This window comes from Macrotis lagotis, chromosome 2 (genome assembly GCF_037893015.1).
Source record: "Macrotis lagotis isolate mMagLag1 chromosome 2, bilby.v1.9.chrom.fasta, whole genome shotgun sequence".
Lineage (NCBI taxonomy): Eukaryota > Metazoa > Chordata > Mammalia > Peramelemorphia > Peramelidae > Macrotis > Macrotis lagotis.
Genome location: NC_133659.1, coordinates 97870878 through 97942966, shown reverse-complemented (window position 1 = coordinate 97942966; position 72089 = coordinate 97870878).

Here is a 72089-nt window from a genome sequence, read left to right as displayed (position 1 = left end):
ATGGAATCAATAGCAGAATCTTCCTCACAGACTTTTTGTGAAGCATTATTGAGGTAATAGATATGTAAAGAATTTTACAAATTGTACAGTGCTATGTTCATTTATTGACAGCTATTAGAACAATGACTGGATTATGGACTTTTGAAAAAGAAAGCCTTAATCAGTTATTTTCCTTGTATAACCTTATATTAGTGTGCCATCACTTCGAGTAAAATATTCCTCAATTTTCTACTTACAGTAGGTCTTTTATTACAAGACTGATAGAAGATCCATCATTTTCTTTATTACTTCTTTGTTTTTTTGACAAAGCACTGGGTTAAGCAAATTGTCCCAGGTCACAAAACTAGTAAATATCAAGTGTCTGAGGCTGAATTTGATCTTGGATCCTCTGGTGTTCTATCCATTGAGCCACCTAACTGCCTCCTCATCACTTTTTTTTCTTTTTTTAGGTTTTTTGCAAGGCAAATGGGGTTAAATGGCTTGCCCAAGGCCACACAGCTAGGTAATTATTAAATGTATGAGACCGGATTCCTCATCACTTTCTTTGAAAGGTTATTAAATATTCTATTCAGTATCTTTTCTTATTGTTTTCAGTGATTGGTTCTCTAATTCTTGTCCTTTGCTTTAGCCTAGCTATACCAAAAGCTTCCTTTCCTCCCAGTATCTAAAAACTTCCTTAGGTAACCTGAATTTGGAATTATTTATTCCTGTTCCAGCCAATATGATGGAGAGAAGCCAGGCAGTTTGTTAGGGCTTTTCCTTAGAACCAAGCCTCTTAACAGAATGTGAATCCACAGAACCCAGAGAAGAACCTAGGAGAACATCACATAGCAAAATCTGTCCCAGAGGAGCATGGGTGAGTTGGGGCAGAGAATAGAGAGCCATCACAGGGTGAGGTCCAGGGACTAACCTGAGAACAGGGGTGGAAACCTTTGTTGTGAGCATGGCTTCAGGGGAGTACCAGATGTTTATTGTGTGGGGTGGGAGAGCTGCACTGCTGTGGCTAGACATTGATCCCATGGAGGACCAGAGCCATGAGCCTCACTGTTTTCAGTGAAGTGCCTGTGTTTCCAATTGAGTCCCTTCCCCCTCATACCTGTGGAGAAAATGACTCTTCCCAGAACAGAGTAACAGCCCTTCCTCCTCCCCTCAGGCTCAGGTGAGGGCAACAGATCTCCCAAAATACTGATTGAATATTAGGAAAATTAACTAGATTGCCTGAGGGCCCATCCAACATTCTTTGAGGATAATTCAGATTCTGATGCTACCTCCCCCCCAGGCCTAGGGAGTGGGCCACTAATCATGGCCAAAGACACTCCATAGAAAGTGTCTGGCATCTCCTTCTGGCCAGCCAACATGAAGTCACTAAGCCCAGTGAACAGAGCCTCTAGGGATCTCAACACCAAAGGTCCATGAACTAGCCCCTCCTCCAACACAAGATCCTAGGAAAGTTAAGAAAGGCCCACAAAAAGTGCGGTCCATTGAATGTTATTTTGAAGACAAGGATCCTAACTCAGAGAGAATTAAAGTTTCAGAGGAGAATATGAATTGGTTTCCAGCCCAGAAAGACTTCTTAGAAGAGATAATGAAGGAGTTTAAAAATCAATTGGAAACTGGGAAAAGCAATGCAGAAGAAAATTAACACTTTGTAATAGAAAATTATCATCTTGCAACAAGAAAATGAAAATACAATTGAACAAGTGCAAAAGGAAAAAACACAACTGGAAAAATAGAAAACTCCTTCAAAAATAGATTTGACCAATTGGAAAAAAAGGTTGGAATCTGTGGAAGCAAATGACTTCATGAGACAACAAGAATACTGTTAAACAAAACCCCCAAAAAATGAAAAATAGAAGAAAATGTAAAATATCCTTTTGACAAAAGAAATGACCTGTAGAATAGATCCAAGAGAGACAATTTAAGAATCATTGGGCTTCCTCAAAACATTGAGGAGATAGAAAGCCTGGTCTCTATACTTCAAGATAGAGTAAAGGAGAATTGTCCTAATATCATGGAACCAGAGGCCAAAATAGTTATTGAAAGCATATATAGATCCCCTCTTGAAAGGGATCCCAAAATGAAAACATCAATAAAGATTGTGTCCATACTACAGAACTATCAGATTAAAGGAGCCAGAAAGAAACAATTTAAATACCAAGGAGCTACAATAAAGATTACAGAGGACCTGGCTGCATCAACATTAAGGGATCAAAGGGCCTGGAATATGATATTCAGAAGAGCAAGGGAGTTTGGAATGCAATCACGAATTCACTGTCTTGCAAAACTGAGCCTTCTCTTCCAGGGGAAAAAAATGGACTTTTAATAAAAAAAGGAGACTTTCAACTTGTCCTGATGAAAAGACCAGAGCTAAACAGAAAATTTGGCCTTCATAGAGAAGACTCAAGAGATACATGAAAAGGGAAAAAAGGGAAAAGAAAAAAATGCTATCCAATAAGATGAAACTGACTCATCCCCACCTGGGAGAAAGATTCTCTTAACTCTTGAGAATTGTAACTCTATTAGAGAAAATATACTTAGCCAGAAGAAACTGACACTTATTATTTGTTCATGACTGACAGAATGATTTAAAAATAATATCTTCTTAAAAAGGGTGGACAGTAGAGAGATGGGAGGATGGAGGAGATTGAATGGGGTAAATTAGATCACATGAAGAGGAGCAAAGAACCTATTGGAATAGAGGGGAAGAAGAGAGGAGGTGGAAACCTCCTGAATCTTACTCTCATCAGATTTGGCTTAAAGAAGGATTAATACACATACACTCAGTTAAGTTTAGAAACTTATCTTACCTTTCATGTTTTTTTGTTTTTTTTTAGTGTCTTTTTTTTGCAAGGTAATGGGTTAAGTGGCTTGCCCAAGGCCACACAGATAGGTAGTTATTAAGTGGCTGAGGTCAGATTTGAACTCAGGTACTCCTGACTCCAGGGCTCTATCCACTGCACCACCTAGCCACCCCACCTTTCAAGTTTTAAGGGGGGGAGGGGGAGGGGAGAGGAAAAGAAGAATTAACAGAAGGAAAGGAAACAAGAAGGGGCAAAGGGAAAGTGAAAATAAAGAAGAAGGGGAGGTTGGATATAAGGGGATCAACACACTGAAGGAAGTGGTATTCAGAAGCAAAATACTGGGAAATAGGGATAAGGGAAAAAAAGGGAAAAATACAAACAGAAGGAAGATAGCATGGAGAGCATAAAGAGTTAGTAATTATAACTTTGAATGTGAATGGGATGAACTCTCCCATAAAAAGAGGATGGCTGAGGGGATTAAAACTAGAATCCTACAATATGCTGCTTACAAGAAACTAATTTGAAGCAGAGAGATGCATACAGAGTAAAAGTAAAATGTTGGAGCAGAATATATTATGCTTCAGAAGAAGTGAAAAAGGTAGGGGTAGCAATCCTTATGTCCCTCTCTCAGAATTAGATAAATCTGGCTATAAAATAAAAAAGAAGGAAGGTAAGGAGGTAAATAGAATGTTAGAAAATCTAGATATGAAAGACCTTTGGAGAAAATTGAATAGGGATACTGCCTGAAGTAAATAACACCCAATAAAAATTGGCCATTAACTAGGGCATAAAAACCTCATAATCAAATTCAGAAAGGCAGAAATAGGGCAAGCTTCCTTTTCAGAACATAAGACAATCAAAATCAAGTGCAATAATGGGCCATGGAGAGGTAGACCTAAAACTAATTGGAAACTAAATAATTTCATTTTAAAAATGAGTGAATCAAATAACAAATTATACATAGAATTAATGATTTCATCATACACAATGACAATAATGAGACAACATAATAAAATTTACGGGATACAGTCAAAGCAGTTATTAGGATATATATATATATAGATATATATATATGTATTTCTAAATGCTTACATGAATATAATAAAGAGCAAATCAATGAACTAAGCATGAAACTAAAAAAATTAGAGAAAGAACAAATTAAAAACCTCCAATTAAATATCAAATTAGATATTCTAAAAATTAAAGGAGAAATTAATAATACCAAAAGCAAGGAAACTATTGAACTAATAAATAAAACCAAGGGTTGGTCTTGTGAGAAAAAACCACAATTAAAAAAATAAAACTTTGGTTAACTTCATTAAAAAAAAGAAAGAAGAAAATCAAATTACTAGTGTGAAAAATGAAAAAGATGAACTCACAAAAGGAGAATATTAAAGTAATAATTCCAAACAATTTTGCCTAACTGTATGCCAATAAATTTGATATTCTAAGTGAAATGGATGAATATTTACAAAAACAGAATTTTAAATACCTAAATAACTATCTCAGAAAAAGAAATCCAATAAGCTATCAATGAAGTTCCTAAGGAAAAAAATCTCCAGGGCCAGATGGATTCACGAGTGAATTCTATCAAACATTTAAGGAACAATTGGTTCCAATTCTTTATATACTCTTCGGAAAGATAGGTGAAGACAGAATTCTACCTAATTCCTTTTTTTGACATCAATATGGTGCTGATACCCAAACCAGTGAGAGTCATACAGAGACAGAACATTATATTTCTCTTTTTATTATTTAAGGCAATGGGGTTAAGTAATTTGGCTGAGATCACACAGCTAGGCAATTATTAAGTGTCTGAGGCCAGATTTGGAGAAAGAAAATTATAGACCAATTTCCCTAATGAATATGGATGCAAAAATCTTAAATAAAATCTGAACAAAGTGAACACAGCAAGTTATCACTAGGATAATATATTATGACCAAGAAGGATTTATTCTAGGAATGTAGGGTTGGCTCAATTTAGGAAAACTGTCAGCATAATTGACTATATCAATAACAAATCTAATAGAAATCATATGATTATCTCAATAAGATGCTGAAAAAGCCTTTGACAAAATATATCACCCATTCCTAAGAAAAACACTAAAGAAAGTAGGAAAAAATGAATTATTCCTTAGAATGATAAGCAATATTTATCTGAAACTATTGCCAAATATTATATACAATGAGGATAAGCTAGGGGTATACACAATAAGATCAGAGGTGAAACAAGGATGCTTGTTATCACCACTACTATTCAATATTATATTAGAAATATTAGCTTCAGCAATAAGAGAAGGAAAGGAAACTGAAGGAATTAGAATTGGGAAGGAGGAAACAAAACTCCAACTCTTTGTAGATGACACGATGGTATACCTAGAGAACCCCAAAAAAATCTAAAAAACTAATGGAAACAATTAGTAAATTTAGAAAAGTTGCAATATATAAAATAAACCTTCATAAAGCCTCAGTATGTCTATATTACTAGCAAGATATAGCAGCAAAACCTAGAAAGAGAAATCCCATTTAAAATAGCTGCCAAAGCAGACTCAGAAACTCTATGAAAAAACTATAAAACACTGTTCATACAAATAAAAATGAGATTTAAATAACTGGGCAAATATCAACTGCTCATGGATAGGTTGAGCTAATATAATAAAAATGACAATTCTATCTAAATTCAACTACTTGTTTAGTGCCATACCAATCAAACTTTCAAAAGAATTACTTTAATGTTAGAAAAAGTTGTAACTAAATTGATATGGAGAAACAAAAAATCAAGAATTTCAAGGCATTTAAGGAAAAATAATGCCAAAGAAGGCTGCTTAGCCTTATGTGATCTAAAATTATATTATAAAGCATCAGTCATCAAAACTCTCTTGTACTGGCTAAGAAATAGAGTGGTAGATCAGTGGAATAGACTAAGTGCAAAAGAGTATAGGAAATGATTATAGTAGTCTGCTATTTGATAAACCTAAAGAGTCCAGGTTCTGGGATAAAAATTTACTCTTTGATAAAAACTGTTGGGAAAATTGGAAGATAGTATGGCAGAAACTTGGATTAGACCAACATCTCACACCCAATATACCAATATAAGATCAAAATGGTTGCGGGATTTATATATGAAAACAATATTAAAAGTAAACTAGGACATCAAGAAATAGTTTACCTGTCAGAGTTATGGAAAGGGGAACAGTTTATGACCAAGTAAGAGACAGAGAATGTCATAAAAATAAATAATTCTCATTACATTAAATTAAAAAGTTTTTGCACAAAATATCTTGTAACCAAGATAAAAAGAAATGTATTGGTAAACAATTTTTACTAGTGTTTCTGACAAAGGACTCATTTCTAAAATACTAAGAGAACTGAGTAAAATTTATAAAAAACAAGCCATTACCCAATTGACAAATGGACAAAGGCTATGAAACGAGGCAACTTGCAGATGAAAAAATAAAAAACTATAGACATATGTAAAATTGTTCTAAATCATTCCTGATTAGAGACATACAAATTAAAGCATCTTTGATAGAGTTGTTAACTGATCCAGCCTTGCTGGAGAGCAATTTGGAATTGCTCAAAGGGCAATAAAAATGCGTGTATCCTTTGATCTAGCAATACCACTACTGGATCTTTATCCTGAAGAGATCATGAAAAAGGGTAAAAACATCACTTGTACAAAAATGTTCATAGCAGCTCTGTTTGTGGTGGCAAAGAATTGGAAATCAAGGGGATGTCCATCAATTGGGGAATGGCTGAACAAATTGTGGTATATGTATGATATGGAACACTATTGTACTATTTGAAATCAGGAGGGAAGGGATTTCAGAGAAGTGTGGAAATACTTGCATGTCTTGATGTTGATTGAGATAAGCAGAACCAGAAGAATATTATATACCCTAACAGCAACATGAGGGTGTTGATCATCCTTAATTGACTAGCTCATTCCATCAGTGCAATAATCAGGGACACTTTTAGGGTATCTGCTACAGAGAATACTATCTATATCCAGAGAAAGAACTGTGGAATCTAAATAAAGACCAACAATTTTTACCTTTAATTGATAAAAAATATTGTCTTATTCACTACATAATTTTGCTTTCCCTAATATTTTTTTTCCTCAAGGATATTTTTTTTCTCTCAGCACATTCAATTTTGACCACTGCATAGCCTGGAAACAATATATAGATTATCAGATTGCCTTCTGTGGGGGGGGATGGAGGGGGAAGGGAAGGGAGAATGGGGCAAAAATTGTAAAATTCAAAACCTTCCAAAAAGATATATAGAAACTACTAATGTATATAATTAGAAAACAAATAAAATATTTATATAATAAAAATTATTTATTCCTAGATTATTATTGCCAGAGAATATTGATAAAGTTTCTAAGTATATTTGTTCTATTTCCACTCCTTTACATGAGGTCTATTTTTGACTTCATGAATTTTAATCTTCTGTCCTTAATGATCAATAAAAAAATAATAACAGCATCTTGAAGAATTTTCCGTTGTATTCTGTTGGCTTTCTTTTCCATATTGTTTAAATGTTATAGAGAAAACTTAGACCTCTGTCACACAAATAGACCCAATGCTGTTTGTAACTGATTTTTTGTTTGTTGCTTGTTCACTATCTTTCTGCCAATTTTGGATCCATGGTTTTTCTATTTGGACCCTGATAGGCTGATGAAATAATTTACTAAAGTCAGGTAGTATTACATTTAAAGGGTTTTCTTTCCCTACTAACTTAGTAAATCCATACACCTACCAAAGGATTTCGAGCTCTTTAAAATGTATGTAGCTAGTACTTAAAGTGTTTACATTCCTTAAATGTTTTAAAACTCACAGCTATTCTGGCAAATGAAGCAATTAATCTTGGATTCTAATATCTTTGTTGGAGCAGCAGGAAAGTATAATTGAAATCCACAGGACTTAGAATTGAGATCAAGTCCCACTTTGGACATTTAGTAAATGTGTGTCCTTTGGGAAATAATTTACCTTCCCTTATCCTCAGTTTCCTTACCAACAAAATGGAATTAATAGTGTTTATAGTATATAGTTTACAGTTTTCTGTGGAGATCAAAAACACTATGTAGGCCTGAAAATTCTTTTAATATTGTTTTTATTGTCACACATTGTTATACAATATGACATGGCTGCTCACATTCTTTAACTGAGCAGAGAGTTAGCAAATGCTGTTCTTTAGTAAAATGGAGGATTCCCTTCTTAATCTGCCCTGCCACTGGCTACATTGGACTATCATCTATCTTGTCTTTGGACTTTCTTATTGACACCTGACCTGCAGCTGCACCATAGAAGATACAGGGCTCCTTAATTTGTTCTCAAGTTGCATTTTCATATAAAAAGCTCTTTATTTTTCAATAGAATGAAAGTAGTATTTGTCAGTCTTTACTATCTATATTCCCTATGCTTAGCATTTTTGGTTGTTTAGTCTTGTCTGATTTTTCATGACCTTATTTGGAGTTTCCTTTCCTAAGATAATGGAATGTTTTGTTATTTACTGCTCCAGCTCATTTTACAGATAAGGATCAAGCAAAGAGTGATTTACCTAGAGTCTGAGGTCACATTTGAACTCAGATCTTCCTGACTTCAGGTCTGCTATTCTATCTACTACTCTTTTCAGCTTACAAGCCTGACACATGTACATAATTGATAGATTTTTTTCTAATCTATTCCATTTATTTTATTAATATATCTTATTTTAGTGGATTCAGATCTGAATAGCATTACTTCACATCCTTTACTGAAAAATTATTTGCATTCAAGGGATAACAACCACTAAGCCTCTAAAAAAGAGTAGATAACAGACTAGCCCTGTGTAAGAATCTCATCTTTCCCCCCAAATATATGCAAATCAACTAAAAATTCCTCTTCTCTTTAATGTACCCTGAACCATAGGATAATAGAAATAAAATATAATAGAAAGTTGTCAGATTAAAAATATAACTTCTGTGTTATATATATATATATATATATATATATATATACATATATATATCTTGTAATTATTTCAACATCTCAGTAAACCACTGAGGTCAGATTTTTCAGAAACACATTTATTAAAAAGTCTCTTTATGTTTGAATGAATACTCATGGAGCCTTAGGGTTGAAAAGGAACTTTTAGGTCATTTTTTCCAACTTTTCAACCCCCAAAAAGAACCTCTTCCATCACATCATCCATAACCATCAAGGTTTGAATGTTTCTCCAGGCAGGCAGCTCAATATTTAACAAAGGAGACCATTCAATTTTTTTTAACAGCTCTAATTTAGAAAATATTAGAGTCTTAATGTCAGAAGGAAAATTAGATGTCATCTACATCTAGTTCAATCTCCCATTGCACAATATTCCTACAACCTCTGCCTAAATCTCTTCCATCATAGAGACCTTAGTGCCTCAAATGCATACATAGTAACCTTAAAAAAGTTCATTTGTACAATTCAGATTTTTAATTAAACTGAGTCAATGGTTGCCTTTCCAGAATTTCTATCAATTGTTCCCTGTAACTATATTAAATATCTAATCTCTCTCCCACATATTAGTACTTTAAATATTTGAAACAAGTGATGTTTCCATTAAGTCTTTTATCTCCAGGTCAATCATTCTCAGTTCTTTTTAATTGGTTCTCAAATACCATAATTTTGAGCTTTTTTTTTTTACTAACTTGTTGCTTACTAGGTGTGGAATTCAAAATTGCTTGGAATACTTCTTAATGAGTAATCTGAAAAATTCATGATTTGTCCTTGTCAATTACATGACATTATATTAATATTCATTAATATTCATTCTTGACAGAAGGTCAAACTCTTGACTCATATTGAATTTCTAGTCAAATAAATCCCTTAGTCATTTTCATCTGAACTTTTCCTCTAGACATAAATAATCACACCCAGAGAAATACTGCATTGATTAGTGGGATCAGGAATATAGTAGCAACTGCTACTATCAAAGACATTGGTATGTCTTTTATTCTGAAGCTGACTGTAAGGAGCATATAAAAGAAAGGAGAGTCCAGGCTTCTGCACTTCATAGACATGTCAGACTTGCTCATAGAAACTTGAGTTCCCCTATTCTGGGTTACTGTAATCTTTTGAGAGGAAGAGTTTTTTTGGTTCACTTTCCAGACCCATATTCCCCAGAGGATATACTTAATGTGTGATAGATCTTCCTCTAAATCTTTTAATATTTTACCAACATCAATGGTCAGCTTAGACTGTCCAACTATCTTGCTTGAACTTTTTTTTCTTATTATACAATCCTTAATCATAGCCCTTATGGATCTGCTTAAAGGATTGCTGTAAATATACTATAAACTTTCAGTGATAGAAGGTTAAATTTACTTCCTTATGTTAGCAACTTTAGTTCTGATAACCCAAACCATATATATTTATGGATAGTACATGGGTTTATCAGTGGTTCCTTTATTGAATATTTTTTCCAATTTTTATTATTTTCATTTAAAGTTTTGAGTACCAAATTCTACCCCTCCCTTCCTCCTATCCCTCCCTCTTCCTGAGATGGTAAGCAATCAGGTTATACAAGTGCAATTATGTAAAAACATTTTCATATTAGTCATTTTGAACAAGAAGACTAAAGAAAAAATGAAATAAAGTGAAAAATATAACATACTTCATTCTGTATTCAAATAATTTCAGTTCTTTCTCTGGAGGAGGAGAAAGAAAAAGATCAAGTGCGATCGGCAATCATAAAGATGGGGAGGTGGAATATGGTTACTTGAGTGACTTTTTTTATTTGTGATTTTCCTTTGTTATGTGGAAACTGGGAAACTTTTGTCCTATTTGGCAAACTGCTTAAGATCTTAGACAAAAAAATATAAGTGCAAAGCCCTTTTAGAAAAAGATGAACAAAGTAAAGTATAGATAACAACTCTTTTTTTTTTTAGTTTTTTCAAGGCAAAAGGGGTTAAGTGGCTTGCCTAAGGCCACATAGCTAGGTAATTATTAAGTGTCTGAGATGGGATTTGAACCTAGGTACTCCTGACTCCAGGGCCGATGCTTTATCCACTACGCCACCTAGACGCCCAATAACAACTCTTAATCATGAGGCCAGTGGCACTGTATCTTTCACTTTTGAAACCCTTAGTTAATATTGGATATATCTTTCTTAGAAGCTGCAGGACTTTTGATATCATGTATTACTCCTTATGCTCTTAGGCTGTTAACATTTTGAAAATGGGTGAAAAACTTTTAAATTACTCCTGTTATATTTCATCTTGTCTAATTTTGCTTACTTTTATGCCTGCCAAGAACTTTTTGAATCCTGACCCTTTTATTGAGTCCTTCCCAGGTAAGACTCAGCTATAGATCTAATAGGCTTGTTGTTTATGTCTTCATTTTTTAAAGACTTTAATGAAAATATTGGTAAGGATTTGACTTATGATATGGTCTGTGAAATACCATGTGGCATATGATTAGAGACATTCCCCTGATATTTTCCATATGAACAATTGTCCAACAAGTATCCCCCATTCTTTATTTGTACATTTGATTATTTTGAAATTAAAAATTTTAAATACACGTCTATTAAATTTAATCATAGCTTTTACACATCCTTATTTCTTAAGGTCTTTCTGAATTTTTATTGTATTAAACACACTAAATTTCCATATGCCAGATGGAGATATGCTATTTACTTTTCCCAGAACTTCTAGTCCCTTAGTTTTATATGCCATTTTCAAAGTAATTTTTCCTGGAACACTAAATAAGTTAACAAATTGTAGAGTGTCCTTATGTCTATGACTACCATATCTTCTCATTTATATTTATACAAATTTTTTTAGGTTTTTTTTTTTGCAAGGCAATGGGGTTAAGTGGCTTGGCCAATGCCACACAGCTGGGTAATTATTAAGTGTCTGAGGCCAGATTTGAACTCAGGTACTCCTGACTCCAGGGCCAGTGCTCTATCTACTGAGCCACCTAGCCACCCCTATTTATACAATTTTTAAACCATGTTTTGCTACTGTTTTGTCAAATACTATTATGACAGTTCACCTCTTTTTAGTGATAGAATTAAAGACATTTATTAAAGATATTTAAATCCAAGAACAGCAACTTCAACCCTTTCATGGAATTAATATTATGCCTAATTTCATTCACTTTTTTCTGTAGGTATGCTTATTTAAATTAAACTTATTTTTTGTCTATGACCTCCTATACATGTTAATGTGTTAATTATGAATTAAACATCTTATTTCTCCCCTCTAAAAATCCTCAATGATCTCATTATCATCATTTTAAACATGACCAATATTTGATAAAACATTACAGGATTCATAGTTTTGCATACAATATGGAAAGTATGAGAATAAACAATTCCTAATATTCAAGAAACTCACAATTTATATGAAAGAAAAAGTTAATGAGGCAAAATATTGCATGTAATATTATGAGTTTATACCATTGATCTGTGAACTTAAAAACACTAATATTTTTATTCCTTCATAATTAGTCTACTGTGATTTTATATCTTTTATTATTTACATTTAAAATATTATATGGAAAAGGGTACATTGTAATCATACTGCTAAAGGGGGAATCCTTGGTTATACATACACTGAAAGAGTTTCACCTGAAATGGTATAAGTGTTAGCTTATGGTATATTTAGAAATAGATTATCAACAATGGGAAGATTCTTAGAGATCATCTTGACTTAACAGATCTCCAACCACATCAGTTCGTAGGTAAGGAAAAAAGACTCAGAGAAATCATAAGGTGATAAAATTTGAACTCATAGGGCAGTTCTCTAGGCATTGTCCTTTCTACCTCATCTTATCTTTTACCAAATCAGGAATGTTTTGATGGTGGAGCTAAGTTCGGAATATACTTAAGTAATAGGAATAATGAATTTGAATACATATGTAGAGCCAGAAGCTTTGGATTCAATTCTGGTTGGTCCCCTCCTATTTGAGTGACTTCAGGCAAGTCACAGAAACTCCTGGGGCCTCAGTTACCTTACCTGTAAAATAGATGATCAGAAAAGAATTGAATGTAATCATTTCTAAGATCCCTTCAAGCTTTCAACATCAATGGAAGCATGGGGATATGTGAATACAGGTCTAGATTAGGAAAAGTCCAGGGAAAAATTCTTTGGTGGTGAAAATCAATAGAGGAATGTACAGCTATTATTGTAATTATCTTACTCATGGGTTGCATTTTGAGCTGTCAAATGTATAGAACAAAATTCTTTGAAGACTTTTCATAATGTAAAGGGATCCTTTACCTAGTCAAGTTGAATAGTTTTCTCTTTATATCTTCTGTGATTATATGGTATTTTGTTTGTTTAAAAAATGGATGAACTATCAATGATTCAATTCAATTGCATTAGCTTTTATTGTGTTGTCTATATGCAGGGTATTAGAGGTAGAGGGGAGAGAGAGAGAGAGAGAGAGAGAGAGAGAGAGAGAGAGAGAGAGAGAGAGAGAGAGGCAGAATCACCTACCAAAGTGATAGAGACAGAGACAGAGAGACTAATTCCTGCCTTTAGTAACTTATTAATCAACTGGCTAATGAACAAATTAAAAATTTGTTAATGTATCATATGGGGTATAGAAAATGAAGTATGTGGTTACCTACCCTTCAGAAGACACTTTGTCAAACTAGAATTAGATTATTACCTATCCAAGGATCATCAGTGGGTGACAGTTCAATACTCTCATTTTATAAAGGGAAAACTGAGGTCTTGAGATGTTAAGTCATCTCAGTATCTTTATGTGTGGGTTTTTAATATGTGATTGTGACTACTTTTTCTGTTATTAAGAATTGTCATATATAAAAGATTTTTTTTAAAAAGCAAAAAGATTTTTCAAGTTCATTTCATTGTTACTTTCTGAGTTGGTGAGTGATTAGACAGTTTGTTTTCCTAAGTCCAACTGCCAATGTGGAATGCTTTGGTAGGTGACTGGAAGTGAGGGACAATTCCTTCTGGCAAAGGCTCTTATTTACAGTTTTTACTGGAGGGTAGCCAGCCAGGAAGCCAGAACAGGGCAGATTCAAGGAACAGGCAATATAGGAAACATGCATGAAATTACTACCATGAACTGCTTTCAAAGTATTGTTCTGATTGTCTAAAAATATACAAACATACCTTACTGAAATGATTTCATCCATTTGGGGATTTCCTCCCAAGCCACGTCAATACTATATATAAAAAAATCAACACCATTTAGTCGCAACTTGCTCTAAAGCTTTGCCAAAGCTTTTCAAAACTGTACATGTGTTTGTCTGGTCAAACGTGGTGGAAAATTACCTGCGGGTTTTGAGTACTGACCAATCATTTTTCCAACATACACAATATATGTCATTGCTGTCCTTTATTAACAATGAAATATGCTTCATTGCCCTTATCCTTCTAATAGAAATTTATTAAAAAGATCTGTCTGTCTATCTCTATCATCTATCTATATGGTTATGTAGGTTCCTATTTAGGTATTTAGCAAGGTATCTGTCTATCTATCTTGGTTTAAACATAGAACATAGACCAAGGAGGTTGCAAAATAAAATTTAGGGGAGGTCCACAATGAAGGATATTTTCAATTCCTGGGACAAGGAGCTGGTGTCCTCGAGTGATTTCTGCTCTGCTTTTCTTGGATGCTATTGCTTTGGGGTTATCTATTACCCAAAAGATCAATTGTTTCTTACATGCTTTTGAAATGGATCATCTCATGATGAAGGCAAAGCTGACACAATGTTATACAGAAGGTATTTGGTCCCGTGGCACACAACATGTGGTTTGTCCTCTCTGACTACCAACTTCATTAAATTTCTTTGTTGTAGGTAGTTCAGTGAAATCAATAGGGTATTCGACTGAACTTCTTACGAGTAGGGGACATAAATTACTGGCAATGGCCACTTTTCTGCTACCCAAAAAGAGTTATAGAGTAACAATAGAACTAACGTGTAGCTTCAAATTTCGTTCTTAAAATTCAGCTCACTGTTTAACAACAGCAACAAAAAGGACTTTCTCAGAAACACTCTTAAATTGCTCTTCCATTCTGCTCCTACTCCCAGGAAAATGACTAATAGACCAAAGTAAAGTAGATAAATGTGGACTTTTTAGTTCCCTCTTATGATGAATGTTGCCTAAGGTTGAGCAATCAGGTAAAGAAGGGCTAAGAAAATGTAATGCAGCAGCTTGGAACTGGAAATCTAATGAACATGCTAAATTCCCCAAGGCCAGGACTACAAAGTCTAAATGAAGTAGAGGAAGAGCCTCAATTTTTTCTCCCTTAGGCCATTTATGGAAGGCCATTCAATAACAAGAAAAGTATAGTATAATGGATAAGGCACAGGGTTGTGCTAGATCAAGAGGCTAGTCTTCTGGTCTTTGATATGCTAGTAATGACTTTTATGACTCTGAACAATTAATTTTGGACCTCTGGATGTTTCTCTTTATTTTTTTTTGGATCTGTTTCTTATCTGCAATGAGGGTAAAATGCCTAAAATCTCTATAAGCTCAAAAATGCTGATATTCTAATAGATGCTTAATAGCTTTTGGATTATGGAATAGGCCCAGTTTGGTCTTGAATCTGTCTCTCCTTGATTATTTCAAGTGACAAGTCAAGTCATCTAATCTCTATGGGCAAAATTCAAATTCCCACCCAGGACATATCTGTACTTTTTAAAAACAGAACTAAACAAAAATTTTAATAGAAAAGGGAATTTTATAAATAATCAAGTTTGGGATTTTAAGGTTTATAAAAGTATTCCACAAATAAAGTTGCTCTAAGAACCATTTTTTTGAATGATCATTTATTTAGGCAGGCACACTCATATAAAAGAATAGGAGGGAGATGAGTATTTTTGGTGTACCTCAATGCTCCCCCTCCCCTAGGTCTTAATTTTTGATCCTGGATAAAAAAAGGTTTTATGAAGAAAGGAGGAAGAAGGCAGAGAACTGAGTCTCTCCTTCACCATTGACCAGATGGCAGTTTTTTTTTTAACTTCATAAGATTAAAAGGTTGGATGTCCTATTGATGCCATTAGTAGCAATGCCCCCATAATAATATTGACTGTCAGCAGCTTCAGCAGTATACACTGAGAGACATACAAAAGAGAAACTAGACATATGAAGGAAAAACAACATCAGGAATCTCCAAAGGCACCAGTCTTCAGAACCCAGAAGAGAGTTACACCTCAGGGGAACTTCATGAAAACTCTACAAAGGAAAAAAAAGACTTTCATCCAACCAGAGGTTGTGAGTTTCCCTTTGGCTATGTGTATTCTCTAAGCCTCAGCCTATTTCCCCAGGAATCTATCTCTCTGTCTATAGGAGAGTGAGTCTCAGAGTTTGGATGGATATTGCACCAACTGTTACTATCTCATATTAGCAAATATGCCTTTCTAAAATCGAATTCACACACACAATATGCTGTAGTGACTGCTGAAATACAGATTTGAAGTAGCTTATAAATAGCTCTTATAAGGAGTTTTGCCTTCCCTTTCACTCACCTTTAAGTAATAAAACAATAAAAGTTCAAGTAGTTTCTTTTCTTCAGGAAATCACAATTTTCAGCCACTCATCACATTTTAGGTGATTTAAAAGTGAAAGATGATTGATTATCATTTTCCTCTAACCCAATGGACCTATTGTATTAACTTGTCTTAATCCAGCAGCTGCTCCATGGTTTCCAAGAGTCACATACTTCCAATGCCACTGATACAGCCTCCCCATCTGGCCTGCTTCTCGTTGGGTTACTAGAGTGCTGTCCCACTTTAGGCTTGCTCATTCTCATCTGTTTGTGACACTGTAACTTCCTAATGCTTATGGGGAAGTAGAGAGAGAGGAGTCTGCCTGTTGGCCTAATGTGCCAGATTCTCCATAACTGGCACTTCATCCCATACCTTCTTAGTTTTGCTTAACTCTTCTCTAAGTGTCTTATGGCCACTGCACTCCCTACTCCAGGCATTGACCCCTAATCTAAACAGAAGTGATTTCAATTTAGGTTGGGCACTCTTTTCTGAGTTTCCCAGTATCTTCTATTCCAGATGCTGATTTTGTATAGGTCTTGAAGGAGGGTGGGAAGAGTGAAAGAAACTTATTGCTCTCCCCTGTTTTCTGTCACCATCATCCAGAGATGACTCTAAAAACCATCTCTTCAGCAGGGGTTAGAGAGGGCTAAATATACTGGCTCATACTCATTTTGTAAATTAAATTTTATTCTATCTTTAGATCCCTATTATATCCCTCCTTTCATCCCCTAACTGAGAAAACAAGTACAACAAAACAAACATATAATCAAGCAAAACAAATTTCTGCCTTGCTGGCCCATGTATTCTTCCTGTATCATCACTTAACCTACTATGCATAAATTTTGAGGCCTCTACTTTAAAAAATATCTTTGTGGAATTATGATTACTCTCAGAGAAAAAAGTCCACATACCTTTGCAAATATTTTGAGGCAGAAAACAAGGGTAAAAAAAAGCAAAAAGTCATGATTGGTCACAATCTGCAATAATAATTAGTTAATAATTCAGAATTGGCATCATTTTCTGTGTGGGAATTTATTTGTATTTATTATAGTTATATCATCTATCCTCATCCCCAAATGCTCCAGATGTACCAGATGTTTTCTTCTTTTCTATGGAAAATTAAAATTGTTATGAAAATCCAGCACCAAATAGTAGAGGGAATATATATAGTTACTGAATGGTTCATCTTTTCTTTGTATTATCATATTTGATTATTTAAATAAGAGGAGATTGTAAGGACTTGCAGGGGAAAGCATTATTCAGTATATCTGAGTTAAACTTATGGTTCTACTATTATCCCAAAGGATGACTATGAGTGAGTCACCCAGTATCTCTGAACCTCAGTTTCTAAATCTGAAAAAAAAGATCAACTGATCAACTTGAATGAATCCTAATATTCTTTCCATCTGAAAGACTTTTTTAAAAAAATTTAAATAAATCCCAGGAAGTAACATAAAAATTCACAGAAAAAATATTTTCCCTTTTTGGTAAATGCATTATTAAATCAATGTGTGAGGACTGGAGTGGTTTGGGATAGAGAGCTGGCCTTGGAGTTCTGATCAGGAAGATATGAATTTGATTCTGAGTCAGTCCTCTTTATTAAGCAACCGCACTGTAGCAGACACTGACTTAGATTGCAAAAACAAATAAATAAAAGAAAAACAAAAAAAATCAAACAAAAACCTTCTTCTAATAATATTTTCCTGCATGAATCTTGGTAAATTCTTAATGTCTCAATGTCCTAGACAACCAACTAAGACTTTAAATTGCTGAATAGTTGCCTTCATGGATGTTGTCTAAACCAATGGCCTACCTAGCTCCCCATCATTTTAGGCAGTTAGGTTGTAAGGTATTCAAATACATTCTCAGGTGTTTACTAACAATGCGACCCATAGCAAGTCACTTAATATTGTTTGCCTCAGTTTCCTCATCTTTAAAATCAGCCAGAGAAGGAAATGATAAACCACTCCAGTATCTTTGCCAAGTAAACCCCAGAAGGGATCACAAAAGGTCATATATGACTAAGGCTAAGCAATTTAAAAAAAAAATACCTTGTTTTATAGTGAATATACAAAAATTTAAATCTGATTTCTTTAGGACACAGCTTTCTGTGTGTCTATATACTATCTTACCCTACATTTTCAAATAGTAATCAGGAAAAAGTAACATGAAATATATAACAATGGTATTATACTGAAGTTTTATTTATGTGTATCTAGTTAAAAATAAAAAGTATAAATATAAAACAATGTTATTATACAAGCATGTATACTTTAAAAGCACTATTTCCTTGGACTTTAATTTCTCAGCTATAATAATTTGGCCAGAAGCACAGAGCTATGTTGTCTTTACATGATCTTTTTAAAATGATAAGCAATAATTCTTCTGAGGTTATTTTCTTCTCTAAAATTTTGTTTGAGAATAACTAGCAAGGAATATTTGAAATGCCCATGGTTCTGTCTCTCTTGATTTTGAATGACATCATGTTTCAGGACACATAAAATACATTGCAGAGACACCTCCCTGCTGCCACATTTCTCTCCTTCTATTTCTCTCTCTCATTTGACAGGGCTATTCTTAATTGCTTAGCAAGGAAACAAGCAAGAGGGAGGGATGAATTATTTTTAATGAATCATTTTGTATAATTCAATCATGATAATATTTTCAAGTTATTTTTTCTGAATATTTTTTTTGTGTTTTTTTTTTTGCAAGGCAAATGGGGTTAAGTGGCTTGCCCAAGGCCACACAGCTAGGTAAATATTAAGTGTCTGAGACTGGATTTGAACCCAGGTACTCCTGAATCCAAGGCCCGTGCTTTGTCCACTGCGTCACCTAGCTGCCCCCTGAATATTCTTAAGTCTAATTTTTTTTTTTACATAGGCACCTTAATGCAAGGAAAAGAACAACTGGATTTGAATGAGAAAAGAAGGAAGGAAGGAAGGAAGGAAGGAAGGAAGCAAGTATTTATAATGTGCTGAGAACAGCATACACAAATTCAAAAGTGATATAGTCCTTGCCTTCAAGAAACTTCCATTCTTTTTTTTTTTTAGGTTTTTTCTTTTGCAAGGCAAATGGGGTCAAGTGGCTTGCCCAAGGCCACACAGCTAGGTAAATATTAAGTGTCTGAGACCGGATTTGAACCCAGGTCCTCCTGACTCCAGGGCCGGTGCTTTATCCACTGTGCCACCTAGCTGGCCCTGAAACTTCCATTCTTATAGAGGGATGTAGAACATATGGATTGTGGTGTCTGGAAGAGTCGCAGTCTCACAGATTATCAGAGGAGTCATAGGACAGACAGTTCATTATCATCATCACCTTTCTAGGAGCTGTATTAGCACTGGTTTGATTACTACTGGGTTGGTGGAAGGAGAGGAGGAATGGTTATATTTAATAGTTGGCAAAATTGATGCATTGGATAGGCCTTGCTTTCCTAGTAGTTTACTTGATGGGAACTGAAACATGGTTTCAAGTCAACGCAAAATAGTAGATTATGGAAGCATTTACTCACTCAGTAATCAACAGCAGAACCTCAGGTGGAAAGTCAAAACTGAGTGGATTAACTATGAGTTACCACTATTTTCTAATCTGCTGTGATCAGTTCTGTACAATGCATTTTAGTAAGGGCATTGATAAGCTAAACAGAATATCCAGAAGTGGGTGACCAGGATGATGAAGAGCCTTGACATCATATCATAAAAGGATCAGTTGAAAGAACTAATAATAATTAATTTGGATAAGAGCAGACTCAGGAGGGACATGGTTGGGAGTTGTTTCTTAGCTAATGAAACAGGAATTACATTTGTTCTGCCAGGCATGGAAGAGTAGAACTAGGAGCAATGGGTAGGAGTTTTGATAAGATAAACTTAGATTGAATACAAAGTAAAACTTCCTAAAAATTAGAGCTGTCACAAATAAAATATGCTTCCTAGGAAGATAGGTTACCCTTCATTCAAAATTTTCAAGTAAAGACCAAACAGCATTTGCCTATAAAGTTAATATAATTGTTTATATAATGATTGTCTATTAGATAGTAAACTCCTTGAGGGCATGGACTGTTTCTTACCTCTTTTTGTATTTTTAACACTTGGAATAGTGATGGCATAAAATAAACACTTAATAAACATTGACTAATTAATAACTGCAACTTCTAGGCTATAATCTGTTGCAGAGAATTCTGAAATAGAATTTTATGAAGAATTTGACAAGATCTTATAAACCAAAGGTGTACCCCAAGGAGTACATGGATAGTTGAGGTCAAATTGGTAAGCTTATTTGGATATATATATATATATATATATATATATATATATATATACACATATGTGTGTGTATGTGTATCTTTTCACTCACCTCAAAGTGAAATTTAGCCTTTATTTCAAAGATTTAAAGACATTGTTACAAGCAGTTTATAGGCTTCTCTGGACTGTCAAAGGGCATGATGACACCAAAATTATTAAGAAAACTTGTCTAAAATAAATTAAGATCCATTTTGCTCCCTGATTACTTTGGTATAAAGTTTGAGAAAGGAGAGTATGGTGAAAGATATTTGAAATACAGTTCTGGATAAAGAAATTTGAAAAGACCAAGGACTTGTAAACCACTCAGAAACTTCATAAAGTTATATCAATACTTTCTGTAAGAATGGTTACAAGGTGTGGGAAATAATTTGTCTAACATGACCGAAATAAAGAAATTGTCTCAAAAGTTCACAGCAGAACACAAGAGAAAACAACTGGTGTCTAACATAGGAATAATTTATAAGGCAACTCATCTATGCATAAGCATAAATTATCTAAAATAACTGTCTAACACAACACTGAATTAGAAGAAAGGATTAAAATGAGAAGACATGCAACAATTGCAATGATACACATTTGACATAAAAACAAGCTTCTGATTTTCAAAAAAATAATAAAGAAAAACCAGTAATATGATATATCTCCATTTACAATTGAAATTTAATTAATATACAAAAATTTACCACAAAGTAAAAGACAAAATAGACCCCAGGTTTCTTCAATGAAAATTTGATCCCCTTGTCAAGAGTTGAGACATGATTACCAATGGTAGCAGCACTATGAAATATACACCCATCAACAATATTGGAGGATAGAAAATTTTAAGTAACCCTCCCAGACAAAAGAGGAGAGGAAGAGGACAGGACAAGTTTGTAAAGAGCAAAGTTAAATTCCCAACTAAGCCTATTCATTCCCAAAATATTTCTATATGTTGATGACTTCTAATCTTCATTAATAGTTCCTGGGTGGCACTGACATCCTAGAGGGGTAAAATTCACATTGCTTTATGAAAGTCTTAGTATAACTGATAAGGCATAAGGATCAGGGGTATGGGAAGAGTCACCCCTCTTGGCATATGTGCTTGATAAACAGCACCATCCTGAGTTGAGAAATGCTCCATTAAAGAACATTGAAGCATCTTTTTTTCAGATCCTAACTTCTGAAAGTGAAATCTTTCCAAAGTTCCATTTTGGGGCCTGATTTTCTAGCCAGGCTCCTACAAAAGCCTGCATAATGAGTGAACTTAGAGAAATTTTGATAAACGTGTGTGTATATCCTAATTCTGTTTTGCTCTTTCTTGAGGTCAAACTCTGAAGGTTAATAAATATTTAATTTAATTATTATTTTAAGGCCAAATTCACAGACGTTGTCAGTGTGTATGAAAAGAACAACAAAGAAATGAAAATTTGAAAATATTGTCATTATTTTCATAATGGAAAACTTTCACAATTAACAATGTATGAATAAGCACATCTGGACTCTAGTATCTTAGTCTAATGGACCATATAAGAATAATGTAGGAAGAATATTTGGACTGGATCAGTTTCAAAAAGGAAAAAACATATTAAAAGTGATACAGTTTAAAAAGTGTTGAAATAGCTTAAAATAGTGCTGGACTTAGAGCCAGATAATGAACTTTGAATCTTGGATTTGTCATTCGTTTCCTGTACTATTTGGATCAAGTCATTTATATCTGGTCTCAGTTCCCTCATGTTTATAATAAGGATGTTGACTGTTATAGTTCCTATCAACTCTAAATCTATAAATAAAGAGCAAATAGATAGTAACACTGGATTTTAGAACATTCAAAATGCTGTGCTAAATGCTGGAAATAATATGGTTTAATGCCTTCTTCTTAGGGATATTGTATAAAGGATGTTGAAAAAGTATATATATATATATATATATATATGTATATATATATATATACATATATATATATATATATATATATATATATATATATATATATATATATATATATATATACATTGAACTAAATAGACTCTTGTTCATACCTAGGTTACTTCCAATTCTGAGATTCTGGGAGAGTGAGGGTTGTCCTGGACATACGTGAGACAGAAATTTTGTATAGGTGACATTTTTGGGGGGGAAATTTGTGAAATCCTGACCTTGAAGATCAACAACATGACTCTTCTACTTTCAGTTGTAAAAGGTTTTATTCTCTCCTTGTAAATTCTGGTAAAGAAGAAAATTTGAGTTGTAGACCATGACAGAGACATCCTTCCCCTTTGGAATAGAGAGAATGTACAAAAAGGTCTTGTCTAATGAGACTTAAATGCCAGAAAAGCTCAAATTTCATATTTGTGATCCATGTGGCAATCAATTGTCAGTCAACCAGTATTTATTAAGGGTCAACAATGCTTAAAGTGTACAGGTTCTATTGGAAATCATTCAACTTCCATACAAAAAGACTTAAGACTATCTGCAAAAGCTCAAAGAAAATGAAATACAAAAGGCTAAATGGTGATTCTTGCTTCTAGTTTTGCTACAAATTAGATAATTAGCAAATTTATTATTTTCTTTGCTGGCTTTTCTTCTTAATGGCAGAGGAAGGAACTGGTGCTCTGTCTTTCAATCTGTTTCAGATTAATTTTGATGAGACAACTACCTTCCTTGGTCCTTCTAGAAGTCTGTTCCTCCATTCACTGTGACTCTTTTGGTTGTTAGCTAGGTAACTCATAACATGGACCCTCATATCATTCAATCTTTATTTCTCAACCATCAAAGAGCAAGGTAACAAAAAAGGCAAAAGCATTAAATTAAGGAAACAAAAGAGTAAAGTTCTGTAGAACCCATACAAATGTGAACAATTTCCTATACCTTGAGGGAAGTTATAATTTCAAATATCTCTACTTCTCTAGCCTAACTGGGAGACAGTCACTTCAGAGTTCAAGGCACCAGTAATAAATGGTTTGAATATTGTGTTCTTCATTGTGATACTTTCCTTAGAAGAGTAGGATGAAGAACTACTAAAATCTCTCACCATGGATTTAGAATGTTCAACCTGGTCCTCTTCTGTCTTCGAGTCTGATTGCTATCCTTAATACATAGCTATAAATATATATATATATATGTATTATATTATAGCTATATATATATATTTACTTTCTATGCATTGGCATATATTTGTGTTTAGATTTGGACTATATTTTCTACTCCTCCCAACCTCACTTAAATTCCAGCTTCCTCTAAAGAACAAGAGCTGGTAAGCTACCCCCTAAAAATTGTTCTCTCTCTCTCTCTCTCTCTCTCTCTCTCTCTCTCTCTCTCTCTCTCTCTCTCTCTCTCTCTCTTTGTTTTTCTTCTTTTTTCCCCCATGGATATTTCTTCTTACTTTTCTATGTCCCTGTTTTTTCTCCAAAAGAATATAAGCACATGAAGGAACAGGGATATTTCATGTTTCATTTGTCTCTGATTTAGGGAGAGCTTTGTATTTACCTATGGGGCACTTCCCTGTGTTGGATGATGTTCATATCATGTGGGAATGAGCATTTGGTAAATAGTACATGGTTATTTTTGCTAAGAATTTTTACATAAGATGGCTCTCTTAAGAGAGGTTTACAAAAGAGAAATAACTTATACCTAGCAATCTATGACAGACAATTCCCTTCACTAATTGGACTAGTATCAGTTTTATAGTTGTATGTTTCTAAGAACCTAGTTCAAGTTTTTCCCCTTATCTTGCTTTGAATGGAAGGAAAATGAAATCTAGCTTAGGTCTCAATAAAACCTTTTTTGTAGCACTGTAATTTTTATTGGTAGTTTTGGAAACTTTCTAACATTCCATTAGAGGAAGTCAATCTCCATTGGAGTGAAACCTAGTTATCATCTTTGACTCTTCACTATCTCTCACTCTTCATATCCAATTTGTTGCCAAAGTCTTTTGTCTTCACTTTTGCAGCATGTTTCAAATATGTCCCCTTCTGTCCTTGGGTATTTTCCATCACCCTGGTGCAGGCACTCGTCACCTCACTTGGATTATTTCAATAAGCTGCTGGTGGGTTTACTTGCTTCAGGTCTCTTCCCACTCTAATCTAACCCCCATTCTTACATGTATTCTTACATGTATACATAATATTCCTAACACATACATTTGACCATTTCACCTTCATACTCAATAAACTCCAGTGGTTTCCTTTCACTTCCAGGATCAAATCCTCTACTAAGTGTTCTTATGTTATTTATTTATATTATTACTTTATAATAATCCTTCTTTCCCTATCTTTCCGGTCTTCTTATATCTTATTCCTTTTGATCCAGTCACACTAGTGTCCTTTCTGGTGCAAGAACAAGAATGCCATCTCTCAGCTCTGTGCATTTTGTTTGATTTGCCCCTCCTACATGAAAATATTTCTCTGCATCTCTACCTACTGGCTTTTCTGGCTTTTTCAAGTACCAACTAGAATCCCATCTTCTTTTCTTTCTTTTTTTTAGGTTTTTGCAAGGCAAATTGCCCAAGGCCACACAGCTAGGTAATTATTAAGTGTCTGAGGCTGGATTTGAACTCAGGTACTCTTGACTCCAGGGCTGGTGCTCTATCCACTGCACCACCTAGCTGTTCCTAGAATCCCATTTTCTATAGGAAGTCTTTCCCTGTTTATTCTAGTGTGTTCCTTCTTTTTAATAATTTTCTGTTGATTCTGTATATATTTTTTATATGTGGATTTTTGCATATGAACTTCCTGAGGTCAAAGATAATCTTTTGATTTTCTTCATAGCCCTGGTACTTTGCACTGTACTTAGCACATAGAAAGTATTTAATATATATTCATTGAGTAAAATGGAGTCACTATGTTATCCTTATAGAAGGGATATCCACATTGGGTATTTCCTACAATTAAAAAAAAGCAGGTCAAGACATATGTTTATTCCCCTATCTCCCTATTCCATCTTTCAAGAGAAAGGTGCTACATAGTAGATATTCTGAAATACTTTATATCTATTTATATTATACATATTAAATTCTGATTTTTCATCATGTAATATAGACTTGGATTTTTGAAGGTAATGTGAGTGAAACTTAGGCTTTGAAGTTCCTACTCTAAAGTATGAAAGTTTCATACACAAGGTTGGAAGCTTGTCATACTCTTAGTCTAAATTCTGAAAGATTCATCAGAAATTTGCCCATCAAATAATAAAATTTTTGGACATTATTTAAAAGCCACGATTTTTATCAGTTTTCTCTGACAAAGATCGTAACCCTTTGGGACTAATTTAATGGTCTTTAAGCATTGCTGTGAATGAAGATTATATCATTCTGTGGACAAGTTGGTTATGTATCTTTTCAACTTAATGAGTATGTTTTTTTAAATATAGATTCATAATCTGTTACTGGAACATACTTGAAACTTCTCAAAAAATTAAAAAAGAAGTCCTACAGTTTAACTTCCAATAACACAGGAGAGCTAACCATAATGAATCATGAGAGAAGACCTTGAGTAAGGGCTGTAGCTGGTCCTGAATATATCTCTTAATCAAAGTCAGAAGATCATATAGACAATGTTGGTATTACCATGCTACTATATCCATCTCTATTCATTTCCATTTCCAACTCATCCATTTTCATTTCCATGTCCTATATCTATTTTTACATCCATATTTGTAGCACATTATTGTATTTACATAAATGTATACCAAATAAGAAAAATATTAGAAATAATTACACATATGTATACATATGATTTAGGTAAATATTTATTATAACATTTTAAAAGGATATGTGTAATAACTTCATTGTTTTGCTTATTTTTCTTCAATTCTGGAAAATTCATACTTAGTGCCAGATATAATAGAACACCAGAGTTCAAAACTTGTCTTAAACACTTATTTTTGTGTGACTTCAGACAAGTCACTTTACTGCTCTCAGACTCTGTTTCTTCTTTTATGAAATGGAGATAAAATCAACTATCTCACCAAGTTGTTTTTAGGATTAAATGAGATAATTATGTAAAGAGCTTTGCAAAACTTTAAAGTGTCACATAAATGCTAGCTATTCATCATGCATCATCATCATCATCATTGGAACCTGGGTCTATTAAGAGAACAATTGAATAGATGATATAATAGCTTTAGGAGAAGTATTTGAAGATTTAGCTTCCACGTTAAGTCTATGAGTATAACAAAGTCCACCAGCATAGTCTGTAGAAAAGAAACAAACTGAGTATTATATCAGACAGATGCTTGAGACAGCATTCTTCATAGATGTAGTTACCTTTCTCAGTATATGGTTTCCAGTGCTTGGCTGCTCATGAAAGAAGGGGTGGGGGTCACATCTCAAGTTAGTGGGCTAGAGGGAAGCTCTTTTGTAAAATTAACTTCAGAATTAATAATTTAAAGAACCTATTATATATTTAATTCATAAAAATCTACTAAAAGAACAGGATGGGGAATGCATGGTTAGATCATTGATTATGTAAAAAAGCCACGGAGTTTCAGCAAACATAAAGGCTCATCATGAGTCAACAATATCATGTCAGCCAATAATGGAAGCCAATTTTTACTATTAGTGAATGAAATCAAAATGTCCAGAAGAAGGGAGATGATTAATGTTCTACTGTACTCTGGTTAGAGTACAGCATATTATGAACAATTTGGACCATTATTTTAGTTTTTTTGCAAGGTAATGGGGTTAAGTGGCTTGCCCAAGGCCACACATCTAGGTAATTATTAAGTGTCGGAGACCAGATTTGAACCCAGGTACTCCTGACTCTAGGGCCGATGCTTTATCCACTGCGCCACCTAGCCGCCCCTAGGTACCACATTTTAAGAAAAAAATTGACAAAACAGAATTCATCCAAATGAGGGTGACCATGATGCAGAGCGTAGAGGAACAATTTATGCTAAAAATAAGAAAATACTCTTGAGAATTATCTCTGAAAAAATGCAGTTCCCCAAAAAGTGATTTCTATTAATTTTGCCTATCACAATGCAATTAGAATTCAGCTAGCGTGGAATTGTGATTTTTACTTAAATAAGAACTATTATTCTTTTTCTAGGGTTTTTTTCCCATTTTCAGGGTTAAATAGATTTAGAAATGAGAAGGGACAACAAATTTTACAATGTATCTTAATGATACCAAGGATTTGTTATTTTTGTTATTATTATCATCACTACTGCTTAGAAACAAATCACTGTGAAAAATAGTCACTAATATAGCTTTGGGACTCTGAAGAGGTGGAAAATGGAAGTGGAGAGCAAAGAAAAGACTGAAATTATTCCTATGTACATTTAATACTGACTTTTTCTGATTCCCAAAATTTAAATTTTTTTCTTTACTTCATTCAGAATACCAGTAGAGGGCACTAAAAACCCTGTACATGAAAGAATGTCTTCTAAAAGCAGAGTTGAATGAAAGGGAGAAAGCTACATTTAATTAAAATTAAACTCCATTCTCCTAACTCCCTCCACCAAAGAAACACTACTAATATCAATAGAGAAAAATATATTTTAATTTTTAAAAGGGGGCTAAATAGTTTCATTAAGAATAAATCAATCTTATATTTCCCTTTGAAAGAATTTCTGAGGGCTTCCTTCACTGGAATGTCCCAGGATATTTTAGAAACACAAGATGTTACACCTGGGAAGGAGTCTAAGGAGCGATTATTCTTAATATTTAAGGAAAGGCACATTAGATACATATTCTTTCAAAGAAAGAATAATTTTAATGTCAAAGTGATAAGATTTTTAGTCATTGGGGAAAACTATTCCTACTATTTCTCACTGAATACTTTTAAACTATTTATAATTTTATCATCATCATTATTTCATCAAATTCCGAATTTTCACTTGACTTTCTGTGGGGTCAAGGAAGGCTTTTTAGAAAGTTATAATAATCTTTGCAGTGGAAAACTTGTGTTCTTACTTTGAATTAATTTTAAATTGCTTTTTCTTAGAATTAAAATAATATCAACTTTTAGGTCTATAAAGGACAGATAACATAACTGAGAGCAAGAATATAATATTGTTTATTATCTGTGTCTGTTTTCAGAAATTTAGTTTACTTTGACTGCTCTGCTTAACTGTGTTAGTTTCAGGTTAGGATTGAAATCAGGAATATAGGCAACCAAAATTTGCAAAAGGAGATAAATTATCAGATGCAGACCTATCACTGCAATATTTTTTTTCTTGGAAAGAAATTCATTTTTACCTATCAGGCAACGGCAATGTCAGATACCAAAACATTCACTCATTAATATCCAGTGATGGAATCCCTAAAGGACAATGTATTATTTGATGTGAGTCAAATCCTGTCTGGTGAGTCACCTCTCTGGATAAAATTCAAGCATTTCTGAAATCCAGAAACTTTTTTAGGAGGCCTCAATGACATTTATATACTGGACGTCTATCCCTGTGCAATCTGAAATAATTAACCAGTTTCTAAAAGGGCTATCAGTTAACTCTTGCCTCGTAGGTTGATTATTCACCAAAATCAAAAAAGTTAACTGAGGTGTCTTTAATAAGGCATCATGTAAATGAGTGTTTGTTTGAGTGTATGTGTATGTATCTGTGTGTGTGTGTGTGTGTGTGTTAGAGAGTGATAGACAGACAGAGACAGAAAGAGATATGAAACAAAGAGACAGATAGATAGACAGACTGACAAGACAGATTGCAGAAATGGATTGTATAAGGACAAGTTAATTATAATTTACAAGAATTCTGTCCATCTTCTCTCTATATAGTTTTAGTCGCATTCTGAGTTATATTGGAGTTATGATATAGTAATGGGGAAGAACAGATTTGAAGGTCAAAAGGATCTTAGAAGCCTTTGCTCTCATTTTAAAAATGAGGAAACTGAGACTTACAGTTGGGAAATTATCTGCTCAAAGTCACAGATTTAGAGCCTAGATTCTAATACATTAAATGTCCCATCCCTGAGAACAACAGAACTGCCTTGCCACTGTAACACCTTGATTTGGATATAATTTCTTCTTTTTTGAAGACTTTAAAGAGGAAAAAATGGGGACAATTTACACATTCATTTTATCTAATCTTTTTATAGTATACCAATAATAGAAAATGACAGCTTAAAGCTTTCTGCCTCTGGATGGCAGTAACTCCCGCTTAAATGTTGGTGACCTATGACTACAAGGAAAGGGATTTCCTTCTTTTGTCAGTTTGTTGCCCAAAGGAAACACTAATTTTATTCACTCTGGAATACACATACATATACACACATTTTTTTTAAATCCCAATTTGAAAACTAAGTACAAATGAGGAATCTGTTTAATGTTAAGAGCCACTGACATAAATTCCAGGCTAAAAGGGAAATGAAGAAGTGGGGATCTGATTTTTTTTAAGAAAAAAGGCATATGGATATTTCCATATGTTTATATGTGATTCATTTTTCCTTTTACATAAATTAACAAATGCTGCTGAGCCAGCCACATTCCTCACCTTGGGACCATGAGGCAATGCAAAAGATCTAGGAATATATCCAGACCTTGGGAATAAAAATGTCTACTGCTAAAATAATGTGCTCTAGGTAATAGAGTCCATCTGGATTTTCCAACTGTGACTTTCCATAGAAATGGAAAATTAAAGAGCTTAAACATTAAATAAAATGAAGCACATGCATGACAAATGGAGTTCATGGAACACTCCAGCCCCAGTGGCTACTGCAAGACATAATAGTCTGACATGAAAATGAGGCAAGTGAGGGCACTGGCAGAGAATGAGCTGAGCCCTCACTCTTGCTTGGAACCCTGTCCCAGTGGAATTAACTTTTCCATGAGAATTCAAGGTTGGTTGGAAGTGATAAATAAGCATAAAAATCTCTTGCATGTAATATATTCTAGGGATATGTTCACTTTTGTTACTTAAATTCAGAGACTGACTCTGAGGATTCTACAATAACTATTTACAGATATCTTTAATTTTGGTTGATTCCTTGTGATAGTAATGCATTTTAGGATTTATAATCCAGAAAAATCAGTATAAGCCTAGTGATGTCTGGATAATAGCATCTTGTCTTAGTCAAAACTATCATGGGCATGATTTTTATCTGCTCTTTACACCACTCAATGTAAAACAAAGGAATAATAATAATAATGATAACTAGCATTTGTATAGCACTTTTTAAGAATTACACAGCCTTTTATAATTATTATCTCATTTTATTCTCACAACACTGGGAGGCAGGTGCTAAATCTGAAGGAGAATGGTTATCAGTTTGCTTTTGACTTTATGACTATTCTGAGCTGCTCATCTAATTCTTTAATGTGATGATCTCCAATAATTAAAAAACAAATTGAGCTCACTCTTAAGTGTATTTTCTGTTGTTTATAAAGGATATGTGTAGACTACACACATATGTACAGCATATTTTATGGAATATAAGACAAAAATAGATATTTAAAAAGATGAAGCACTGAAAAAATAATACTGTGGTTAGTAGAGAGCCCTTGGGATTTATTAGTAATGCATAGGTGTATTTGTCTGAAATTAGTAGTATTTTTTAAGATAAGGTCAAACATGGCAATTTAGGAAAATAATGTTGTCAACTAAATGGTAGATGAATTGGAAAACAGAGACACTTGAGTCTGGAAGGCTAATTAGAAAACTATGGCAATAGTCCAGACAAGAGGTGATGAGAGCCTTGACTAGGGTGGAGGCTTGTGAGTAGGGAAAAGAGACAGATGTTTTGGAGGAAGAAATACAAAATTTAGCAAATGATTAGGTATGTGTATTGAACAAAGAGATCTGAGAAGTTTTCTTTTCCTTTTTTTAAATCAGAAGTTGGATAAAATGTCATATATCAGATTTCATCAATGTATTTATTGATTGTTTATGCCAATTTTTTGTCTCTTTCATTTTTCTCTTTTCTTAGTACCCCCCCAAGTCTTTGTTTTAAAAGATGTTTTAGAGAGGTCAATGGTAGGGATTAAGGGGGAAATTGAAACAAAGTAAAAAAAATTAATACAAATCTATTTTTATATTGTCAGTATACAGAGAAATATAGAGGTCCTCCCACTTCTCTCTGCCTCCCACTCAAAATGATGTCAAATTTTCAACTAATTTGTAAGTTCCATGAGACCAATTGTTATAACTAATGCCTCTTTGTTTCACCAATGTTTGCATATAGTAAGCACTCAATTAGAGGTTATTTATGATCTGAGTCCCATCTTCCACTAACTATGACTAAGTCAACATTCATTCAATTAATATAAGAAATATGTCATAAGCTCCTATTCTGTATAAGTCAGTGAACTGGACTACGGGGGTACAAATATAGAAATGAAATCCTGCCTACTTTCAAGGTGCAAATAATCACTTAATGCATACTTGTTAGCTAATTTTTCTGAAAGGGTCATAACATGTACACAATTACGTAAATATAAGGTAATTTCAGGAGGGAGAAAGTACCAAGTTCAGAGATCTGGAAAGGTTTCATATTAATGTTAGAGGAACATGAGCTGAATCTTGAAGGAAGATAAGCATTCTAAGAGTCAGATAGATGTAAGGAATGACTTCCAGGGATAATATATACCATACAATGCAATGCAACATTCAAGGACAATGGACAGCAATACAAATAATTTACAAGGATTATAGCAAGAGTACTGAGGTAATTCCCTGATAAATTCCTATGGACTATTGCATGGACATTTCAGATTAATACAAATATGCAAATATATCCAAAATAGTTTCCATAAGCTGAAATTTCAAATTTTCCATTTCTAAATTTTTGTGCATTCACATGAGAGTAGTGACTGAGATTATGATTTCATTGGTATCAGAATCACCTAAATGAAGATAATTCCTCTATACATAAAGTTCAACACGTTCTCTACTACTTGTATTTTTAGATGCATAGAGAATTATGCAATTAAATACAGGATGTCAGAAGTGGGACTTGAACCCATGAGTCTTTCTGGCTTTGAGGCCAGATTTCCATCTACTACCATGCTGTCTCTCACATTGAAACTTGTTGGATGCAATTGATCTATCTCATCAGAATTCCAGCATTCAACCCTAAAATTAGAGTTGCCAGAGAAGCCTGCCTGTGCAAAGGGAGAAAGAGGAAAGAATATCACTGCTCATACACAATTGGGTATTCTTGGCAAAGATATTGGAGTTACTTGCACAGAATAGGACTTAATGAAATGTCTGCTGTATCAATTGAATGAATGCTGACTTAGCCAAGAGTGGAAGATGATATTTTCTTCTCTAGCTTATTTTATAGAAGAGGAACTGAGGTCAGTTTTGAAGTAAGGGAAGATGAGTCTTCCTGAGTCCAGGCCCAGCACTGACTAGCTGCTCTAGTCATAGGTTTGCCTCCAAAAAGCTGATAAGTGAAGTACTGAGTTATTCTGAGCATTATAAATATTTAAGTCAACTACAAAGGAACTATGAAGGAAGATGCAATCCACCTCCAGATAAAGAACTGATAAATAGAAGTATGCATCGGATATCTTATTGTCTGATATTGCTATCTCTCATACTTTATGTTTCTTCCTTAAGGATATGATTTCTCTCTCATCACACTCATTTTGGATCAATGTATACCATGGAAACAATGTAAAGACTGACAAATTGCCTTCTGTGGGGTGGGGGTGGGGAGTAAGATTAGGGGGAAAATTGCAAAACTCAAAATAAAATCTTTAATAAAAAATAAAAAATAGAAGTATGCAGCATATGGATGTGTGTGTATATATATATATATATATATATATATATATATATAGGTATATATATACCTATATATATACATGAATGCATGCATATCTATCTATCTATCTATCTATCTATCTATCTATCTATCTATCCATCCTTCTATCTATCTATTTCTATAAAATAGTGGCCTTTTCAAGCTTAGGCTGGGGAGGGAGATAGGTGCTTAAAATCTTACCAGAAAAATTAAATTAAATTTTAAAAATTCAAATATATATAAAATTCAAAATTTAAAACCATAAACTTATCAAACTGAAACAAAGGGCAAAATCTTATCCTGTATCTTCAGACTTTAAAAGGTAGAATCAAATATGTTAATAAACAATTTTTTAAAAAACATTTGTTTATATATATATCAGATATCATATATATGAATCCATGATGACTCTCCTATGATGTTTATATGAGTCTATTACTGATGTCTAATATCCACCAATATATTAGCATTTGCATGTTTGTATTTCTGTGTGTGTGTGTGTGTGTGTGTGTGTGTGTGTTTGTGTATGCTGGACAGCATGGGGTGTATCCTTACAAATCTGTATCTTAGGCTCTAAAAAATACAAAGCTGCATACAAAACTGTATCTAACTTTGTAGTAACTGTATCCAAAAATATAAACCTTGGATACAAAACTGTATCCAAGCTGTATTGTAGATTTAGTTAGCAGCTTCATTTCAAGGATCCAATCCATTTTAAAGGATTGGTTATTTTGAGATGAAAAGTTTCTTGCTTTGCCATCAATGTGTCCCTCTCCTTTGTGTCTAATCTTATAGTTTATTTCTGCCCACCTCTTTCTAAAACCTATTATGTAAGTGGCAAGTTTAGGTAGATGTGGGAAAGAGAATAGGGGTGTTGATATTAGCTTTCTTTTAAAGAGTTAGAAGGTAATGAGGTATAGTGATTAATGAGGACATTGCTATTTATGACAAACCAGCCAGCCTCCTAACTATGTTGGTGGGGAATGAAAGATGGCAAAGGTCTTCAATTGCATATGTAATGTATTCTCACCATAAGACTATTTTATTTTTTTTAATTCACTGAGCATTCAGAAAGCATTCATCTTATAAAAGAGGATAAAATTAATGCAACTTTGCAGAGTGAAAATCCCCTTTGCAATTCACTGAGAAAGTAATAGACATGACTAAGTTATAACTAAATAGCTGTGTGGCTTTAAATTAGTTCCTTAACTTTTCTGTGCTTCACTTTCCTTAGTTATTAAATGTGGTAGTTAGATTAGATGATAGTTAAGCCCCTTCTAGCCGGGCACTTCTGTACAGGGAATCTTCAGTAAGAGGAGGCTTGGTGGTGTAGTGCAAAGTTGGTGTCAGTAAGATCTGAATTCAAATCCCACTTCAGAAACTTACTGGCTATATGACAGCACAACTCATCTCACCTCTTCTGGTCTCTCTTTTCATCTTTGTAAAATGGGTAGAATAAGAGCACCACTCCCAAGAGTGTTGTGAAAATAAACCGATATATTTGTAAAGTACTTTGCAAGACCTTAAAGTACTGTATAAATGCCTTTTATTATTGATAAAGGAATTTTTAATCAGATTCTTATGTTACTTTGGTAAATACTTTGCTGCTCTTTGTATATCATCGAGGGTAGTACAGTGTATTTATATTACACATTGTTTCCCCTTTGTTTTTTCAGCTTTGTTGGACTCTTTGTGATGGTAGTTGGGATTTTCTTGGCAAAGATATTAAAGTGTTTTGCCATTTACTTTTCCAGATTATTTTATAGATTGGGAAACTGAGGCAAGCAGGATTGAATGACTTGTCAAAAATTATAAAGCTCGTAAGTGTCTGAGGCTGAATTTGAATGCAGGAAGATGAGTCTTCTTGATACCAGGACTTGTACTCTAGCTATTGAGTCATGTGGTTGACATTTTATTATATATTTATTTATATTAAGTACCATTATCACTATTTGTAACATGACTTAATTTAGAAAATGCACTCAAAGTTTTAATAGTAATGGAAGACCTTACAAAAAAGTAAAAAAAAAACAACTCAGAAAATAGCTATTTCTTAGACCCATAATGCATTCTCTATTTCCTCAATTATTTCTACTTTTTATATTTCCCATCCTCCTTCAAGTTTCTGCAAACTCTGTCATGAATTCAAATATTACCTTAAACTTTATGTTCTCTGCCTTCTCAAATATTCCTAAATCACTTTATCTGATCTATACTTTGTTCTATCACTTCCTTGACCTAATATGGATAGGTAAGACTTGACCATAATCTATTAAAGTTTTGTTGTTTTTTTTTGTTAAGTTGTTTCAATTGTGTATAACTCTTGGTGATGCCCCCTTGGGATTTTCTTGGTAGAGATACTGGAATATCTTGCTTTTTAAATCTCCAACTCATTTCATGGATGAGGAAACTGAGGCACAAAGTATTAAGTGACTTGCCCAGAAGTCACTCTGCTAATAAATGTTTGAGGCTGGACTTCAATATGAGTCTTTCTTATCTAGGCCTGGCATTCTGATCATTGCATCACCTCTCTGCCCTAGTCTATTTTAATTAGCTAAAGATTTTTAACAGATAATCAGAAAACCTACCTTGTCCTCAAATCATGAAAAGGATACTCATAGAAGAGAGAGCTATTTGGGAAGGACTAATTTTGATGCAGCTGGTATTAAACCCTCATTTATACAGTCATTTGCTTGCTCTGTCACCCACTCCTAATGATTTTTATATGTGACTCTCTCCCAATGGAGATTTTTCAAAAGGGTCTAAATATGGAGAATCCTTCCAATGCATTCACGCCATTTTTATTGAAAGCATTGAAGCTAATTGAATTGTGCTGAACCCTTAAAAGTCACAAAGTGACAAGGTTTGCTTGACAGCCTGTGAGCGATTATTTCCTGTCCCTCTGATTAATTTGGTCAATTAGTAGCAAATAGGGATGTCACAAGTAGAAAGGGTAATGAGAGTCATCATAAATGTGAGAGCAAGATTGAGGGCGACCTTGTCACAATAGGGGTCTTTTGTGGTAAGATAGCATAGGGAAAGGACCAAGAACATGCTTGCTTCCTTCTGAAGATGGGATCTTTGTTCAGAACCTCAAGTTTACTTACTCAATAAAAGTGGGAATAGTTTGAGCTGATCATAAATGTGTTCATGAGGAAATAACAAAATAATAAATGCATTTTAAAAAAATATTTATAAATATTTAAAGGCTTGCAAAATCCTCTAGGATGCAATTATTTTTGGCCCTAAAACAACTATGAAATAAGTATTCTTAGATAGTTGACCACCACTGAAAAATGACTCAACAATAAGTAATATTCCTATTTTAGAGATGAAGGATTAATTTGTTCAGGATTATATAGATGACAGGTTTCTGAGATGAGTTTTATATCTAGGTTCTCCAGCACTTTGTTCCCTTTACTAGGGAAGCTAGGTGGCACAGTGGATATAGCACTAACCTTGGAATTTGAATCCAGCCTCAGCCATTTACCCTGAATGCCTTGCACCCAGAACCATCTCCAATCATTGTGATTCATATCTGATCACTGAACCCAGATGACTCTTGTGGAGAAATTGAGGCTGGTGACTTGGCACCATACTCCTCAGTCAAAACCAATCCATGTGCTTATCATGCCATCACTTCTCCTGATGTCATGGTCTCCTTTGAGAACAAAGGACAAACATCATCATCATCATCCTCTTTACTATTCTGTTTTCAATAGCAATAGCCACTTTAACAATGTCTTCTGGAAAATGTTCATGTGTAATTTTGTTGAGGGCAGCTAAGTAGAACAGCAGATAGAAAGTCAGGCCTGGAGTCAGGAAGATAATGAGTTCAAATCTGACCTTAGACACTTACTAGCTATTTGACCCTGGGCAAATCACTTAGCACTGTTTGCCTCAGTTCTTTCATCTATAAAATGAATTGGAGAAGAAAATAGTAAACTACTATAGTATCTCTGCCAGGAAAATCCCAAATAGGGTCACAAAGAGTCAGCTATGACTGAAATGACTGAAGAACAACAAAATTTTAAAGTTGAAATTGATTTATAAGACCATAATGTAGAATCATATAAAATAAAAATTTTGAAGAGGTCTTCATGATGAGGGTACTGAGGCTCAGTGAGAAGAAGTCACTTGCCCAAACTTGCATGACTAGTGAGAGGCAAAGTCAGAGCTCAAATCTAGTTTTAAATGAAGTTTTCTTTCCCATTTGCCATAGTTTCTCCTCAGACTGTTGGTTGAATTTTAGAGGTGAATCTTGCAGCAAAAATATAATCACTCATTTTTTTTGAGCAAAAGCATAAGGTTAAGTTGAGTGTGCCAACCCTAACATTTGAAATGAGTACCCTAGAGAGACTAGAATGGGGTCTTGCTAATGCTAGACATTTTTATTTATTTATTTTTACTCACTGGTTTTGAAAGCTGCAATTTCCACAGCATGCAAACAATGCCATTCTACTTGGAGGTCACTGGGTATAATTCTTCACAGGCCAAAACTCTTCCCCAAAGATATCCTCGAAAATAAGACAATCTGAACATGTCTACTTTTTTCCTCATTTGAAATCAAAACAGCTGCTATATATTCACTGTTTCATTGGGTTAAAATGTGAAGTACAATTCAATCCTTACTGCATAACTAATTCATTTTTTTGATGGGAGGTGTATTTTGGATCAGTCTGGAGACTGGACATAGACAATCATTGTGCACTAGAAAAAATTCTGAATTTAAATCACAACATGTGTGCATTCTCTATATGGTAGTCTCTTCCATTCTCTTTACATCGCTTTCCTCAACTGGAAAATAAAAAGATGGGACTAAACAACTTCCTAAGATCCTTTGCTAATCTTCATATAGGACCCTATGAACTCTTTGGGGCTTTAAAATCAACTAGGATAATGAAGTCAACCCCAAGAAAGAATATATCCTAAGATAAGCATTATATCAAATAACTAACTACATGGGTGTCTAAAAAGATCACTTTTCTGATCTAGGGTGTGATAACAATATTACCTACTTTACCCTCAGATCATTGAACAAATCAATCTCTTCCTTGGACATAAATTCTCTTGCCACTCTGATAAAAATAATACCAATTGGGTTCCCTTCCTGGGGTTGACTTGTCAGTGTGACACATTATGTACATTATATCAATGTGCCTTCTTGTCAGCCCCTGGTATGTCTTCTCTGTCCTTGTGCATAGTACCGAGAAGGAAAAAAGCCAGGCTCCAAAAGGTATGTGGAATGAGGGGGGCACTGTCTGCTGTTGATGAATGCAAGGGCAGTCAAGACACATGCCTCAGGTTGACACTTAATACCCAATTCATTGTTTCATTATCATTACAAAAAAAGAGGAGAGAGAGAGAAGGGTGAGTGTAAAGGAGAAAGGTAATTCACATCAGGCTTTCATATGTTCTGTTTTATCCTGCAAGGCCAGGCTTTGAATGCTGCATCCTTCATTGTAACCTACATTGATATGACATCCCACTCTGATGGATGGAAGCCCTCCACTACTCAGGCTTCTCTTCTCCTCCATATTTAGTAAGAAGCAAAAACTTCTTGAGGTACTATGCCACACGCTCTTCTCCCACCATTGTAGAACAGCCTAGGAGAACAAAAGAATTGGCAGGAAGTACAAATGACGTATTCTCTGCTCCTGAAACTAACCATCAATAGATGATACTGAGAATACAGCATCTTTTAAGCAACACTATGTTTCCTGTAGTCAGTATTTGCAGGGATTCAGTAAGTTAAAATATTACTTGAATCTGCCATCAATTTAAAAAACACATGTTCGTGTAGGCGTATATGTGTGTGTCTAAAGATATAGATATAGAGGAGACATATAAATACCCAGATACCCCCCTTCATGTTTCTCTTCCAGTATATGTTTTTTTGTGTGTAGATATGAGATACATATTATACAAATATATGATCATATATATGTACATATATGCATATGTATATAAGAATTACACTCACATGTGTGTGTGAGTGTCAGTGTGTAGAGCATGCCTAGAGCACAGTGAATAGAGTATCAGGCATGAAGTCAAGAAGCCTCAACATTTTGAGTTCAAATCTGGTTTCAGATATTTACTATTTAGGTGATCCTGTTTGCTTCAGTTTCTTCATCTGTAAATTAAAACTGAAGAACGAAATGGCAAATAGCTTTAGTATCTTCCAAGGAAACCCAAAATGGAGACACATGACTGAAATGACTGACCAACAAATAGATATTAGTATAGCCCTCTCTTGGGGATCCATTATGGAGAGAGGGCATTCTCCTTCCCACTTCAGAGCAAATGCAGATATCATTACACTATTTCCCATTTCCCATCAACACACTTTTAATTGGCTCCTGAGGTAGAACTCTATAGGGACAATCCTTATTCCCTCCGATATTTCTTTCCTGCTGGCCTTGACAAACAGTTTAATTAAAATCTGAAGGGTCAATGAGCAAACGCCCTTCCCCATACTGGGTTAAGACATGAACACATGGGATTCTGGACAAACTTGTATCTAGAATGCGACTGTTTCCTTTTTGTATGGTCTTGAGAAATCTTGAAAGTCAGAGGCCATCCTTATTGGATGCCTAAATAGTTGGGTGTTACTATAGGATCAGTGTAGCAGTAAGTGCAGTGACAATGGCAGAGACAGATTGGTTAGAGCAGTAGGGTTTTTTTTTAACCTTTTTTGAGTCCTGGGCCCATTGGGCAGTCCAAATCTATGAACTCTCTGGAATCGTGTTTTTAAATATACAAAAGAAAATACTTAGGATTGTAAGGGAAACCAATATATTGACATCAGTTACCAAAAAATCAAAATCAAAAACCAAACCAATCTCATGAACGCAAGGTTAAGAACCCCTGGAGAGGGGAAGAATTGTCTACAGAGAAACAGCCAGAAAGAAATATAGAACAGTTGACTTCGCATTGATCAGGTCACATTAAGTGAAGGTGACATATAAAATAATTGAAGAGCAGACCCTGTTGTGCAAAGGTCTCAACAAAGCTTTAATATTACTCTCTCATCCAATTGTAATTCTCTGATGATTCTTTATTATTTAGCTTTCTTAAGTAGGAATAAGGTTGCCTATGTCATATCGATTCATGCTTGGACTCTGATTTTTTTTTCATTTTTTCCACTCTCTTTCCTTGTGGGGAGTCCTCCTTATACTGGAGCTAAAGATAGAAAATTGTTCCTTAGGTCCTAGATGAGGGTAGAAACCATGAAGATAAGTAAAGGATAGGGATTACTCACAATTGCTAGACTCTGTGACATCAGCCTCATGGTACTTAGCTAAGTGCTAGGCATTTATTTTATACACACACACACACACACACACACACACACACACACACACACACACACATACACATCTAGCTATATATATTATATATATGTCTACATATAGGCATACATATTATAGATGATTAAGAACTTTCAAAACTAATAAAATGTAGGATATTTAAAAAGTAGAATGCATTTAAGATGTGAGCGTTCACTTGTCAGGAAATATAAAACTCTTTTTCCCCTCCTAGAAATAATTGTTTCCTCACATTCTAAGTAAATGAATTCATAGATGGAGATCATGATTGGAGTAGCTTTGGACTAGGAGTCTTGGAATTATCAGTTTAATTCTAGCTTTGACTGGCTAGTTATGTGACCTGGAGCAAGTCACCTACATTTCTGAGCCTTAGTTTCTTTATCTATAAAATGACGGAGTAGTACTTAATCATTTTCAAGGTCACTTTCATCTCAAACTTTCCATGATTGTAATATCATGTAGAAAAATGAGTAAACATTTAGGGATTCAGTGATGAATTTTATGAAAAGAAATTATCTTTCTGGAATCACCAGGAGTGGGCATGGCTATGAACCAAATATATCCAAATATAAAATTTTAGAATGTTATATATTATATATAGATATGTTTGTTTGTTAAGCATGTGATGAATTATCAGAGCTGGTAGGATATAACTGTAGGTCAGACTTGAGTGACCCTTCATATACTTGTTTTTGTCTCTAAAAGATTCCTCTTCTTATCTCCCCCTCCCCCCCCAACGCCCAGCTTGGTAGAGTAGATTTGAGAACTAGCTTTGAGATCACATATCTAGCGAATATCAAGTGTCTGAGGCTGAATTTAAACTCCTGTGCTCCTGGTTCCAAGTCCAGTACTCTATTCAATGCATCCCTGGCTGCCCTGAAAGTGTTGGACAGTATGAACAGAGGGAGTTTCCCCACCAAGGATTTCCACTATACCAATAAAATCTCATGTCTAATTCCTATCCCTAAACACTCTGCTCTAGTTTCCTTGCAAGAGACAAAACACCTGCATTCTAAGAACTACGATTTTATAAGGGGTAGAAAATTTAGGTAATACAAAGCAATGCAGCAACTATTAGAAAATTTGTTGTGATTGTGTGAAATATGGGCCTCCTATTTAGATAGTGAATGAGCATTAATATTAACAGTGGGCATAATAGAGGGCACATAATCCTAGGGCTAGAAGGAAATTAGGGATGGTCTAGTTCAACTGCTTCATTTTACAGATGAGAAAATTAAGGCCAAGAAGAGTAGAGTGATATGTCCCAGACCATATAGACAGAAAGTAATAGAATTCAGACTCAAACTTAGGTCTTCTGATTTCAGTCCTAGTGTTCTTCTCACTGAAAGGCAAAGAATTATGAATAGCATACTGGATTTGGGAATAAGAAAAACTCCAAAAACTCTAAAACCTGTGTCACGCACTTATTGATTGTGTGACACTGAAGATATCATTTAACATCTCTCATAATCATTTTCTTAAAATGTAAATGGGGATAGGGCTCCCCTATTACTTGTCTTAGAGAGGTATTATGAGAATCAAATGATATATAACAAGCTTTCTGCAGAGATATGCCATGTCAACTGTTAGAATTATTACTCCATCATAATGTCAATGGGTCCTTATCAATCATAACAAGGGTGTGGCAAACAAGGAATCACTTTATCTAACATGTATAGATTTTATCATCCTCATCTGTCCCTAATTCTACTTTTTTTTGTGTGTCAAGAAGTTTGGGGATGATTGCTTGAAGAATCAGGGTTTATGGTTCTATCTTTATAAACAATGTCAGTCCTCCTAAGAATGAAAATAAAGAAAGTCAAAGAAAGACCTGTAGTTAGGTGAAATGTGTCACAAAGACCATGTCATAGTCCCTCAGTGTTTACTTTCTTTAAATGAGAACTTTTCTCAAGTCCAAAATAACATCATCAAACACATTTTGAGAATTAAAAGATGATGGCACTAAAATTTCACAATCCTGTAACTTGATCTCTAGCTTTGAAAGGGTTGAGGATTGACTATGGAATGGTTGAATGTGAAATTTCAACTGGGGATTACCATGATTATAGGAATACCCAGCCCTACCCCTGTAAATTGAGAATGGTATTCTATAAAAAAAAAAAAAAAGTGTTACCATGGGGAGGTAAAGTCTTTGGAGTAAAATTATAGATATATGGGCCTTAAACCTGGTACTATGTCAAGTATGACCTTTCCAAATCACTTATTGTTACTCTTAGTTTCCTAATCTATAAAACAGAAACAAAAAATGCACTTTTCATTTCTGTGAAATCCAAATGAGATAATTTATGAAGGAACTCCTTGGAAATCAAAAGCAAAGTATTCTATCCGATCCATCTATAGCCATCAAACTCAGACATTCTGTTAATTGTCCTATCATGATACATCTGCTACCCCATTATATCCCATTTATACCCCCATTATATCCCATGTTTTGGAAAGGTTGTGAAAATGTATTTCCCAACTCAAAGACTTTCCAGACCAAGTGTTCTGCCCTGGTTACCAACCAATCAACAAACACTTATAAACATGGTTATTTGTCAGGCCTCCCCAATTAGAAGGTAAAATCATTGAAGGTAAGAACAGTTTCAATTTTGTATTTCTGGCACTTTTTGTTTGGCATATAATAGGTACTTAATAATTGCTTTTTGTTCATTTAATCAATTATCATAATTATTAGTTTCTCTACTTGTGTGACCTTGGATAAATGATTTATCTTTTCTAGGACTTAGTTTTCTCATTTGTAAAATGAAAACATTGTATTAGATGACTTCTAAAGTTCATTTCAGCAGTAAATTCTATAGACTTATAAATAGCCTGTGAAGTATTCAAGCAGTGCCATCTGTATTATACAGAAAAGATAAGTTTTTTTTTTTTTTAAATTAGGCTCAGGGTCCAGTCACACAATGAGTAAGTGGGAACAAGAGCATTAGAAATCAAAATTCTCTGTTCTTTCAATTTTATCAGGTTAGGGAATTATGTGTGAATATTATATTGTTCTAAAATCCAAGTTACTGAAAAATAGGCAGATAAAGAATCTGTGCATGGGCCTGGTACTTCTTATATATATTCATGGAAAAAATAAGCCATAAGAATTTTTCTAAATGGGGGATAGGTCATAGAAAGGTTAGAATTAGAGAAGATTCTAGAAGCTAGTCTAGTTTTACTGACTGGATGAGTTTCTAGAACAGCAAACTGAGCTCTGTAGAAATGAAATGAACTGCCCAAGATGGTAAAATACTGTAAGGGGAAGAATCAAGACTTTGACTTAGACCTAATTCTAAAACTGGTCTTTTTACCACCCTTATCCAATAAGCTCTAGACATGTTTCATATGCACAATAGTCAGAACTAGAAACAGAGGGATGAAGTCATAGAAACACAAATCAGGTTTAATGTACATCAGAACTTTCTAGTAAATTGAGTTTTCAGAAATTAAACGGGAGGCTATGTAAAGGTTCATGACACCATAAACCTAGGGATAAAAGAAACTTCAAAGAATCTATTCCAGCTCCCTCTATTTTACACCTGAGGAAAGTAAAGTTTGGTAGAGTTAAAAAAGATGACCACCTACCATGAAAACTGTGGAAGAAACGAGAGTGAGAGGTTAGATGATGAGAGGGCATATGATTTTTAAATTCCCTTTCAGTACAATCTGCTCTACAAACCCAACATAACTCCAGTAATGGATATTCAAATTTTTATCCACAAACTCTGGAAAGTTCTTAAGTAGAAAGGCCTCAGGTGTGCTCCTGGTGACAATCTGTCATCTGATATTCAGTCTAGTTAAATCACTTAATGAGATTAAGTTAAAAAATTAACATATGGCAAAGAGAATAGTGCTCTGGAGTTATATGTAGGAAAAAAAATCTACATTTGAGTTCTGCTTTAGACAGGTCCTTAGTTGTGTAATCATGAGTAGTACAATTTTCTTCTTTGCAGCTTAGTTTTCTTATCAGAAAAGTGAGTCAATGACCAGCTCTAAATCTATTATCTTAAATATGTTTAATAAACATTTTGTATCATCTTCATTGTGGCCATAATTTGATGATTTAGAAAACTTCCATGAAATAATATGAAAGACCAGAGTTTGACATCACTCATGATTATGAGTGAAAGTTTGAGATACCCTTGTTTGGAAAAAATCTCATATTCTAAGTCTGGATACATTTTTTCTGTCATCTGTTTGAAATACTTCTCCAACTCAAAGACCTTGAAGGAAATAACTTTGTGAAACCTATCTTTCCTTTTGGGACCCAGAAGGAAAAACTTGTGTTTCAAAATGAAAAGTCTTACATATATAGTTTCCCAATATAGGAATGAGAAAATTCAGTTTAGCTCAGTTTAGCCAGTTTTTTAAAAATGTGCTTCTTTGGATCCAGGCACTATTCTATTGCTGGGGGCAAAAAGGAAAAAAAAATAAATAGCCCCTGCTTCAAAGGGCTTACATTCTACTGAGGATGGAATAGGAAGAGAATGTTAATTATTGCTGCAAATCTAAGTAAATGCACATATGGGAAGAAAGCACTGATAGCTATGGGGTGGGGATCAGGAAGATTTCACATTAGAAGTGGCACCTGAGCTGAGTCCTAAGAGTGCAGGCAAGACTTGGAAGAGGTAAGCACAAGCAAGACACAAAAACAGAAGACAACACTCTGAATCCAGGGAACATGTAGAAATGCAGTTTGGTTGGAACAAAGAGTGAAGGACGGCAATATGAAATGACTGGAAATATTGATAGGAATCAGATTGTGAAGGGTTTTAAATGCCATTCTAAAGAGGGAATAGGGAACTAGTGAAGAATTTTGAGTAAAGGAATGACAGGAATATGAATTAGGCAACTGAAAGGAGGATGAATTGGGGAGGAGGCAGACTAGAAGCAGGGAGCTGAATTAGAAGTTTATTTAAATACTGTTGAATAAATAAATAAATGAGTCTTGGTTCTTGTGCTTCATTATCAGAGGACCAAAATTATATCACTATATTAGAGATAGGTTTCAATGTGTCTGACTGTGATGATCAGTCTAATTGGACTTTGGAATACTTTACCACTGGTCAAGTACAGAGTCCATGTGAACACCTGTGGTGGGTTCTCTAAACTTGTATATCCCATATTTTCCATGAGTTGCTTTCATTCTGTCTTTTTCATAGAGTACTCATATGAGCCATAGGAGTAGAGAGAAGGGGAGATCTGTGAATAGATGTTATTGAACAGGAATCAACCAGATTTGACATCTGAATGGATATGGAGAAGAGGACTCCAACTTTGCAAAGTTTAGTAATTAGAATAGTTGAACTCATGAAAACTTGTGGGATCATCAAGAGAGAATTTAGGAAGAAAAGATGGCCTTACACAGAACTTTGGGTGACACCAGCATTTAGTGAGTGTGAGATTGTTGTTATTTGTCCTTATTTTTAAACAGGATCAATATCATTGGGTAGTGAGTTGCGTATGAATTGGATTTAAGTGAGGCAGAGTTGTACAAAGTCATCAGTCTCACTCTCTCTTCCAGAGTCATAAAAGTCCAGTGGCAAGACAAAATTAAAGATGACTTGGGATTCAGAGGATGATCTTGTCATCTTCACTGCCTGACCCAAGTTCCAGGCACTCCATGGTGTCCGCTTCTGCTGCCATCATTGCCTTTGGAACTAAATCTTCTCATCCACCCATTCCAATGGGGTAAGTCTTCACATGCTCTTTGATGATCTGGTAAAACATGCTCAGATGTAATAGATACTAAATTGCCAGACAATTGAGAGATCCAAGGGAGTAGGTTCATGGAAACTTTTCCTATCTCTTCAGTTATTAGCAATATCTCCATCTTTATATTATCCTGCATTTACTTACCAGTGTATCTGTTATGTCCCCAGAACATTAAGTATTACTTTAGATAGTACAAATGAATTCTAAAAATGAATAAAAAAAATATACCAAAAAATAACAGAAAGCTGGGAAACAGTCTTCACAACTAGGAGTTCTGATAAAGGGCATTATAAAATGTATAAAACATATAGAGATTACAACAAATTTATCAGGTTACAAATCATTCCCCAATTGATAATTGGTCAAAGGATATAAAAATATAGTCTTCAAATGAAGAAATTAAAGTTATGTATAATCATATGAAAAAATGCTCCAAATCATTATTGATTAGAGAAACACAAATTAAAAACAACTATGAAGTATCACATCACATCTATCAGATTGGCTAAAATAACAAAAAGTGAAAATGATTGGTTTTGAGGAAGTTGTGGAAGGATTGGAACATTGAAGCATTGCTGGTGGAGTTGTGACCTGATTCAACCATTCTAGAGAGCAATATGGAACTATGCCCAAAGAGCAATAAAACTGTTCATACCCTTTGACCCAGCAATTACAATTCTAGGCCTATATCCAGAAGAAATTTAAAAAAATGGGAAAAGTCCCACATGTTCCAAAATATTCATAGCAGCTCTTTTTGTAATGACAAAGAAGTGGAAATTGAGGGGATGTCCATCAATTGGGGAATGGTTGAACAAGTTATGGTATATGAATATTATGGAATACTTTTGTTCTATAAGAAGCCATAAATGGTTAGACTCTAGACAAGCATGGAACGAATTATAAGATCTGATGCTGAGCAAAGTGAGCAGAAACAAGGACCAAGGTACACATTCACAATAACTATGAGATGATCAACCTTGATGGATGCAGTTTCTCTCAGCAGTTCAGAGAGCTAGGAGACTCCTAGGAGACCTGTTATAGACAGTGCTTTCCCCATTCAGAGAAAGAAAAACAAAACAAAAAACCCCTCAGAATGTGATGAACACTACATTCACTGTTTTAGAAATAACTCTTATGTATTTCTTTCCCCTAATCCTAATTCCTCATACTGAAAATAACTAATTTGTAAACATGTTTAACACAAAGGTGCATGCACAATATTAATCTGACTATTCATCGCTGAAGGGAAGGGGTGGAAGAAAATTTTGCAACTTAAAAGTGTACATTTGCATATGGATAAATGTTGAAAAAACTTTCATAACATGTATTTGGAAAAATAAAATATCAATTAAAAAAGAAATATTGCATATGCACCAAAACCAAATACTATTCTAAAATGAAATCTTTGGTTACATTTTGTGGTTAATTGACCTTCACTAGGCATATAAAATTTGAATTTCATGAAACAAAATTGAATACTCACTATTAAAAAATAAAAACAATGTAGTAACATATTACACAAATATAATAAAGTAACTACACTCAACTGAATTTATCTCTAATCACTTGAAAGTTAATTATTTCCAATTTTATCCTTTGAGTCAATTCATTTGTCCATCCATTCAGCAAGCTTTCATTAATGACTATGCTTGATAGTATGAAAGTGTACAGAAATACAAATTTGGACTTGTTTTTGCATTCTAATTTTGCCATTTACGTCCTTTGTGACTTAGAACAAATTAACCTCTTCAGACCATAGTTTCTTCATCTGTAAAAGGAGAGAGATGGGATAAATTACCTCTAAAGTACTTTCCAGCTCTACACCAATGATACCATGGTCCTACACTATTTCGGGTGCTTAAACAGGAAGAAAAGAAGGAAGAAAGGAAGGAAGAAAAGTGGGGGAAGGAGGGAGGGAAGGAGGAAGGAAGGAAGGAAGGAGGGAGGGGGAGGGAGGGAGGTAGGAAGAAAGAAAGGAAAGGGAAAGGGAGAGGAAAAAAGGAGAAAGGGGAAAAGGGGGAAAGGGAAAGGGGAAAGGAAAGGAAGGGGAAAGGGAAAGGGAAGCAAAGGAAAGAGGAAAGGTGAGGAGAAAGGAAAGGAGAGAAGAGGAGAAAGAAAAACAGAGGAGTGGAAAAGGGAAAGGAAAACAGAAAGGAAAGGAAGGGAAAGGAAGGAAGGGGAGAGAGGGGAGGAAGGAGAGGGAAGGAAGGAGGAAAGGGTTTCCAAAGCATCCACTATGTTCTAAGTACTATGCTAACCACTTTACAAATATTTTATTTGATCTTCATAACAATTCTGAAAGATCTGAATTTAAATCCAATCACAGTTACTTGACATACCAGTGTTGTGACACTGTCTTAACTCCACTTGCTTTGCCAAAATCATCATCATCAGCAGCAGCAGCAGCAGCAGCATCATCTTAAAAAGGAAATTAGATCCTAAGAGCAATGTGGAGAGACAACTGAAACTTGAACAGAGGGGCAAAAGAACAGTAGGTATTACATCTATGAACCACCCTAATTATACCTATGTGGTATACATATTTTACAGTTTCACTTTTTTTTCCATTACCTGGAAAGAGAACAACTTGAATAACCATCAATATGACAAAGTTATAAAGATGCCTGTTCTACCTTTGGTAAAGTGATTAGAAATGCATCGACCAAATTAATGTAAGCTTTTCTTTACAAAAGTTAAAATGTCTCAAAGCCTGAAATCTGTAGACAATTATCTCCTATTCATTGGTGCTGAATTCAATTAAATTCAATAGATATTAATTAAATGCCTGCATCCTGCAAGACCTGGGGGAAAGAAGACAAAAACAGGAAGTCCTTGTCCTCCAAGAGTTTACTTTCTAATGAAAGAGCAGATGTAAGGGAAATTTAATTTTTTTCACTGTTGAAGTGTTTGTTTCATTGATGACATCCATTTTAAATCAATGTAACCCTTTTTTAAAATTTATTTTTATTAAAGATATTATTTGAGTTTTACAGTTTCCCCCCCCAATCCTACTTCCCCCCACCCCACGAAAGCAATCTGTCAGTCTTTACTTTGTTTCCATGTTGTACCTTTATCCAAATTAGGTGTGATGAGAGAGAAACCATATCCTTAAAGAAGAGACAAGAAGTCTAAGAGGTAACAAGATCAGACAATAAGATATCTGTTTTTTCTAAATTAAAGGGAATAGTCCTTGAATTTTGTTCAAACTCCACAGCTCCTTATCTGGATACAGATGGCATTCTCCTTTGCAGACAGCCCAAAATTGTTCCCCATTGTTGCACTGATGGAATGAGTGAGTCCATCAAGTTTGATCATCACTCCCATGTTGCTGTTAGGGTGTACAGTGTTTTTCTGGTTCTGCTCATCTTGCTCAGCATCAGTTCATGCAAATCCCTCCAGGCTTCCCTGAAATCCCGTCCCTCCTGGTTTCTAATAGAACAATATTGTTCCATGACATACATATACCACAGTTTGCTAAGCCATTCCCCAATTGAAGGACATTTACTTGATTTCCAATTCTTTGCTACCACAAACAGGGCTGCTATAAATATTTTTGTACAAGTAATGTTTTTACCCCTTTTCATCATCTCTTCAGGATATAGACCCAGTAGTGGTATTGCTGGGTCAAAGGGTATGCACATTTTTGTTGCCCTTTGGGCATAGTTCCAAATAGCTCTCCAGAAGGGTTGGATGAGTTCACAGCTCCACCAACAGTATGTATAATAGTGTCCCAGATTTCCTACAACCCTTCCAACAATGATCATTATTCTTCCTGGTCATATTGGTCAATCTGAGAGGTGTGAGGTGGTACCTCAGAGAAGCTTTAATTTGCATTTCTCTAATAATTAGTGATTTAGAGCATTTTTTTCATATGGCTATGGATTGCTTTGATCTCCTCATCTATAAATTGCCTTTGCATATCCTTTGACCATTTGTCAATTGGGGAATGGCTTTTTGTTTTAAAAATATGACTCAGTTCTCTGTATATTTTAGAAATGAGTCCTTTGTCAGAATAATTAGTTGTAAAGATTGTTTCCAAATTTACTAAATTTCTTTTGATCTTGGTTACATTGGTTTTATCTGTGCAAAAGCTTTTTAATTTAATGTAATCGAAATCATCTAATTGGTTTTTGGTGATATTCCCCAACTCTTCCTTAGTCATAAACTGCTCCCCTTTCCATAGATCTGACAGGTAAACTAGTCCTTGATCTTCTAATTTGCTTATAGTATTGTAAAATCACTGTAAACCTTTTTTAAAGCATTATTATAGCATAACATCTATGCTAGATACAGAGAGTGAGATACATAGAGACAGATGAAAAAGAGGTAGAGACACAGAGATAGACAGGGAAATATGATATATCCTTACTCTCATGGAACATACAATATAACTCAAAATATTTAAATTTTCACCCCCTAGATGTGAAGAATTGTACTTGCTTCTCATAACATACCCAGCTTGGCACCCTATTGGAAAGGAAAGAATATTTAGTATAGTTTAGTTTTCATTATAATAATAATAATAATGATAATGAAATATTCAATTCAATTAAACAAGAATTTATTGAGTATCTATGTAGCAGGTTGAGCAGCTAGATGTACAGTGGGTAGAGAGCTGAGCCTGGAGTCAGGAAGATCTGAGCTCAAATCTAGAACCCTGAACCCAAGTTCCTTGAGAACAGAAGATAAATGCTTCCCTTCCACTCCCCTCATCTAATATCTTTTGAAGAAATTCCAGTGAAGAAACAACCTGGCAATATTTTAAGCAGATACAACTACCTAATACCCAGAAAGGAAAGTTCTTGCCACTAACATCCTTGGAACTGTCAGTTTCAGAAACAAACATTATTATGAAAATGTCACTAATGGTATCCTGAGGACCATGGAACTTTTCCATCTGTTTTGCAATTGAAACCTTCCATTTTTTTTGTCTCCCCCATTAAAATGGGAGCTCTTTGAGAGGAAGGACTGTCTTTCCTTTTTTTTTTTTGTTTTTGTCTTTTATTTTTGGAAGGCAGTGGGGTTAAGTGACTTGCTCAAGTTCACACAGCTAGGCAATTATTAAGTGTCTGAGATGGGATTTGAACTTAGGCCTTCCTGTCTCCAGGGCTATTACTCTATCCACTAAGCCACCTAACTGCCCCTTCTTCCTATTATTTTTGTATCCCCCAGCATATAGCACAGTGCTTTGCTAATTAGGTAAATGTATTTGCTATCCATTGTTTGCTAATTAATTTCATTGCTTAATAAATCTTAGATTAATTCACTCATATTCTGACAAAGAGATCATGTCTTCTCCATGCATTTTTAATTAAAATAACTCTAAATAAATTATTTCACAATTGTACCACCAATGATTATGAACTAACTCTAACCCTAATATGGTAGAAACCTATAAAACCAGTTATATCAGGGAGTGATAGATCAGAGCAGAACTGTGTGATTATTTTGGAATTAAATGAGCATTTCATATTAGGTCTTGCAAAATAACAAAAGCAAAAATAAGCAATTCAGCTCTTTCAGTTTTTGTCTACACATGTAAACACTTTTCACCATGCTAATTAAAAAGGTTTATTTCTACTAAAGAATTTCTCCAAGAAATAAAAACATAATGCCCCGAAACGCCCTTTGAACTTAAATCTTTTTTGCTTCATGAGCTTTCAGTCTGTTCAGCAAGATAGTCTTATTAAAAAGGTGTCAGAAAAACACATTATATGTACAAAACACTTCTTGTCATAATTGCTTCTTTAGATATTTGAAGAGCTAACTCTAGTTCTATAGGCTATGAAATATTATTTTTCTGCTTATATATTGATTTTCAACATTCAATAAGTTGCTTTTAAGTCATAAGAATACCTTTAAAATATTTGTGGGGAGGAAAGAAGTAGATGTCCAAAAGCAAGAGTGTTCCTTTTAAAAATATATTCTAAGTTAAAAATTCTAAGCCAGTAGGGACCAGCAGAACAAAACAGATTAAAAAAAATAAAGTTTACTTCGGGGATAGAGACTGGAATCATGGCTTCTTTCACAAACACTAAGATGAAAAAACCTCTATACTAATACAGCTCCAAACATTGGTTATGATTTGTGGTATTAGTTATGCAGAATCCAAGTAACTTTCCCAGTGTCCCATAGCTATGCTATGTCAGAAGGACACATCTTCCTGACTTCAATGCCAAATATCTATCTTCTATGCAAGCATTACCTTTCTCTGTATTATTTCCCCACTGCTACCTAAAAATAAATAACTAAACAAATGAATGAATAAATTAGTAAATAAATTAATTGGCTCTAAATTGAATGTGGGTAAAGGTGGTTCTTTCTAATATTTAGATAGGACAAACTCTTAAGATTTGTAAACCATGGGCAGCTAGGTAGCGAAGGAGATAGAGCATGGGCCCTGGAGTCAGGAAATCCAACCTGTTATATAAGTATTATATAACTAGCTGTGTGATCTTAGGCAAGTCACTTAATCCCATTGCCTTATCAAAAAACAAAAACAAAAGAACACACACGCAAAAATAAGAAAGATTTGTAAACCACCATTAGTAAACCATTGTCTCATTTGAACTCCATGATAGGCAGGTCAGATTTTATTTTCCCCATTTGGTGAGGAAACTGGAATTCAGAGTAGTAAAATGTTGGAGTCAGAATTGGAATTCAGGTCTTCCATATCCCAGGTACACATACACTATAGTAGGCATTATTTAATAAAACAAAGGGGCTAAGATAAATCATAAGGAAAGGTATATTCCTTATAATCATCATCATCAAACAGGATGGAGGATGGGAGAAAGTTGTTACTGCCTACTTGTTCTGATCATGCTCTTTTCAAACAACATTTGTACCAACCAGTTGATAATCCTTTAGAAGATGTTAGTAAGGGTAGAAATACAAAAAGTGGGCCACCCTGAAGTTTTTATCTTAATATCGAGCCCCTTTATGTTATGTAGTCCAAAATACATGTGCTAAATGTAATTTCTTACACTTGGATTCAAGGGATAAATTTCACAAGTCCAAGGCTATAAGCTCAATTTAAGTCATCAATGTGATAACAACTAGTGTTAATGAAATGATGCACCATGTGAAGTGAAGTATAATTTCCAGGAATGAAGTGGTGATACTCTGCCCCAATTAGACTGGTCTTCTAAGTATTCTTTCAGTTTGGGGGGACAGTATCATAATTTAGAAACAACATTAACAGAGTCAGAGTATATCCACTGGAGGAATATCATATGAAAGTCATGGCATATGAAAGTCAATTAAAGGAACTGTTCCCCAGAGAAACAAGAAAACATGATAGTTGAAGGGGTCCTATGTGGAAGACTTATTTTGTTTTGCTTTTGAAGTTTACCATTAAAGTCATAAACTCCAAATATAGACAGTAGAACTAAAACAGACTGTATAGTTGCAATAAGGTGCATTTTGCTTGGATGTAGAGACACTAACAATAAGGACTGTCCAAAGGTGTATTGGGTTGCCTTGGGAATTAGTGAGCTCTCCTTCATTGAAGATCTTTAATTAGCAACGAGTTATTGACCACTTATCCAATTTGGCATATTAGAGATTCCTCTTTTTTTTAATGGGTTCTCTTCAGTAGTTGGCATCTTAAGGATTCTTGGAATCTTAAAATTCTGGAAATTTGTTCTGGAAATCAAATCATATAGGGTAAAGAAGAAAAAAGAGGGAGGGAGGGAGGGAGGGAGGAAGGAAGGAAGGAAGGAAGGAAGGAAGGAAGGAAGGAAGGAAGGAAGGAAGGAAGGAAGGGAGGGAGGGAGGGAGGGAGGGAGGAAGGAAGCATTTCTTTGGTACTGGGCTAAGCAGACACTGCACTAAGTGCTTTACAAATATTCTCTCTTTTATTTGATCCTTGGGTAGCTGGATGGTAGAGTGAATAGACCACCAGTCTGGAATTCAAATCTGAATTCAAATACTTAGTAGTCTGGATGACTCTGAGCAAGTCATTTAACCCTGTTTGTTTTAATTTCTTCATCTGTAAAATGAACTGGAGAAGGAAATGGCAAACCATTTCAGGATCTTTGCCGAGAAAACCCCCCAAATGGGAAAAAGAGTTGGATATAACTGAAATGATTGAAAAACAACAAATTTGAACCTCATAATAACCCTTTAAGGCAGGTATTAATATTATTCTCATTTTACCTTTGAGGAAAATGAGGCAAACAGGTTAAGTGATTTAATTGCCCAGGATCACTCATCTTGTCAATATCTGAGGTCAAATTTGAACTTGGGTCTTCCTGACTCCAGGTTCAATATTCTAACCACTATACTACCTAGTTGATTAGGAACAATTCCCTCCTTTTTTATAAATCTAGCCTGGGTCAGGCCAGGTGCTAACTTTTATTTTTTATTTCCAAATTGCACAGGATCCTGGAGGAGAATGAGGACAAAATGTTATCATTTCCATCCTGTATAAATATCAACACAGCCCAGGAACACCTAGTATGAAATTAAATATGGTTAATGAACAATACAGATACAATGTTAAATTAAATGGTATTTTTAAAATATGTTTAATATCTTAAAAGTTAGGTCTTTACACTATATAGAGAGAATAGAAAATTTCATTATCTTTCTGGGTTAAAGATATTTTAAATGTTCGTGTAATCCATAATAAAAATTTGAGACATCATTGCCATTTTCTCTTATTTTTTCGCTTGATCTTGTGGGGCTTTCAGAAATATAAGATTGGGTTTATAAGAGAAAAATATAAATTAGCAGCTTCTGAGTGAACATGAATGCATTCAGCAAGCTCCCCTCTATTCTTCATTTCTCCAAAGATCATCTTTCATAAAGTGGTACAAATATCTCTGTTGGATGAACTGAGCTAATCTCTTTGCAGATATCTCTCCTTGGGTGGGGACCAACAGAGGATTGTTATAATTAAAGGTTTCTTTTCAGGTTCTTTGCAGATATAATTTTCAGGTTCTCTTTCAGCTGCAATAGAAGAAACAGAATGTGTTCACTCCGGAGCAGTGTGTTGGCCCATCCAGCCCAACATCCTGTCTCCCACAGTGGCCTATGTTGGAAGCATCAAAGGGAGGCAGACATTCTTCATACCACACTTAATTGTGCAATTCCACACTGGGGGAAAAGTTTTTCCTGACCCATGCCAGTAATCAGCTCATGCCCTAAAGCAAGGGCAAAGACTTATTAATTATATAATAAAAATGGGTTTTATAAGGTGTACCTTAGTACAGAAATAATAATACAGCCCTCTTGTAATTAATTCATTAATTCCTATACTCCTCACTTAAAGGTAGGACACCAGGAAGAAAAAAAATATAGATATTTAATTGGAAAACTTGCTGGATTAAATTGGGAATTTAACAGTCAAGAATGGAAGGTACACAAGTTCCTCTCACCCCACATCCCCCAAGTCTACCAAAGGCATGTTTTATCATCTTTTCGCCTTTTGACCACTAAATAAATAAGGGGGTGTAATATCTCTTTGAAGTTGAAGACAATGAAAAGATGATTGGCCAAAAAGAATGGCCAAATAGAAAGTCTTTAGCAGGCCCACTCTCAAGCTTTCCAGATGTCTCAGCACTTCATGATATATCCTGTCCCCCTTACCTTCTGTGTCTTTCCTGGTCAGTGTCCTATTTTCATAATCTTTCTTTCCATCAAATCTTCCAAGTCATATTACCATCTTTTTCCTTATGGCCTTGCTCTCTGCTACCTTAGTCAATCAGTCAATAAACATTTATTAATTTCCTATTATGTCCCAGGAGCAGTGCCTGGGGATGCAAGAAGAGACAAAAAGGAAATTTCTATCTAAGCAAATAAATATGTGCAAACAAGTTACATACTAGATAACAGGAAAAAATAAAAGGGGGAAGGTACTATAATTAAAGAGAGTTTTGGAAAGCTTTTCTATGCAGAAGGGGAGATTTTTGAATAGAACTAAAAGGAAGTCAGAGAAAAGGAGTCAGGTAGAGATGAGGAGGGAGTACATTCCAGGCCTGGGACCAGAAAAAAATGGCTAGAGCTGAGACACAAGATGCATCACTAGATTGAAGAGTATATGGAAGAGATTAAGATGTAAGAAGACATGAAAGGTAAGAGGAGGCAAGATTATGAAGGACTTTGAATGACAAAACATTCTGTATTTGATCTGGGAGGTGATGAAGAAGAATAATAGGAGTGTGTTGAGTAGGGGAGTTGGACGTGCAGAATAAGAAAATCACTTTGCAGGTTGAATGGAGAATGGAATGGAGTTGGGAAAGACCTGAGATGGAGCAGACCCAGGAACAGGCTAGAGAAATGCTCCAGGTCTGAGATGATGAGGGTTTTGCATTATAATGGTAACAGTATCTGAGGAGGAAAGAGGGACTGTTGGAGTGATGTTGCAAAGAAGAAATCAATATAGACCTTGGCAAAATATTAGTTATGGAAGGTGAGGGATAGTGAATAGTTGAAGATATATATAAATGGAATCTAAGGGACTTGGAAGATAGTGTTGCCCTCTAGAAACAGAAAAAGATGAGTTTAGTTTAAGCTATATTAAGTTTATGTTTGTATGAGACATCCAGGAAAACTGAAAGGTAGCCTGGGGATGAAATATTGGAGGTCAGTGGACATAGTAGGATAGAATAGATAGACTTGAGAATCATTAATATAGGGATGAAGTTAAATGCCCCAGAGCTAATGAGATCTCTAAGTGAAGGAATCTAGATGGAGAAGGGAAGAGGGCCCAGGTCAGAACCTTATCAGACATAGAGAATATGAAGGAGATGGAGAAGGAGTAGTCTGATAGTAGGAGAAGAGGCAGGAGAGAGTGGTATCCCAAAAACTCAGAGAGAAGAGAGTATTAAGGAGAAGAGGGTAATCAATAGTGTGAAAGGCTGCAGAGAGGTAGAGATGAAAGAGGTTTGAGGAAAGGTCATTGCATTTGGCTTCAAAGAAATTTGATAAATATATTGTCTGTGTGTGTGTGTGTGTGTGTGTGTGTGTGTGTGTGTGGAGAGAGAGAGAGAGAGAGAGAGAGAGAGAGAGAGAGAGAATAATTATGATCTTGTGATGGAATGTTATTGTGCTATATGAAATGACAAGCAAGATGATTTCAGAAAATCCTTACAAGAACTGATGCAAAGTGAAGTGTTCGGAACAAGGAGAATGTTTTACACAGTAATAGCAATATTGTTCAGTGAAGAATTGTGAATGACAACTATTATTAGCATTAAAATAATCCAGGATAATCCCAAAGGATTAATAATGAAAAATACTTTGCCTCCAGAAAAAGAATTTATATTGTTTGAATATAGACTAAGCAAGCTATTTTTCACTTTTTCATTTTCTTTTATTCATCTTCTTGTACATCAAGACTAAAATGGAAATATTTTACATAATTGCATATGTATAACCCATATCTGATTGATTATTGTCTCAGGGAGTTCTAAGGGGAGGGAGGGAAAGAGGGCTAAAATTTGGAAGTGAAAACTCTAAAAATATTAAAAAATGCTTTATAATATAATTGGAGAAAAATAAAATATATTTTAAAATAATTATAACCATGATAGCTAACATATATATATATATATATATATACACACATATATATAAATATCCAGTAGATTTAAGATTTGCAAAGCAAGCACTTTATATCATTTGAACTTCATAATGCAAAAAAAAGGACACTGAAAAGAAAGGAGTTAGCATTAATAGGCAGCTAGGTGGTGCAGTGGCTAGAGCACTGGCCTTGGAGTCAAAAGGATGAGAGTTTGAATCTAGCCTCAGACAATTACCACTTCCTAACTGTGCGACCTTGGGCAAGTCACTTATGCCGGATTGACTCACATCCAGGGCCTTCTTCAGTTGTTCATATCTGACTACTGGACCCAGATGGCTCTGGAGGAGAAAGTGAAGTTGGTGACTTAGCATAACACCTCACTCAAATCCAATTCATGAACTAATCATTGCATCACCTTTCTGATGTCATGAACCCTGAGTTAGAAAGATCTGGGTTCAAATCATGCTGCTAACATTTCCTAATTGTATGATCTAATTCACTTAACGTGGTGTAATTTATTTAACATCTCTTATTTTCCTCATCAGCAAAGTGGACCAGATGGATTTTAGGGTTTCTTCTGGTGGTAGCCTTGGAGTTACTTTCCCAATCCCCATAGGAAGGCTGATTCTCCAGAGTCAACTATTATGTACATTTTCAGTGCTGCTCTAAGTGGCTGAGGGTGATTATCTAATGCTATAGCTAATGCATTATCATGGGAACAATATATTTATCATCATGGCATAATAAGAGCATTGGTACCAAAAAACTATCCTTAACCTTTTCCTTCCCAACTGTGACACATTGAGACACTGGTACATAGAGTGTGCAGGATAAGGTGAACTCAAGCCCAAAGGATAATTTACAGCTCTTGGAATTCCTTTTGCTGAAATTCTCAAAATGTTTCCCTTAGGCAGAATGTAGCTTTTATGCTGGCCTCCTTGTAGAGCTTGAATCTACTTCTCTATCTTTTTTTTTTTCAGTTTCTAGTTTAGCCTTGGCTCCCAGAGCAATGTGGCTGTCAATATTAACCATAACTTTGCCAAGGATAACTGCTAGGATGGAGATGGAAAAAGTTTGAATTTCCTAGTTCTCTAGAATTCTTAAGATCTTCCTCTAGCCAAAGTGGTGGGATGGAGACTGATGGACTCTCATCATACAATTCCTCCTCCCTCTCTGCACACACAAGAAATTGAGAGCTTGTCTTTGCTACTCTCCTGAATCATTTAATACAAGAATGTAACCAAGTCCTTCAGCCAATCAAAACAGACTTCCTGATGACAAAAACTCTAGTTCATTGACTTTCAAGGAATTTTGCACTTGGTCTAAAGTCTTTGATTACTTGATTGAGAATTGCTCTCATGTGGATAAGGCATCAGGGAATAACTTTTTCACTTACTTTAAGTAAGGTGGGATAAATTAGCTTGATGACCCCATCCTTACATTCCTAATTATTCCACTTTTACAGATAATGAACTTGAGGTTTAAATACACTAAGTGAATTGCCTAGGACTGCATATATCTATTAGATATTGATAGCAGGATTCAAATCTGCTTCTAAATTCAGTATTATAACAACTAAATGTCAAAAATGATACAATAGCTTCCATTTTTTAGGAAGGTAATGTGCACACTTTAAGTACAGGTGGAAGTGTACTAATGGAGGTGTCTAATAAACAGGAGATATAGAGCAGGTAGAAGGATAAGGGGGAGCCTAGGTAATGCAATGGATAGAGCACTCAGCCTAGAGTAAGGAAGACTTATCTACCTGAGTTCAAATCTGAGCTTAGATGCTTCTTAGTTGTACGACCCTGAACCAGTAACTTAACTGTTTGCCTCAATTTCCTCAACTGTAAAAAATTAACTAGGGAAGCAAATGACAAACAATTCCAGTATCTTTTCCAAGAAAACCCCAGATGGAGCAGTATGCCTGAAATAACTGAACAGTTACAGAAGGATGAGATAGGACTGTGTTCACCTCTCACATGGATGTTTTAGAAGAGACTGATTTTTATACTATTGTTCAAACTGCATCCCACAATCAACTTAATTCACCTCCACCTGTCCTGGAGATAGTTTCTTCCTTGGGGATGCCTTTTCTTAAGCTTTCTTTAAGGTTCTGTAATGTTCTTTTATTCAAAGCCTTTAAAAAGGTTTAAGAATTTTTTATAACACCCAATTAGAGTGACCCAGTTATCATATAGTACAGTGCAAGAGGCCCTGGGTTCTACTGGCCCACAGACTCATTCTCTCTCCTCCCTCCACCTATTTCCCATCACTTTTATCCCCAAAGCTATGAGTTATTCAGCCATTGATGGCATTGTTCTCATACACTAAGGACTTTTATAAAGTTCAAGGAGAAAGAAAAAGTAAACTTACAATTATCCTTTAAAAAATAGTCTTAATCTAGACCCAATTTAAATGTCCATACTGTAGCCTATAATTTACATTGATAGGAAGTGAATGATTAGAGGCTGTAATGATTTCCTGCTGTTCAATAGAGAACTTGAAAATGGAAGAACTGAGAAGGAATGTAGATAGAGGTTATTGGTCCAAATTGCTCAGTTTTCTGGAACAAGAGTTTACCTGATATATTGAAACAGGATAAGTGACAGGTGAAGGGAATCCAAAGGCTTTGGGGGAAAAATAAGGAAGCAAAAGGTACAGTATACCTTTTGCACTGACAATATTCTTCATTACAACTAATAACAACTGGTGTGATGCAGGACAAGGAGAAAAAAACTCAGCTAACTTGATTTTTAGTCTTACCCTCAGTTCAAGAGAACATGACCTCTTGGCTTCTTTAAATCCATCTGGAATCATAGCAAATTATCTCTGACAACCCTGAAGTCCCAGGAGAAATTTAATTTCCATCAGTGTTGTATGGTAGAAAGATTGGTATGTGAGTCAGGAAATATGGGTTCTAGTACTGACCCTGCCATAATTAGTTTTATAGGATCATAGATTTAGAGTTAAAAAGGACCTTAAAATACACCTAGCCCAAACCCCTCATAGATGAGAAACTGAAAGTTAAATAGTCTGTCTTGCCCATTAGCAAGGGTTTAGAACCCTGATTCCAAATTTTGCACTTTTGTATGATATTAGATAAGTTGCTTTAATTAGTGTGTGTGTGTGTGTGGGGGGGGAATCTTAGCTTTTATATCTGGAGATTTATACAGATGACTTTCCATTCTAATATCCTACCTGGGGGCGGCTAGGTGGCGCAGTGGATAGAGCACCAGCCCTGCTAAATGAGTTTCCATTTTCAAAGCTCTTTAAAGTAGTTTATACAGAATTATCTAGAAGTTAGCAATTTGGTACATAAGAGAAGAGCTTTGCCAAATGCACAATTGCCAATAAATGAACATTCTGCATTTTTCAGGGTTTATTTTCCAGACTGATTTATGATTCAACAGTTACTTTACTTCTACAAGGGAGAAATACAGGTAAACCATCTGTGAGTTCAATACACCAAGGTAAGTTTTTATAACTTTTCACCATAGACTGCCCTGATGCACTTGACCTAAAAGTCTCAAAAGGTGCACTGAATAGACTCTCATAAACCTACACAAATGGCCAGTTCCTCCATACTGATAATATGACATTAAATTACACAGTGTTTATTATCTTGAATTGTTTCATGGGTATGAATTTCTTCACATGCCCTCTCACCCTATAAATGAATGCTAACCTCCCCAAAGTCAAAAATAGCACTGCATGAGACTTCTGGACAGGATGACAGAGAAAAGACAGGTACTATCGTAAACTCTTCCATCCTTCCTTAAGAACTAACATGAATCATGGCTCTTAACAGATTTTGGATACACAGAACCCAGAGAAGAACTGAGGAGAACATCTCACAAGCAGGTCTTTCCCAGAGGGGCATGTGCCAGCTAGGACCAGAGAGCAGAGAATGCAGGGACAGTGGGGTGAGGCTAGGGGGCAAACCTGGGAACAGTGGGGGAAGTGTTTGCTGTGTACACAGGCAGACAGAAGAGGAATAGCTCCAGGAGAATTGACCTAATATCTTGGAACCAGAGAACAAAATAGCCAGTGGATCCCAAAATGAAAACAGCAGGAATATTATGGTCAAACTTCAGAACTATCAGATCAAGGAGAAAATCCTGCAAGCAGCCAGAAAGAAACAATTCAAATACCAAGGATTACACAAGACCTGATTGTATAAACATTAAGGGAGTGAAGGGCCTAGAACATGATATTCTGAAGAGTAAAACTGAGCTTTCTCTTTGAGGGGAAAAGATAGACATTTAACCAAATAGGAGACTTCCAACTTGTCTTGATGAAAAGACCAGAGTTAAACAGAAAATTTGATCATCACACAGGAGACTCACAGGAGACTCGAAGGAGATGCATGAAAAGGTAAAAAAGGAAAAAGAAAAAAGACTGTTTAAGATTCAATTGGCTATATCCTCACCTGGGAGAAAGACTCATAACTCTTGAGAATAGTAACTCTATGGGCAGCTAGGTGGTACAGTGGAAATAGCACTGGACCTGGAGTCAGGAGGACCCGAGTTCAAATGTGAACTTGGGCACTTAATGATTACCTAGCTGTGTGACCTTGGCCAAGTCAATTAACCCCTTTACCTTAAATAAATAATTTTTTTTTAAGAAAGAGAAGAGTAACTCTATAAGAGGGAATATGCTTAGCCAGAAGTAATAGACACTCTTTAATTGTCTGTCACTCTGATGGAATGATTTAAAAATAAAAATCTCCTTAAAAAAAGGGGGACAGTAAAGAGACAGGTAGAAGGAGTATATTGACTGGGGCAAATTATATCACATGAAGAGGTACAAAGGACCCATTGCAACAGAGGGGAAGGAAGGAAGAGTTGAGAACTACCTGAATTTTACCCATCAGATTTAGCTAAAAGAGGGATTGTCACACACACACACACACACTCAGGTGAGTTTAGAAACTTGTCTTACCTTTCAGGTATTAAGAGGGGAAAAGGGGAGAGGGGAGGAAAAAAGGAACTGACAGAAGGACAGAAAGGAAGAAGGGGCAAAGAGAAAGGGGGAAAAGGGTAGAGGGTTTGACAGAAGGAGACAAAAATGCTGAAGGAGGTGGTATTCAGAAGCAAAATACTGGGGGATGGAAATAAGATGGAAAAAAGAAGGAAAATGCAAACAGACGGAGGATGGCATGGAGGGCAATAAAGAGTTAGTAACTATAACTTTGAGTGTGAATGGGATGAACTCTCTCATAAAATGTAAGTGGATAGCAGAGTGGATTAAAAAACCAGAATCCTACAATATGCTGCTCACAAGACACTCATTTGAAGCAGAGAGAGATACATACAGAGTAAAGGTAAAAGACTGGAGCACAATATATTATGCTTCAGCTGAAATGGAAAAGGCAGGTGTAGCAATCCTTATCTCAGAGAAGGAAGTTGCAAAAATAGATCTCATTAAAAGAGATAAGGAAGGAAACCATATCCTCCTAAAAGTTAGCATAGACAATGAAGCAACTTCAATAATAATATATATGCATCAAGTGGTATAGCATTCAAATTCTTAGAGGAGAAGCTGATTGAGTTTCAGAAAGACATAGATAACAAAATTACTGATGGGAGACCTCAACTTTCCCCTCTCTCTCAGAATTAAATAAATCTAACCATAAAATAAACAAAAAGGAAGTTAATGAGGTAAATAGAATGTTAGAAAATGTAGACATGATAGACCTTTGGAAAAAATTGAATGGGAATAGAAAGGAATATTCCATTTTTTCAGCAGTACATGGCACCCACACAAAAACTGACCATGTACTAGGGCATAAAAATATCTCATAATCAAATGTAGAAAAGCAGAAATAGTGAATACTTCCTTTTCAGACCATAATGCAATAAAGATCATATGCAATAATGGGCCATGGTTAGACCTAAAACTAATTAGAAACTAAATAACCTCATTTTAAAGAATGAGTGGATCAAACAACAAATCATAAAATAATTAGTGATTTCATCCAAGACAATGACAATAACAAGACAACATACCAAAATTTATGGGATATTATTAGTGGATTATGTCTCTAAATGCTTACATGTAAAAATAGAGAAAGAGGAAATCAAAGAACTAAGTATGCAACTAAGTATGCAACCTCAAAAGTAAGAGAAAGAACAAATTTAAAAATTCCCAATTAAGTATCAAATTAGAAATTCTAAAAATTAAAGGAGAAATTAATAAAATTGAAAGCAAGAAACTATTGAACTAATAAATAAAACCAAGAGTTCATTTTATGAAAAAACAATAAAAAATATACACCTTTGGTTAATTTGATTAAATAAAAGAAGAAAACCAAATTACTAGCATCAAAAATGAAAAAAATGAACTCGTCACAAATGAGGAGGATATTAAAGTAATAATTTGGGACCATTTAGCCCAACTGTCTACCAATAAATCTGATAATCTAAGTGAAGTGGGTGAATATTTATAAACATATAAGTTGCCTAGGTTAAATGAAAAGGAAATTAAATACCTAAATAACCCTATCTCAGGAAAAGAAATTCAATAATCCATCAACAAACTCCTGAAGAAAAAAATCTTCAGTGCCAGATGGATACACAAGTGAATTCTATCAAACATTCAAGGAACAATTGGTTCCAAATCTATTTAAACTTTTTTGGAAAAATAGGTGAAGACAAAACTCTGCCTAATTCCTTTCATAGTACCAATATGATGCTGATATCTTAACCAGGAAGAGTCAAAACAGAGAGAAAATTATAGACTAATTACCCTAATGAATATGAATGCAAAAATCTTAAATAAAATCTTAGCAAAGTGATTACAGCAAGTTATCACTAGGATAATATACTATGACGAAGGAGGATTTATCCCGTGAATGTAGGGTTGGTTCAGTATAAGGAAAACTGTCAGGATAATTAACTATATCAATAACAAACCTAACAGAAATCATATGATTATCTCATTAGATGCTGAAAAACCCTTGAACAAAATAGAGCACCCAATCCTACTAAAAAGACTGGAGACCATAGGAATAAATGAATTGTTCCTTAAAATGATATGTAGTATCTTTCTGAAACCATCAACATGCATTATATGTAATGGGGATAAGCTAGAAGCATTCCCAATAAGATCAGGGGTGAAACAAGGAAGCCCACTATCACCACTACCATTCAATATTATATTAGAAATGTTAGCTTTAACAATAAGAGAAGAAAAAGAAATTGAACGAATTGGAATTGGAAAGGAAGAAACAAAACTCTCACTCTTTGAAGATGACATGATGGTATACCTAGAGAACCCCCCAAAAATCATCTAAAAAACTATTGGAGGGGTGGCTAAATGGCACAATGGATAGAGCACTGGCCCTGGAGTCAGGAGTACCGGACTCAGACACTTAATAATTACCTAGCTGTGTGGCCTTGGGGAAGCCACTTAACCCCATTTGCCTTGCAACCCCCCCTCCAAACAACTATTGGAAACAATTAACTATATATATGCAAGATGTAACAGCAAGAGTTAGAAAGAGAAATCCCATTTAAAATCACTTCAGACAACATAAAATACTTGGCTGTCTACCTGCCAAGGCAGACTTCAGAACTGTATGAAAACAACTATAAAACACTCTTCACACAAATAAAATCAGATCTAAATAATAGAACAAATATAAGCTGTTCATGGATAGTCAAGCTAATATAATAAAAATGACAATTCTACCTAAATTAAACAACTTATTTAGTGCTATGCCAATCAAGCTTCCAAAAAATTACTTTACTGGGCTAGAAAAAGTTGTAACTAACTTCATATGGAGAAAAAAAAAATCAAGAATATATAGGGATTTAATGGAAAAAAATGCAAAAGAAAGCAGCTTAGCCTCACCAGATCTAAAATTATATTATAAAGCATCAGTCATCAAAACTGTCTAAGCTGTCTTGGCTAAGAAATAAGAGTAGTGGATCAGTGGAATAGATTAGGTGCAAAAGAGACAGCAGTAAATGATTATAGTAATCTGCTGTTTGATAAACCCAAAGAGCCCAGCTTCTAAGATAAGAACTCTCTCTTCCCTAAAAATTGTTGGAAAACAGGAAAATAGTAGCAGAAACTAGGATTAGACCAACATCTCACAAAATCAAAATGGTGCAGGATTTAGTCATAAAAGACAGTATTATAAGCAAACTAGGAGAACAAGGAATAATTTACCTATCAGATCTATGGAAAAGGGAAGCATGTTATGACCAAGGAAGAGATAGAGGATATCATAAACAAACTGGATAATTTTGATTCTGTTAAATTAAAAAGGGTTTGCACAAACAAAGTACTGTAAGATCAGAAGAAATGTAGTAAGTTGGGGAAAAATTTTTACAACTAGTGTTTCTGGCAAAGGACTCATTTCTGGTGCAGCAGAGTTCTCTCACCACTCCCTTCAGGATGTTCCCAGTGATCCCTGGGCTGGGCTGGGCTGGGCTGTGTTGTGATGGGGGTTTTTTCCCAACTCTGGGCCCTGGTGAAACACACCTGTCCTGTGGAACTTCTAAGTTATCTTGAACTGGAAAAATTATGGATGACTCAGTCTTTCTGTGGGTTCTGCACCTCTAAATTTTGGCTAGAGTCATAATTTGCTGGTTTTTGGAGTTTTTTGGGGAAGGAGTTTCCAGAAAATTCTGCCTTATGCCATCTTGGCTCCACCCCCAAAGAATTTATTTCTAAAATACATAGAGAACTGAGTCAAATTTATTAAAAAACAACCCATTCTCCAATTGGCAAATAGTCAAAGGATATGCAAAGGTAATTTACAGATGAAGAAATCAAAGTTATCCTTAGACATTTGAAAAATTGCTCTAAGTTATTAGTGATTAGAGAAAGGCAAAGTTAAGTATATCTGAGATACCACCTCACACCTCTCAGCCTCAGACATTGTTATCTCAGACAATGCTCAATGTTGGAAGAGATATGGAACATTTGAGACACTAATGAATTGTTGGTGGAGCTGTGGAGCTGGTGGAGCTGGAGAGGGATTTGGAATTATGCTCAAAGGGAAATAAAAATGTGCATACACTCTGAACCGGCAATGCCACCACCGGGTCTATACCCTGAATAGATCATGAAAATGGTTAAAAACTTCATATGTACAAAATATTCATAGCAGCTCTGTTTGTGGTGGCAAAGAATTGAAAATCCACAGAATACCCATCAACTGAGGAATGGCTAAACAATTTGTGGTACAGGTATGTGATGGAATACTATTGGCCTAGTAGAAATCAGGAGGGATGGGATTTCAGAGAAGCCTGGAGGGATTTGCATGAACTGATTGCTGAGTGAGATGAGCAGAACCAGAAGAACATTGTACACCTTAACAACAATGTGTGGTGATAATTAATCTTGAAAAAAAATGATTGGTTGAAATTACTATTGTATATAATTGGAAAACAAAATATTTATAAAAAAAGGAATCACACTTTATGCATTTCTGTATCACCCTAATAGACTGCAATCTCTTTTAAGCAGGGATTATTATTTTTCGTTTTGACTTCATATTCCTATGACCTGCACATAGTGACTTGCATATAACTGGCATTAAGTAAATACTTGGATTGTGTCTTTGACAATATCCAAATAAGTTCTCACTACAAAAGAGGCATTCAGTAGGTAGTTATCAGTTGAATGTCATCCCTGAGGCAGATAATTCTTTTATTTTAATGTTTTCTTTTCCCAGCACTAGTCCCTCCTGAATTCTCACCATGTAATTCAAATCATTAGATCAATTACAGCATTTTAGACTGTTAAAAAATGTCTCTTAAAATGATAAACTCTATACTTCCTTACTTTTATAGGTGTGAAACTTGAGGTCTAGAGCAATGATGACTTTCCTAGAAGTCATATGAGTAGGAAGTCACAAGGCTAAGAATTAAATCCTGTATTTTGCATAGGGCTTTATATGTAGAAAGTAATTACTGATTATATACATTATATGTAGAAGGCAATTTGCTAAAAAGAAATGGAACCAAACTCAAAAAAAGTCCATTGGTTCTTCTTTCCTATAACTATCTGTCCTTTTTTTTTTTTATTAGTGGCAATATTACTCCTAGTTCTGCATCTATGAATAAATTACCACTTTTTTCTTTATTCTCCATTATCCTTTTTGATTTGAAATATTGGTTCATTTGCTCCATATTATTGGGCATTCCACATTGAGGATGAAAACAATGACTAAATTTAGCCTTCAGGATATCCCTCAAAAATAGGCTGATGGAAACTATTGTATGCTGCCATATGACTCACTAAGTTACAAGATGGATTTGTGGGGGGAAAAACAGGAATATGCTTAATCCTGTAGTGAGTATTCTATCACATGCCCTAATAACCTTCTGAATCAATAAACTGCTTGCTCCAATTTCTCTTTTCTTCAGAGGTAACAATCCAGCCTCTTTACCTTTTTTTCAACCCTTTAAACAGTAGGGAATAAACCTTGTGCCTTTATATCCACACCATTTAGAACCCTTGATAAACCATCTGTTCCTTATATGGTCTCCTTGACCCTTAGCCCACCTAATCCTCTCACTGGAATTTCTCCCTGATACTCATTATTACAATTGTTCTAGAAATATATGACCCCATTACTGTAACAATTAACTACAATGGGACTAAAATTGTGAAGTCAGGCTTCCCAGTCACAACTGGAGGAGGGGCAGAAGTAACACTCACTTTGTAACTGAGAAAGTTGAGAAACAAAGGGTTTAAAAGACTTACTTTAGGTCTCCCCCAAACCAATAAATAATCATGTGAACTAAGGAAAAGGAGTATTGGCATGAATAACATAAAACAGTGGGTAATTTTCCTTCTGTCCTTAACAACCACAGAATTTCCAGAATAAATTGTTAGTTATATGGTAGCCAATGAGGGGTTGCATTTATGGTTTTAGATACCTTTAAAATCTCTTCTCAATTGACTCCTTTTCAATTCCTTAATTTGCAAGCAAATGCTATCTTTTTAATTGACAAAAGCAAAACATAATTCAGTCAGACAACTGTATTTGAAAGGAAACTATTCTTGTAGTGTAATCTAAATGAGAGAAGTACATGGGAAAGAACACCCAAGGAGTGTGTCTCATGAAGAAAGGAAAATTGACTATAGCAGAGATGAGACAATATCAGCATCTGACAGTCTATGCAGATTTTTATCCTTTGGAGACTTATAATAAATGTGATATATAATAGATATGTGTTTGTGTGTGTGTTTGTGTGTGTGTGTGTGTGTGTGTGTGTGTGTGTGTGTGTGTGTGTGCATTGTAGAGTATTTGAAAATAAGGGTAAACTGTTGTGTCTTGGGTCATAGATGCCAAGTAAAATTTTACCAGAGGAGTCTGTTAGTGAAAAGAGAGAAAATTATTTTTGTTAACTGAAAAAATAAATTAAAATTTTAAATGCTTTGACTGGAGTGTATTATCTATAAAATCCTATTCCAACTCTTAATTTTCAAATTCTAGGTGAAATGTGTCAAGTACTCAAACTTAATCTAGAAGTGTATGGCCATGTATTGGTATGTTTTTGTTAATTTAATTTAATTTTTCTATTATGATATTTTAATGAATTTTAACCAAACTATAATATTAAGGTCTTGAAATATTGTAAACCTAACAATAAGATTATATCTTTCTCTTACCTGATTTTTTCTACCCCAGAAAAAAGTTAGGTCAAAAAAATTAGAGCATGGATAAGGAACTATCAGACAAGTGATCCTGTGATATGCTAATTTTGGTTTTAGTTGAAGTAAGTGGCTACTGTCACTTTCTTCATTTCCAAGAAACAGAAACAAAAAAAGGAGGAAAATGGCACAATTGTAAAAGTTCTAAATTTTGAGAAATGATTTAATTCCTCTGTCTTCCAATGTTAGGAAATAGGTAAACATTACAAGAAAAACTATTAACAAAAGTCAACTTTCCATAGTGATTTTCTAATATTGCAAATCTGATGAAAGTTATTACCTGAAAAAAAAAATCACCTGAAAAAAAAAAGATGGGATATTCCTTTCCTAAATAATGCAAGTTGTTTTAAGTTGTAACAGTCATGATTTTTGCCATCCTCAAAAGTTTCTATTTCTGCAACATGGAACGTTCAAATATAGAAATTGGAGCAAGTAACAAAAGACATCACTTCTAAATGTTCTTTGCAACTTTCTCTGAGACCAAGTCTAGAAATCAGTTTTCTCCAAAAGACCCACTCAGGGGTCCCCAACAGCTTCAAATATGAAATCAATGCATCAGCTCCATCAGTACCAACTTTTAGACTAGATCAGCATTTCCATGAACACCCTTATTTGCAGAGATTTATAACTTTGCTATAAAAATCCACTCTAGGCTAAAACTTGGCAAACAAAAACCCCAATCTGGGAGTAATTCTATTTTTCTTCAATTTGGAGCTAAGCATCTGAATGGATAGGATTTCTAGAAACATTAGAAGTTAGGAATTTCAAAGACTTCTTGTGTTGACTTATAATAAGAACCTTTTATTCTTTTAATTATAGAAAACAAGGATGATTCTGTCAAAGTAGAGCCCTCCTACCTAAAAAAGTTCATAGGTTGAATCATTCATCTAGTGACCAGTGACTATGAAAACACTCCACATGCTAGTATGCTTGCCATAATAATGACTAAGTAGCATTTAATTACTATTCACAATGAAACTCCTTTATTGTAAACCTGGCCATCACACAAGTCTTTCAAAATTCTTTTTAATAATTTATAGGGCAAAATGGAAGGATAGCCAGAAATTAATAAGCATTAAAATATTACCTACTTTAGAATAAATGGGATGGGGGTAAAGGTTGGGCTGAGTTAGCAAATGTCTGAAAAATACCAATATTTTTTTAAAAAATGATTAGAATTATGAAGGAATTGAGATCCAGGGTAGGTAAGGTGATACAAATACTGGGCTACTTTAAATGAGTTCAAGTCTCACGACTGAGACTAAACATATACCAAAATACTATAAGAGCCTATAATCTTGAAAATATCATGGATAATGGCAGAAAATAAAGTGAATTTTCTGAATTACAAAAAAATAGACTGTGGAAATTATTGACATATGAATTTGACATTGATGCCATTTCCAGTGCAGACTATTGAACAGATAGTTTCTAAGAATATAAAAAAATTGAGATCAGTAAGAGCTAGTTGCTTTTTACTATGAACAAGTCATACCTTATTTAAATTTTTGATAGGGTTTCTAAATTGGAAGAACAAGAATGTGCTTTAAACATTCTATGTTTTTATTTGAGCAAGGCATTTGGTAAATTTTCTGGAGCAATTTGCTTTAGATGAGAATTTAATTTATATCAGGCTGATTCCTCCAAAAAGTAATAAATGAATTGATATCAAAGGATGGAAAGGAAGGAAAGCCCTTAATAGGGCATTCTTGTCCTTATCAATTATAGCTCTTTCGAAAGTCAAACCAGATCTTTCACCTTATGTACAGCTCATTTTCTGAACCAAATATAATATGAGTTTTACACAAAGTAAAAAGTCTGACATAACTTTAAAATCCAAAGGACTGTAATTTATGTTAATCCAACAAAATGGTTTGATTAATTCAATCTTGGGTTCACTTAATCGAAGTATACTGATCTAATGAAGAAATGTTGGGGTCCACTATATTCTATACCTGGAGCACTATATTCTGTTTTGCATAGTACATTTTAAGATGTATATTGACAAATTCCTCCAATCCCATATTATTTTTTTATTTTTTAAAGTCTTTCATAATCTACCTTTACCCCACCTCTTCATCCTTTTTGCCTTTTTCACATCAACATGCCCTCAACTGCTGTCAAACATATATCCATATTATTTTAAGTGAACTCTGTGTTCATTTCTCTGAAGGTGGAGATTTTCTATTTTATCAGTCCATTAAAAAAAAAGAGGAGAAGGAAGAGGGGAAGGACTGAAATTTGTGTCCTAGGTGAATTTTATTTCCAATTGTCCTTACCCTTCTATCTAAGACTTTAAAGGTTGGAGATATTTGACGATTCTTATTAACCTTAAGTAAAGATTTTTGAACATCTTCATGACTGAATGCTATCATGTCCAGGCAGAACTGTATTTTTGTTATTATTTGATTGCTCCCTGCCTATTCATCTCCCCAGAACAAGATGTCCATCCCAGGGTAAGCTCATCACTTGAAAACTCACCACCATTCTGGAGGACCAGAGGGCAGATGATGCACTGTGATGTTAATTTAATCCCTAATTGAAACAACCTCCTCAGCC